Genomic DNA, 72089 nt, shown 5'->3' on the forward strand with positions numbered 1-72089 from the left:
ATCTAACATGCTACAACATACGCATAAGAAATCTAATCATGCAAAGTAAAACATAAGATAAGTAAACAACATCATCTATCATATGTTAATCATCAATATAAGGATATGTTTCCATCATCATAAACCAAGAACAGAATGAAGATAGATGCCAATAAAGAATACTCCAGCCACGGTGTCTCAGACAGATCTCAAATGATAAGAGTGAAAAAGCATTACCACCCGACTGTGTGAAACCTAAATGGCCCACTCCCACCATGCTGAGGAGATAGTCTCAAGTCCCAAACAGGCTACCAATCACATAGTACAAACACTTTCTAAGTCCAAGAATCCTAAAAGTGTACTAACTCAAAGGTTCCAACACACAGACCAACATCTAATCCCAGAGGCACAACAAAGACTTGTAGGAAACCTACTATGCAAGCGAGAAGGTGTCATCGCACGGATCATGCTAGAATTACCCTGGTAGTCTCTCAATAGACCTTAGCCCCTTAGTGATCCCTATGCAGCCACTAGTATCCTCTCATACTGAGGAGGCATACTATAGAATGCAAGGTCGCAACCAAGCATTCTCTCTACTCCCATCCTAGTCTATACTAGCACTCAAGGTATGGGCGAGAACAAACAATTATCTTATTAGGTTCATTTAATCCCCATTAGTGTAAATGTTTTCACTTATTAAATAACTTACAATGAGTTACCCTAGTAGCCACTTAGGGCCTCGGCCCCCATTGCAAGCCCCTTCCCGACACTACAAGTAGATAACCTACCCTAGGCTCATGGAATCATAAATCACAAAATCACCACAGTTCTATACAAGTGACTGGAAAAATACCAAAAGATAATCCATAATAAGAGCATCAAATCTCCATGAGCAACTGAAAAGCATCCATTAATAATCATGACCACAACAGTTCTCTATTGGTAACTGAAGGTATCATCGATAATCACAATATCCATTGGTTCTCAACAAGCAACCAAAAAGTATCTCAAAGTAATATTGATCGAAGACTCCAAAAAGAGTCGAGTCAAAACATGTCACAACATGACATCATCAAGATCAAAACAAACACTTTAGTCCCATTAAGGTGAATGGAAAGTAACCCAAGTATAACTGATCGATGACTCAAAAATGGTTAAGTCAAGTGTCTCAAATACATACACCTCAGCTTCACACAGGAAGACTGTAAAGCAATAACGATTAGTAAATACAAACATCTCATAGAACATACCATCACATTACCATGGTTGGGTTTAGAAAGATCGAGATCAAATAACATCAACATGCCATCACATTCACATAACCCTCGAGCCTCTGGTAAACGTCCTAACTGGTCAACACTCTAGGACCACCCAAACCCCAAACATGGATAGCATAAAGAAAAAGATACAAACACATATTTTAGTCTGCTTTCGCAATCACATGGTTAAGCCAAATATTAGGTTTCAATTTTTGTTTTCAAGTACATTTAAAGTGTATAAGATTCTTGATTTAATCTACAACTCAACCCATTTTTTTTTTTATAATAAAACATAGAATTATCCCTCCATTATTTTAAAACAATTCTCTAAAATAATCATAAGATAATTATTTACTTACTTAAATCATTGAACTAGTTCCCATTAACTTTTAGATAAAATCATTCACATCATTCAAAACATTAGAATAATACTTATCAACCTTCAAATAATTAGTTTACAATTTCCTTTAAACACTTCAAGGACAATCATTTATTTAAAATAATCCTCATTGATTTTAGGTAAAATCAATCTCATTAATAATTCAATTATTTAATTCTACTAAACACTTATTAATATATCTTTTCTTTTAATTTGCCCTCATTTAAAAATCTATTTACTAAAATTGACTAATAATTAATTAGACTCTTTCTACTATTAACTAATCTTAATTAAATTTAATTAGATTAGTTAATAAATCTTATAAAACTAATGCATAATAATAAGATTCTATTTTAATTAAAACCCAAACCCAAATCAGTTTTCAAATCTTGACTCTAGTAAGGGAAGATTGCAATAATATTTTTAATTCTCCTAGTTGGATGAAACAATGTGCATGCCCAAATTCCAAATTACAAAATTGAAAATTCATTCATAGAGAATTATTCAAACACACATAACAGACATGGTGAAGACAGGAAGAGAAAGAGCATAATAAAATATGTAAAATAATCACATGTACCTACCTGGACATTGATGCTAATTCGCTATGCCTCAGAAAATTGTAGAGAAGCTCCTCCTCTTAGAACCTTCTCCTTTCCAAAAATTCCTTCCTTCTCCAACATTTGCAATTCCTCCAAGAACTAAAACCTCCAAGTGACTAGAAGTGCTTTTAGAAGCATATGAGGATGTCCATACACACTAGGACAGCCTCTATATAAAGGCCTCTAAGATGCATCTAGAATGTGTCTAGAAAGAACTAAGAGATAAGCATGACAACTAAGCACATAACTTCCACAATTAGAAGATAAACATGATGAGGTGTCTAGAATGTTGTAGACACCATGTGCTCAAATAATGTGCTAACTCCTAAGTGTAGACAACATGTGCATAATTAGAGTACAAACTCTTGTGTTATCTACATGACAACTCACAAGAGTTCACATACTCCTATGTGAATAAATATTAAAATAATGAAAATTTATTTATTTAATATTCACTTTACTCATTTTTAAATTAATTTATTAATTTTAAATCTCATGCACTCACTTTATTAAATCCACTTGTTTTATATTAATATATTTTAATCACATGCACACATCACGTGATCTAGAATCTTTTAATAGTTTTAATATCTTTTTCACTTTTAAATTTATTTTTGAAACTTAATTGATTAACTTAAATAATAATATTATTTAGCATTTATTTAAAAATGTACTCTAAATATATTAGTATTAAATTAAGTAAATATTATCACATTCCAAATTTAAACTTATAACTTTTATCTTCAAATTTAATTCTTTTTATTTAATTAATTTCCCAATTAATAGAATAAAATAAAATATTAAAATATCATTTTAATATTCATTTAATTAAATCTTTTAATTAGACTTGATTAATAGAAAAATACACCAAAGACTCATAAAATAAAATACGAAAATCCATCATAGCAAAACACAAACAAAATCAAACTAAGGGGTTATAGTATCATGAATTACATCATCCAATGTCTTCGGAGGGTACTCAACTCAGATACTTGTCCTAATTTTCAATTCGGACAAATAGCTTAAAGGGTTGGGATTTGGACTTGAGAATTTATCTCCCCTCTCTTACCATTGAGATAATGCGATAGGGTACAATCATCCTGGCAATTTAGGGAAGTCGATACCTGGTACCTACAACCTACATAAAAACCATGCATATACAAGCACAATATATATATACTAAGCTAAACAGGCAATAGAAAGAAGTGGTGCATTGTGTAGATCCTGACTAGCAGGTGACTACGACTCCCTTCCTTAACCACATAAAAAATGAAATATAGAAAGAAAACAAACACACACACCATACACATGCAAATATGGGGTAAGTATCCATAAAAAAACACATATGATAATAAATCATCTAACTATTCATCATCAATATCTAAAAAAAACCATAATAATCATCATGCATACATGAAATATAAAGTACCAAGTAATCTCATCATATAATAAGTTGAATTTGAGACAATATTTGATAATCTTAAAATAATGTCACTAATAATCATCAACATAATACTATCCTAAAAGAGTTGGGCAACAATTAAAAAAATGTGACCTAGGGGCAGGCACTATAGATGCTGGTGAAGCTAAATGTTATGAAGAAGCTATGTAGGTGGATACTAATATTTAGTGGGAGTCTGTAATGAAAGATAAAATGGACTCTTTGCTAAAGAATAAGACATGAGATTTATGCAAGTTTCCTGCAGGTAAAAGGGCTTTACAAAATAAGTGGGTTTACAGGTTAAAAGAAAAGAAAGGAGGTAAGAAAAGATTTAAAGCCATATTAGTTTCAAAAGGATTTGCACAAAAAAAGGGCATTGATTTTGATGAGATATTTTCTCCTATTGTTAAAATGACTTCTATCCATATTATTTTAAGTATTGTGGCTACTGAAGATTTGCATTTGGACTAGCTTGATGTTAAAACAACCTTCCTTCATGGTGATTTGAATGAAGAGATATATATGGCTCAACCACAGGGATTTGAGGTCAAGGGTAAGAAGAACTTAATGTATAAATTGAAAAAAAGTTTATATGGCTTGAAGCGAGCACCTCAAAAATGGTATGTAAAATTTGATAGTTTTATGCATGAGCATAGATACAATAGGTGTCATTTAGATCATTGTCTTTGCTTTAAGAGGTTGGAGGATGAGAGCTACATTATTTTATGTTTATATGTTGATGATATGCTATAGTTGGGTCTAACATGGATCACACTAAGGGGCTGAAACACCAATTAGCACATGCATTCGCTATGAAGGATTTGGGGGTAGAAAAACAAATCCTTGGTATGAAAATTTGTAGAGATAGGAAGAATAGAAAATTGATGCTATCTTAGGTTGATTATGTTGAGAAGGTGTTGTAATGTTTCTTTATGGAGAATGCTAAAGCTGTTAGCACACCTTTACCTAATCATTTGAAGTTGACTAAGGAGATTTGATCCAAGACACAAGAAGAGGAGGATAAGATGTTCAAGGTACCCTATGCTTTAATTTTAGGAAGTTTGATGTATGCTACAGTATGTACAAGGCCAGATATTGCATATGCAGTGGGAGTTGTTAGTAGGTATATGAGTCATCCAAGAATTGAGCATTGGAATGCAGTTAAATGGATTCTCAGATATCTTAGAGGAACATCCAATAAATGTTTACACTTTTGGGGCTCTATTATTGATTTACAAGGCTATATTGACACAAATTTGGTAGGAGATATTGATACCAAGCAGAGTACTGCAGGTTATGTCTTTTCTATTGGTAAGGCAGCCATGAGCTAGGTTTCTAGGTTATAGAAGATTGATGCTCTATCCACTACAGAGGTAGAGTATGTTGTTGCTATAGAGGTAGCCAAGGAGATGATATGGCTTTAGTTCTTCTTGGAAAAATTGGGACATCCTTAGAAGGATAATTATTTGTATAAAAATAGCTAGAGTTCCATTCATCTTGCAAAGATTTTAGCTCTGCATTCCAAGACCAAACACATACAATTGTGGTACCATTTCATTTGGTCAATTTTGAAGGATGGACAGTTAAAGCTAGACAAGATACACATAGATGAAAATCTAGCAGATATGTTTACCAAGGTAATGACAAGGGAGAAGCTAAATTCCTCTTTAGCTTCAGCTGGTCTTCTAGCCTAAATAGCAATCAATGAACAACACAGTCTAGGGTGGTTTGATCCAGTGGGAGCCTCATGTGGTAGTGGTCTTGCTACAAGATCAGTCTCCAAGTGGGAGATTATTAGATTGTGGTGACTGATCAGGAAAGTATTGTACAATACTTTCTTGATCAGTCACGACAATCTAACAATCTCCCACTTGGGGACTCATCAGGCTCCACAAAGTACTGTACATACTTCATAAAGTACTGTAAAAAAAAATGGACCCTATTTTATTAGGATTTTGGGCCAACATGTAATTATTAATTGTAACCCTAAAGTGATAAAAATACTTGTATAAAAGAGCTTAGGTTTAGGGATTCTTTTCATCGTAGTCATGCAAAAATTGGTTCTATTGGCGGTATTGAGTTGTAAGGGATGACAAATTGTAATCAGGTTGTAATTACTAGATCTTAATAATATCGAACTTGCTAGTTGGTGAATATAGCCCAAGGATTGGGAAAACCACATTAAATCTTGGTGTCTTGTGTTCTTTTCTGTGTGATCTATTATTTTCTATTATTGGTTATATTTGCATGTAATAGTTATTTCTATCCATGATTTAATCCTAACACTCCAGAGTTGATGAATTGATAGAAATGCATGAATCCTGAATGATTAGAGCTGATAACATTCTCATTCTAGGTGTTAATGAACTAAAGAATGTAACTAATGCAATGAAAGCATACAAAGCTGAGGCTATGACCCCAAAGAAAATTGATGCTTTGACACTCTCTTTGGCAAGTGTCACCTCTTCTCATTCTCAATTTCTAATATTGTAGCCATATTCAACATTCTTCTTGAAGGCTATAGTTTTGTAATTAATGACCCTCTAGTCAATCCTATTATTAGAATGATTCAAAGATACTCTATGAAGTAATCATTAATGTAATTGGGCATTCCTATGAATGCTTATTAATGTAACCTTTTTATGAGCAAACAAAGGTGACAAATTATTAAATGGGTGAACCCTGATAGCTGGGACTAATGTGTAGCACTTTGCATCTGCATTTTAATCTTGTTGTTTATTTAAGTCTTCTATTGTGCTTGGAATGAAACATGCTATTAAAGAAAAATGTAAAATTACAAATAAACTGGGTTTTGTATCTTTCTTTTCACTAATTGTAAGCTTTACTTTCCTCATTTACAATATTCTTTCATTTCCTCTATTTTGTACAATTTAGTTCATAGGAATTTCATTGATGTGTGAGAAGTTTGGGATTTGGTTAATGAAAGTGACCAAATATAAAGCAATCTAAGTATTGTCAAATCTTAGCAACTGGGGAATTCTGGGTGTTGCCTAGTTGACCATACTTTTTCTTCTTATGCAATGTGCTTTGGTAGATAGTTTTTGCATTGTCACATCTTACTTTAGAAGATAGAATTGATTGTACTTTAGGTGTCAAATGACCTTAAAAATGACTTACATACATTCATATCTTTGAAGGTTGTGAGTTATAATCTAAAATTGGCCTAGATTACTTGAAGTGTTAGGCATTCTGGTTATACCTCTTCTACTCCTTGGCTAAGAGCATATCCCCAAAATTAGTTGATCTACTAAAAAAAAATTCTTTACAAATCTGTGTACCACAAGGGAGTTGAACCTTTCAATTCAGGGGTTTCTAATAGATTACTACATTGACCCATTCTATCATTAATTGTTTTGTTTTTCATTACACTAGGCATATCAAGAGTCAAGATATAAATCAAATCCAAGGAGTACAAATTGTTAACCAACAATTTTTGGAAACTTTGTTGGGGAACATTTGTAGAATCTTTGGTTCACATTGTTTCCTTCACTAAAGATAAAATTATGTGGTTATTTTTCATTATCTGAGTTATCATCAGTAAATTTGTCTATGGCTTTATTGGAGTAACTTCAGATTCCATCCTTTTTTGCCCTTACAAATTCATCAAGTCATGCATGTTAACCCATGAGGAAAAATGGTGTTTCCTCATGAAGGTCAAATCCCAGTAATTCAACCCAACCTTAGATTTCAAGAAAAATAAGAAGATATAATAAATTATTTGAATACACTCAACTAGAGAAATAGAAAATCCTTAGATGAGTATAGAACATCCAGATTTGCATAAGAGAGAGAAGAAGCTAGTCTTGATTACTAAGAAGGTGTGTTGCAGCAAAGAAGATTCAGACAAGCACACAAATTGTGAATAAAATTAGTTCATCCTAGATCCCAAATATACCAAGAGTATTCATGATCGAGGCCAAATTGATCCAATATTTGAAGAGATGAGAAAAGATGATTTTCCAATATTAGAAGATACTTTGAGAAGAGGGAGAGCTTGTTTAAGGGACCTGATGTTTCAAGGTATCTGTGGGGAATTATTTCCACCACCACATCCTACTTCTCAAAGATGTAGTTATTCCTCTTCCCCTCCTATCTTTTGTACTCAAATTTTATCCTTGTGTAACACTCTCACCTTACATAGAGTTGTAGCACCAACTAATGTCACCTTCTAGCTAGTACAAGTTATTCTTCTTGCATCAATGGCCATACCCTAGGGTAATGGTATTGCCCCCCTACAACTTGCTGATAATAATTAATTACCAAGAGTCACCTAAAAGAACTTCCCCAAATTCAATGGCAATGGGAAAGTCTCTCTAGATGAACATATCACTATCTTCTTTGCAACCTGTAGCATGAAAATGTGGTCGTAAGAATGTTTGTAGAGACATTAGTTGAAAATGTAGCTAATTGGTTCCAACATCTCCCCATGGGATGCATCATAGCCTCAAATGACACGTGAAATCAATTTGGGGCACACTATAAAAGAACAAAAGATAAACATACTTTATTGTCTCAACTCACTCAAATCAAGAAGGAACCAAGTTTTCCCATGAGAAACTTCATTACAAGATTTAACAAGTTGGTTAACCTAATTCCTACTACAAGTAGGCCAACTATGGATAATCAAAAGATGTTCTTCATCAGTTCTATGCCTCTAGATATTAGCTTTTAAATCTGAAAAGTACATGTGGAAAATATCCAAGCTTCTTAGACTTTGACAATAAAACTAGAAGATGATTTGATAGTAGTCGAAAAATAGAAGAGAGAGTTCTGCAAAGTGGAACTTCCATAAATATTGCTATCGATACAACCAATAACACATAAAAAATTCTTAAAAGGTTGTCAAATCAGATGATTTCCATGAAAAGGCAAATGGGTAAGACAAATCCTTCATTCTAGCAACCTTACTAGGACATCTCCAGAAGGAAACATGACAGAAAAACCTTACAATTACCACCTGCTCAACAAAAGCTTATCATTGAAGCAACTCCTAAGAAGTAGAGCATGTGCATATTCCACTTAAGAGTAGATCGTGATGGTGACTTATGTCTAGAAATAAACATATTTAAGAAACTCAACACAAGTAATGAGCTAACAGTGGAATACCCTAAAAGTGAAGATGATTTTTCTTCCTTGGTGACTTTGGAAAATTTTACTGAGAGTATGAATCAGATTTAGATATAGAATTTAATATTTTTTCCACCTTGAATGGATTAAAAATGACTATAGCAACAAGAAGTCAAAGGAATAAAAATTTGACAAGCTCAGTCCCTTTTCAGAATAATGCTCCTACCATTTCACTAGCCATGGCCAACACATCTACCCCCTCTACTTCAACAGAATAACAATCAAAAGTGGAGACAAGTGGTAAGTCTAATCCCTCATTTGATATCATCCAATATTGAAAAGATGCTCGTATTCATGTTTCTCCCCTAGATTAGTTTAAGTCTCATCCTATTGAACTACAAAAATTAGTGGATTATTACAAAGGAGAAACTAGTGATAAAAATAATCACAATGTCAATACTACCATTAGCAACGATCAACAGCATACTAGTTCTTGTTCCCCTACTAATGAAGAACTAGTCCTACCCATGCTATTCGAGGAAGAAAAATATTCAATCCTAGCTACCTCTCATGGCCAAAAACCTAATCCATTCAATGTGTCCTTGTATGTAAATGGTCACAAATTGAGTAATTGCATATTTAACTCAGGTGACTCAGATAATGCCATGCCTTCTACTATTTCCCATGCCTTAGGCTTTCCCTTATAACTAAGACCTTCGGATGTTGTTACTCTATGAATAAAAAAAAATAGTCCACTTATTAGGTCAAGTAAAGGATGCCTAAGTAGCCCTAGTTGCATACCCAACAAAGAGAATGAAAATGACTATCCTCATAGCTAACATCCCTACCAGTTACAAAATGTTGTTAAGTAGGATTTTTTGTGGGGATATGGGAGGTAAAATTAAACTAGATCTATCTCACACTATTATTCATATTGGCAATTTAAAGGTCGACCTTGAACCTAAGGAGAAAGCTAAGTTTACTATTATGAAATCAAATGATCCTAAAGTCCAAATCTTGTATCAAGAAATGGGGTTTGGAAACTACATGATGTTTGCTAACTTGAATGTTCTAGAAGAAGAAGTAGACCCTCTTGATGATCAAAGGAACTAGACCTTAGAGTTTGATGGTAGTTGTGTAACTTCCAAATTTGGAGTAGGTGTGGTGCTCATTTCCCTTGAGAGAGATTTAATACAGCTTGCTTATATGTTGTAGTTTAGAAATAAAAATAATATTGTAGAGTATGAAGTGTTACTATTGGGTATTACTATTTCCAAAAAGAGAGGTGCAAAAGTCCTAAAAGCTTAAGGTGATGCAGAACTAATAGTGAGGCAAGCCCAAAGTTAATATACTATGAAAAACCCAATACTTTGGAACTATAGGAACAAAGTCTAGGATGAAATAGAAGACCTTGATGCCTTCTCTATAAAATTTGTTCCAAGGGAGCAAAATATAAGGTCAAATATGTTAGATGCCTCCTCATCCCTTCTGCTTCCTCATCCATAGTTCAAAGACAAATAATATAAGGTCAAAGTTCTCTTCATACCTAATGTGCCTCACAATGTTGAATCATGGCAAGTCTTCACCAATGATAAGTAGATCTAGTGTTTTCTAAACAGAGTTGAGCCTTTCACTGACCAATACTTTGAAGGAAGTGAAAACCCTTGTTGATACTTGTCCCCTGATAGAAAGAAATATTTGGAGCTTGGTGTTGAGAAAATAAAAGGTAACAAAGTTCCTAGGCATCTAATCTCTTTAGAAAAGTTGTTTAATAGATATGATGCATAAATTAGAAGAGAAAGAGGTAGGAAAGGTGGAACCTTTAGAGATTTTGAGGGAATAGATATAGGCACTAAGTTTAAGCCTAAGATGATTAATATTGGTAGTAGTTGTTCTAATGAAGAAAGGACTAGGGCTAAAGGGTTTCTTTCTGAACATCAAGATGTTTTTTCTTGGGGAAATGAAGATTTAAAAACTTTCAAAAGTGGCAAGTTTAAACATAAGATCCTCCTTAAGCCTGATGCAATCCCTTATAGACAAAATCAACACAACTACAACCCAATGATCTTAGATGCCATCTTCATAGAAATGCATAAGATATTACAAGAAATAATCATATACCCTATACATCATTCTACCTAGATAGCTAATATTGTCCCTATCTAGAAAAAGAGTGGGGAGATTAGAATCTGTGTTGACTTTAGAAATTTGAATCAAGCTTCTCATAAAGACAACTATGCTCTCCCTAACATGGATCATTTACTACAGATAGTGGTAGGATTTGAAATGATGTCCATGTTGGATGGCTTCTTAGGCTTCAACAAAATTGAAGTAGATCCACATGATCAATTTAAAACAATGTTAAACACTCCTTGGGGAATATTTTCTTATAATAGAATGCCCTTTGGACTAATCAATGTTGGAGATACTTTTCAAAGAGCCATGAATTCATCCTTTATATATTTAAAGGAAAATATTATTGTCATCTATTCAGATGATTTAATAGTCTTCTCCAAGAAAAGAGAAAGTCATTTGAAGGACTTGGAGACAATGTTGATGAGATGTAGGGAACATGGAATCTCTCTTAACCCCAAGAAATCTATGTTATTTCTTATAGAGGGAAATTTTTTGGGCTACATAGTGTCTCAAAAAGACATTAAGATTGATCTTGAGCATGTCAAAGCTAGATCCAACAACTCAACTTACCAACAAGCAAATTTGGAATTAAGACCTTCTTTGGATAGGTAAATTACTTGAGGTATTTTATTCTTGATTTCTCTTAAATTACCAAATATATACTTGAAATGATGAAGGACAGTCAAACATTCAAGTGGAATGAATCTAGAAGGCTTTTGATGAAATCAAAGCTGCCATAGCCAAGGCTCTTGTCTTGGTCCATCTAGATTATACCAAAGAGTTTATTTTGTATTGCTATGCATCAACCCACACATTATCTGCCATACTCATGCAAGAGAAAAAGGAACATATTGAAGAACCTATTGATTTCATGAACACCCCTTTCAAGGAGCATGAACTAAGGTACTCTCAGATAGAGAAGCATGCATATGTTGTGGTAAGAGCACTAAAAATTTTCAAATTCAATCTCTTGCATTCACATTCTATTGTGCATGTTCTTGATTCAACAATCAAGAGTATCTTGAGTCAAAAAGAGATAGGATGCAATACCAAAGGAGCTTGGATAGCCAAAGTATAGGAATATGATATTGAATTCAAGCCAACAAAATTGGTCTTACCTAGTGGTTTGTGCAAAACAATTCCAGAAAACCAAGAGGCAAGTAAAGAAGAAGAAACTTGAAAAAAATTTATGGTAAGCCTCCAAGATCCTTGGTTTTCAAATATTGCTTATTTCCTTACTTATGGAGAGTGTCCTAATGGATTGACATACAAGCATAGAAGAGATCTTAGGACTAAGTCAAGAAAGTATGTTATTTATGATGATCAGTTGTATGAAAGGGAAATCGATGGCATCTTCCTAAGGTATGTGGATAAGCCTTAGCAAGAGAGGTTTCTTCAAGCATTTCATGATGAATCTTGGGGTGGGAACCTCTCTTCTACAATAACAACTTATTAAATTTTGAGACAGTGCTATTACTAGGTTGGTATGTTCAGAGATGCCTATAAGTAGGTAGGTCAATGTGACAAGTGTAAGATGTTTTCTAGTAAACCTCAACAGGCTACTTTACCATTGAAGCTAGTAGTGATAGAAGGACCCTTTAAATAGTGGGGAATTGACTTTATTGGTCCAATCAATCCCTTCTCCTCTATTGGTCATTTATACATTATAACTTACTATAGACTACTATACTAAGTGGGTGGAAACAAAGCCTAACAAGAGAACCAACTTTGAAGTCATCTATGAAGTTATGAAGAAGAATACCCTTGTCAGATTTGGTGTCCCATTGAAGCTAGTCATGAAAAATACTAAATACTTCTCTTCAATCAAGATTGTGGAATTATTCTATGACAATAGTATCCATCTAAGTCATTCTTCAAAATATTTTCCCCTAGGAGATGGCTAGTAGAATCAAGTAACAAAAATCTAGTCAACATTATGTAAAAGCTTGTCTCTAATAATTAGAAGGATTGGCACAAGAAGTTACATGAAGCTCTCTAGGAAGATAGGGTAACACCAAAAAAGGCCATTGCTATTTCTCCATTTGAGCTAGTATATAGAGTTGAAGCTAGCCTTCCCCTTCCATTAGAGATATATGCTTGCAAGTTGCAACAAGTGATTGAGGATCCAATATTTTAGAATGGTCTAGAAAACTGAATCATGTACTTAACCAAGCTAGAGGAGGAGCATGAAAAATTGGTTGACCATATCACTGAACATCAAAAGCATGTGAAGAGCTTCTTTGATAAGAAAGAAAGACCAATAATATTCATGAAAGATGACTTGGTCTTGCGGGATAAGAGACATGAACCCAAATTCATGCACCATAAGTTTGACTCTCTTTGGAAAGGTCCTTTCAAAATTTTGTAAGTAAATTAGAAAAATTCTTTGATTTTGGCCCATCCCACTGGTCAGGTTCTACTATTTTCCTACAATGGTTAGGACTTGATGCTATATCAATCTCACAATTGAAAGAAAGTAACCCCTGTAGTTAATGGTTAGTCTAGGTAGGCCTTAGTTTCCTACTTTCTTACATTATTTTTATTTTTGTTATGTTCTTAGCTTAGCAGTTGCCCACCTCAAGTTTGTCATTCTAGCTATACAAAACTAGAGATGCTAGGTCCAAAGTTAGAATTGATTTTTGTGCAAAGAAATAGAACTTCATCCTTTGAGTTGCTCATCCTTTGGAAATGAACATCTTCTAATGTATTTCTAAAGAAAAAGATTTCCTAAGGATTAAGATCATATCTTGATCATTGATGCTATTTCAAATTAAAGGCTATGATTTAAAAATGAATGGCTACAATGATAAATCAAGAGAATTTATGCTTCATTCAAAAGAACCTACGTGTCTAGTTGACTTAGGTGCTAGGTTATATAGAAGATAATTTGGGCCCTTGATATGCATTACTAAATGAGGAATCTATAGTCAACAATTCATCTTGAGGATATAAAAGAAAAATGACTAGATCAAAAGAAAATACTTCTAACTCTTTCTCTCTTTGGAAAGTTAAAGTCTTTGTGGTTCTTTTCCATCTAATGGAAACAATCAAAGCTTCATTTATGAAGGACAAGGAGAAAACTAATTCTAAAAACCACATGTGAGGGGGTAAAAGTAAAAATTTGTGTCACCTTTAAGGGTGACTTATTAGAATGACTAAATTTGAGTATTTCTATCTAAAATTCAAATTTGTTCAAACATATGATCTAGATAAATTAAATATAGCTAAATAATATATGGTGGTCTCACACTTTTTCAATTGGAAATGTCTATTGAATGCATGTTTTATACTAGTTTGTATCCAATTGCTAAATAAACAAAATTGTTTTAGAAAAGTGGTGTTTCAATAATTCTTACTTTTTTAATGATATTTTTTTAATAAGATATAAACACCATTTTATAGAGCTCAGAGTCAAGAATATTCTCATATAAAGTTTATAGTGTTTTAATTAGATATAGTATATTGTAATTAAAAATTTCTACAAGAACATATTTTAATAGTCAAAAAGATATCGATTATGAGAAAGAAAAAAATATCAAATCATATAAAAAAGTTTTAAAAACCATATAATATTATAAAGGAGAGAATCCTCTTATAGAATGTGTAATTTTCCTCCTAGTTGGAATAGATTTGTTTTGAAAAATGTTGTGGGAGATGAAAACTATCGATTTCAAGTGAGTTGAAATTTGAATCATTATGAAAGAGAAAATATAAGTCTAAAGCCAATTTTTATTTTGATTCTTCTAGCTATATATGTTATCTATAACATAGGATGAGATCAAAGGGAAATATGTTTATTTCTATATAGTTTTTTGGTGGGAACCAGACCCCTAATTTTCAACATTTTTCAGTAGCTAAAACATTATCTATAAAAATTAAGAAAATATATCAATTCTTATTCTAAATAATTATTAAAAATTATAATCCTAAACATCATCCATTTCTATACATTTCATTAGTTTACTTCATTTTCTTAAATTCAAAAAATAATACCAATTTTATGTCATTGAAGGTGAACATTTATACTTTTGTTTGCCTTTTCCTTTATAAAAGGATAACACAAGTTTGTGCTTTTACCTAGGGATATTTTGTGGAGATACTAGAAAGATATTTTTAGATGGAATTGGTGGTAAAGTAACAACCCAATGCAAGGGAAATCAATTATTCAAGTGATCGAGGTGGAGAATCCATTCTACGGCTTCCCCAAATCAAGTTGCGAAATAAAGGAAGAAAGCCTTGTGTAGAAAAGAAGGAAATAAAGTGCCCAAGGTGCTGAAGGAGTGTTGCTCATACTATGATCCTAAATCAAAGGAAAAGGAAAGCTTGCTGAAAGATAACTCTATGTTTCCTCAGCTGCACATAAGAAGTTGTGTAATGTACCCTTGTTCTAAATTCTAAAGTAAAGAGGTGAGTTTTCATTAAACCAAATTCAATTGATTCGGTAAGTGGCTAATCTCACTACTAAATGAGATTTAAGTGAATGATATGATCATCAAATTTATGAATAATTATGTAAGTATAAGTGAAAAGTTTTAAATAGCTATTAACTATTAAATTTATTACAAATCCTACCATTATGACCATTAGTTGTGATTTGTTTCATTCATATGGCACCATCATTTGGATTCCCACATCTATATGATCTAATTTTTCCCAAACATAGTTCTTCATTAATCTAAAGGCTATTTTATCAAATAGTTTATCCCTTTTATGAAAGTATAAGGTAATGGAAATCAAAGTAGTAGGGTATGATTGTCTAATTTGTTTGGAAAGAGAATTGTAGAGCTTTTCATGTACCTCATTCAAATATTATTATTTAGGTGATCTATACAAAAGGCTCAACTCTTGGCCTATTCACCCAATAACCCAAAATTTGAAGGAAAGTGGTTAGTTGAAGATGTTAGGTTTCCCATGGCCATGCAAGTGCCAAAACTGGTAATTGAATGTATCAAAAGATACAACTCGGAGAAAAAGAAAATATTACTATCCAATTAGTTTATTTTTCTTTATTTAAACAAAGCATTGATGTAATCTGCATTTGGCATCCTAGTGAAAGAAGAATATTGTGGCATTGACTTCTCATCCTCTACATCAATGTCTAATGAAAATAAGACTCTGAGAAGAGAGGACATTCAAATAACTTGGTCCTAGATACCTTGTTCCAAAAAGAATAAAATGACATAGACTCTTTTTGGAACTAATTTAAAAAGAGAGATCATGGACATCTTGGCATTATTGCTAAGATTAAAAGGAAAGCAGGGTAAAAGCACAAACTTGTGTTACCATTTGGGATATATTGGAGAGTTATGACTAAAATGGTTATGGCAAAAATTATTATGGCCGAAAGCATTAGGGATGAACCCATGTCATGCCAAGTGGCATCGATGTGGCAAATTGGTTACAATCGAAACAATTTTGGCCATAACACTTTCGCCAAAAATAGTCATTTTAAAATTAATTAAGAAAAGTGTTTCTTTTATATGAGGTCATGTAAGTGGGCATAAAAAGTAACCATGGGTTTTGACTGAAACCATTTCGGCTAAAAGGGTGTCGACTGAAACACTTTGGGCTAAAATTGTCTATGTGTCATCCTATGTGGCATCCACACAAGCAAAAAATAGATTTTTTTTAAACTTCTCAATTCTAAGGATAATTTCTCCATTAAAAATGAAGTTTATTCAAAAATTAAAAATACCCTTTTGTAGATTGTAGAGTCAATATTATGCTCATATAAACTTTATAGTGTTTTGAGTAGTTAAAATATGTTATACTTTTAAAATATTACAAGTAGGTATTTTAAGATTTGAGAAGGTGTCACTTTTTTTTTTGAAATAAAGGGGTAAAAACTTTATTAAAGACTAGAAAGAACCATTAAAAGGAGAGCAAGGACCTAAGGTCCCAAGGAAAAACAAAAGCACAACCCCAAAAAAAGATAAAATAGCCAACACCATCATCTATCACCATTCTCAACCCTATCCTCATTAAGAATATTCATTAAGTCAAGACGAAGCTCCTAAGGAACCAACTCCCACTCCTTAATTATCCATCCCTTAGCATGCTTAGAAGCCCATTTCACCAAATAATCAACAGCCCTATTCCACTCCCTTGTAATATGGACAAAAGTCACCAATTCCATAAAAGAACTAATCTGCAAAATTTGTTGCACAATCCTAGCCAACTGCCAGTTAACATTAGCTACTTTCTGTTCAATAAGTAGATTGATCAAAACTTGGGAATCAGATTCACAAATTATCCTTCTCCACCCTAAAGGGTGAGCTTTCTCAAGAGCAACAAGAATAGCCAACCCTTCCACCAAGTGAATGGTTTGAATCCCATAATAGATCAAAAAGATAAAGATCACTAAGCCCAGAGAATCACTACCAATATCACCAATACCAGCTAGACTCAGATTTCCCCTTGAAGATCCATCAATATTGATCTTCAAGATGCCATAGGGGGGAAGCTACCATTTCCCAATCCTATTAATTTTTTTCTTCTCATGATGTCATCTCTTAGCCCTAGTTAAGGCCAAAGAAGACCCTAGAATCTCCAATCTCTCCACCAACTTTGTATCTTATTTCTCCAAAGGGAATTCCACTTCACACTTAGCCTCCACTGTCTCTTAAACCATGCCCAATAACCTCTACCAAATTTTTTGCACTAGTCTTTGTTCTCCACGAAAAATCCTTCGATTGCGCTCTAGCCAAATCTACCACAATAAGAGGATAGGCCCTACAAACCACACCTCCTATAGAAAGGGAGCCACAAAAGGGGGCTATCCCATCCCCTGTCAAAACTCAATCAAGGAGGAAGCATTAACACAAGGAGTTGTCCAGACACCCCACCAAAAATGCCAAAGTTGTAGGGTGAAAGAGCAACAAAAGAACAAGTGGGTAGAGTCCTCCTCATAACTCCACACATAACACATATACAAGGCCTGAGGAATCCTCTCTTTTGAATATTATCCCAAGTCAAACACTTATTCCAAGCCAACATCCAAGGGATAACTAGAGATATTGAGATGAGGGATCCCCAAGAGATACTTATAAGAAATAACCTTCACCCAACTCTTATCCTGCTCATTACACTACCACCAATAAATTTTAGTAGCCAAAGCCTCCGCAGTCAAAGCTGACTACCTCAAGCCTAATCCACCATATTGTTTTGGACTACACACCACTTCCCATCTAACCAAAATCCATTTGGAGGACTCCAACCAACTAGCGCATAAAAATTCGTGCACTATAGAATCAAAGTCCTTAAGAAAGCCCATAAAAGCAACTTGGAGCATGCATCTATAAATGGGTAGAGCCTACACAATTAACTTAATCAACTGGACACGACCAACAAAGGATAACCAGTGATGAGTCCAATGATTAAATTTCACCCAAAATTTGTCCAAAATAATCTATTAAGACTCCTTGGGTAGCCTACTCATTGAGATGAGAATACCAAGATATGTTATTGGAAGATTCCCAATCTGAAACCTCTAAGTGTCAGCAATTCTTTGCTGAATAGGGCATGGAGTATTGAATAAGAAGATGGCAGATTTTCCCTCATTAATCTGCTAACCTGAGGCAACTAGCTACACATCCAAGACCCTTCATAGATTAGAGGCCTCCCTCATTGTAGTCATCCATATAAAAGCAGTATCATCTACAAATTGCAAGTGAGTCTACGAGAGTAAGGCTCCACCCCACCTCCAACCTTGAATAAAACTAGACTCCACATTCCATTTAATCCATCTCCCCAAGCCTTCAACCAAAAGAATAAAAAAATAAGAGGAGAGAGGGTATCACTGATGAAGCCCCCTCAAAGCCCCCGAAAGCTCAAAATGACTCCCATTGATAAGTATCAAGAAAGAAACTTAAGTAACACAACTCCAAACCCACTAAATCCATTCTTCCGCAAAGCCAAAAGCACTAAGAACCCTCTAAAGGAAGGACCACCTAACTCTATCATAAGCCTTAGCCATGTCCAGTTTGATAAACATCACTTTTTCGTTTGATCTAGCCATAGAATGGATGACTTCAGTTGCAATGACAATCCCATCCAGAATTTGCCTACCAGCTACAAAACCACTTTGCTCTTCAGAGATCAAATCTACAAGTGCCTTCTTCAACCTATTTGCAATAAGTTTAGAAATAACTTTATAGATAACATTGCATAAAGAGATGGGCCAAAATTGGCTCAACCTATTAGCCCCCTCATTCTTGGGGATAAGAGAAAGAAAAGTAGCATTTAGAGCCCTTAACATCTAATTATTATGTTAAGACTCATGAACCACAACTAGGATATCAAATTTGATGATATCCCAAAAATCTTGAAAGAACTCAATTGGGAAACCATTTGAACCTAGTACCTTACCCTTCTTTATATTAAACACAATCCCTTCAAACTCTTCAAGTGAGATATTTCTCATGAGCTACCGATTCATATCTCCAGAAACAAGAGAAGGGATACAAGAAAGAATTTGCACTTCCTTAGGAGACCCCCCTTGGGAGTCCTCTCAAAAGAGAGACTCAAAGCAAATACACTACCTCACTAGAAATTTTGGAGAAGGAAGAAAAATGGTCTCCCCTGTCAGTCACCATTCTAGAGATAAAATTGCCATGGCACCTGGTTTTTACAAAGTTGAAGAAAAAAGTAGCTATGGTCTCCCTTGTCATTTACCAGTCTAGAGATAGAATTGCCATGGCACCTAGCTTTTACAGAGTTGAAGAAAAAAGCATTATTTTTTTCCCCTTCCTAGAGAAACTCAATCTGAGTCTTTTGTTTCCAATACATTTCCTCCCACAGTTCCCATTCTTCCAGCATTTTCATAGCATGAGCCTCATCTTGATGCAATTTAGCTGTGATCCCATCCTCCCTTAAATCCTCCTTGTAATGTCATCTAGATTTTCCTAGGCCAATGCCTTTGCATGGAAGACATTCCCAAAATATAGACGATTCTACCATTTGAGCTCAAATTTTGACATATTGAAGAAGCTTAGGAAAGACATAAATTGATGTATCATAGGTTGGTCTGCCCTTCCTCCACGAATCAGAAACCAAATGATTCAAAGATGGGTCCTGTAACCACATGAGTTGGAACCTAAAAGAAGGCTTATGAAGCACCCTAGTTGACTATATAGCCAACTTGATAGGCCAATGGTACGATCCTCTCCAATCCAAGATCTCAGAGCAAAATGACCACATCCCTCCAACCTAGTAACAAGAAACCAGAAACTGATCTAACCTTTTTGCAATACAAAACTCACCAACCCAGTGATTGTTCTAGGTGAATTGGCCATTTTTAGTTTTGATATCAACAAGATTAAAGGTATTGATATTTTCTTGAAGCAGCAGTACAGAGGGCTCCAACCTTCATACCACCATGCTTCTCAGCCAACTCACAAATAACATTGAAATCCCCAACCAAAATCCAAGGATGGAAAGGCAACATGCTACGGACCAATCTAATGTGGAACCACAAACCTTGTTTACCCAAGAAATCAGTAGGAACATAAATATTGGAAAATAATATGACGTCACCTGTCTCAAGGTTAGTAGCAATCATAAACATAGAGGATTTAGAGGAAATTCACCAAAGAGGCTAGAATCTTCAAGGATTCCACAAGCATGCTAGACCCTTCGAAGCTCCATGATCCTCCAATTCACTGGCACTCCCCATTTTCGCATAACTTAGGCATCAAACCTTGCATACTCTCAATAGATAACTTAGTTTCCTATAAAAAGATGACATCAGAACCTTGCCTTCTGACTAACTCATGAACCACTTTTTGTCTAGGGCTGTTGTTCAAGCCCCTTACATTCCATAACAAAATAATCATTTCAAGGGGCATGAAAAAATAGAATCTAGAGGCTTAACTGCCCCTGACTCCACCAAATTCTCTCAAACTAGTTTAACCTTTTCCATATCCTTTTTTCTACCAAGTTTAACAAATTTCTCTACCCCACCCTTCTTAAAATCTTTCTACAAAATGCCCAATTTGGGAGGAGGCTTAGTCTTCACTATCAAATTTGAACCAATGTTTCGCCCAATAGACAAAGAATCTACCCCTATAGTAGAAACAATGGCCAAGGGTTCTTGCATCTCAGAAATTCCCCTTTGTTGATCCACTTCCAAGTGTCGACAATCATATCCTTGTGGGTCCATAGAAGCATCAAGAGTAGGATTCTTCTGAGCTAATCCCACAAGCCCTCGATCTAAGTTAATCAATCTCGAGTTCATCTCCTATTGGCTAAGCTCATCCAAAACCTCAAATCTATTGAAGGTACCCTCATCATGCCTTTCTTTAAAAAGCCTCTTTTGATCCCTATTCCAATTTCGAGCCTTGACCAGGGCAAAACCATCAGAAGCCTCTACCTCATCTGGAGAAATACTCTTCCCCTTATCTATATCAGGAAGATTACTCATAGGCTATGAAGGTTGGGTCTCCCTAGACTTATACCTTGGGCATCTCTGCTGCAAATGGCCATATTCTCGACAAAGTTGACATAAAAAAGGAAGTGTTTCATAATTAAAATGTTTCACCCAAGAATAAGAACCTGCACACATCTTTATTGAATTAGGTAAAGGCCTACTAAGATCAATTTCAACACAAATACATGCAAAAGTCATTACCTTTTACCCAAAGTTAGTGATGAAGTCCCTATAGGGTTACCAAGCATAGAGGCCAAAACGTGCAGTACATCCTTGCAACAACATTCCATTGGGAACTACCGTAAGCAAACCCACACCGAGACATGATTAGGGAGCTCCTCTAAAGGGTTAAATCCAACATGCCATGGCTTGATAAACAACCCTACCTTATTATGAAAATAAGGCCTCTCCTCAAATACCCGATTGCAATTAGCAGTGTAGTTAAAAGTAACCATGAAATAATTGTTTGCCAGTAACATAATCTCCATTTCCCCCTCCGGCTCCCAAATCCTCTAGACCCAAACCTCCAAAAATTGCAAGGAAACCCTCATCCCCAAAAACATGCAATATAATGAGTGATGTGAATAATACTCAACATCTTCAGCAATCATCTCAACCAGAATAACCAGTTTAAATCACCTCTCCTTGCACCTCTCTAGATAGTTGTTCATCTTCGTAATCCTTGAGCCATTAGATAGCCCCAAATCAAGAATCCCAGAATTAGGCACAAATAAATTGTTATCAAAGGTCTTCATCCCTTTATTTGAAGATTTTGAGCCTATTGCTACTCGAAAATCCAAGTGAGGGCTCCTCACTAACATCTCACCCCTAGAATTTGCCATTAAGCCAAGAGAAATGAACTCCAAAGAGGTGGAGAGGGGAACCTCCCCTCACCCTTATTCTAAACCCTGCTAAATTCCACACCTTTAGTCCTTCCTCCCCAAGTAGCAGAGAAGAGACCAAGGTCATGGGAATTCAAACCGCCAGCAATGGAAAAAATAATCACCCAAAACTCAAAAAAGGATAATGCAGAGAGAGTAGGTCGAACCCTGTGCACAACCCAGAAACTGACCCTCCAATAGCTCACCTAGGACCAAAGCACAGGAGGAAGAGCCAAACTAGTTCCACACCCTGCGAACACTAAACATGCACCGACACAACACAGAGAATAGCAAAGATTAGATAGAGCTAGGACACAGATGTCGTAGCTCAAGATGCACAGCTTTTCCCATGAGCCATTCAAGGGAGGCAGTTCAATTGAGAAGGTGTCACTTCAAAAAATGGGAAAAATAATAATAAATTATGTTTAGAAAATTAAAACTTTATATGTACCTCTAGAGGAGAGAGTTCTCTTCAAGAATATGTAACTTATTTTCAAAAATATGTAGATTTCATAGGAAAAGTTTGGTGGGAAAGAAAACTATCAATTTCTAATAAGTTCAACTTTGAACACTTATAACTTACAAAATATACATCAAATATATATATTTTTACTAGATATACATTACAACTATAACGTGTTACAAAATCAGAGAAAAATATGATCATTTGCATATATTTGTTTGGCTAGAACGAAACTCTTTATTTTCAACATTTTACAAAAATTAAAAATAGACTTTAAAAATTAAAAAATTCAAAACTATTTCTCAATTTAAAAAGTAAAAAATAATAGACTAAAACCTCATCCAATTTTACACATTTCATTAATTTGTATCATCTTCAAATGTTAAACACAAATGCCATTTTTATGTCATTAAAGTTTAACAATTTAAGTTTTGATATCCTTTTCCTTTATAAAAGGTGACACAGGTTTGTGCTTTTAACCAATAGGAGATCTTAGATTTCATTGAAAATCACTTCTATTTGGTACACACCATATGAGTTAAGGGACTACAGATTGATTGGGCTCAGATCATATGTAAAGAGCTTGCTTCTTGGCTGAATTTGGCTAAGGCATTCAGATAATTCTATATGTCTTCATATTTGATATATGCCTTAGCCACACATCACCTCTAGTAGGGTCTTCCTAGTCTTTAAGACTATGATGAGAAAATGAGGGTGTATGAGTTCTATCCCCACCTGTATTTGTAGAGGAGCTTTGAAGAATATGCAAAGGTTAATAATACGTTTATAATAAGGTTGTGCAAGGAATTGCAAGGTTCCCTTGAGCAAAGGTTTTCACATGAGGATATATCAACTATAGGCCAATTTAGATGTTGTTTGATTTGATTCTCATATTTCTCCTACCTAAGGATTGGTACATTTTATGGTTTTCCCAAAAGGCTTCCCAGGTATCCTAAGGATAAAATTATTCTTGTTGAATTTTTTAGACAAATACTGGAGGTGAAAACCTTGTGTTCCAATGTGAAGAAAATAGTAAATATTTCCTTCCCAATAGTAGTAGAACCTTAGTCTTTTACTTCTAGGTTTGATGCCTAGAATATAGTCAAAATCTTTGAGAGAAAGATTAAACTAATTGATTATGAGGTAATAAGGCCTCAATATGACCCAATGAACTTTGTGAAAGATCATTTGAATCTTGGATAAGCTCATTGACATGTCTCAGATATTGAAGACTATTGGGTGGGATGTTATGATAAATACTAGACTAGGGAGAGGTATTGGTCCAAGCTAACAATAAAGGAAATTAAATTGTATAATGGTCTATTGTTGATATTTATAATCTTGTAGATGATGGCTCCTACATGCATCCCTCACCCTATGAGTAGGTTGAGAAGACCCCCATTGTGTCAACTTCATCGGAAGGTCTTGTTGTCAACACAATGGAAGTCTTGATGCATGGAATCATCAAAAGGATGGACAAGTGGGTGCAATGCACTAGAGAAAGGAAGAAAATAATTGGAAGTGCAAGCTCTACTAGTGGAGTAGCTTCTAAAATAGCTCAATCAAACACTACTACATACATGACTATTGTTACTTCAACATTAGTTGTTCCAACATAGTCTACTAGTGGAGGAGGAGACCAACCTCCTTAAACAAATGTCCAAATTACTCCAACTTGTGGAGGAGGATCTCTGCCAGACATGGGAAAGGTTGGGGATGATGAGACAAATAAAGAGGAGTAGGATAAGTCATTGGTTAAGCCCTACTCCCCTATGCAATTCATCAACCTAAATGTTGACAATAATCCTCTGGATGGTCAAGAGCAAGAGGCATCTCAACAAGGTGACACTTTAGCCCTCTAAGTCATCAAGGTAACTACTTTTCCTACTGCCACCCAGAGCACTTAGGCAACACCTCTATTAGCAAGAAAGCTTTTTGAACCCACAACCTTGTAGTGAGAAATCAATGTCATTTCAACTGAGTCATGGTTGTAAGAGACTATTGATCATAAGAAAATAAGATGTGAGGAAGTGGCCTTGTCCAAGGACCTCATTGTGCAAGCAACTTTGACTCAGCTAGCAACAAAGAAGATAAAGAAGCAGAAGATTATAGAGATTTTGGCTACTAATTCCTCTACTGGTTGTATGCTAGTACTGATTGCAAAACCTCAAAAGGAGTGAAGGTTTCGTGAGATGACTATAAGTGATTTCCAGATCAAAATTGTTGACATTGGCATTACATTCCATGATTCTATGGTTAACATTTGGAAATCAAAAAATGAGAAGATTGATAATAGACTAGAAGAATTGATGATAGAGAAAGAGGTACTCAAGGCCTCAAATAAAGAATTGATGGAGTACATCAATGCTACACTTGGGAGCACCTCTACAAGAACATTCAACACAACTATAGAGGAGAACAAAATCTACTACTAAAACTATAGCAATAGAGGCAATTTGATCAAACTGGTCATGCCTAGATTGATTAAATGAAGGCCCAAGCTCCCCTCCTTATTGAGAACTTTGGAAACCTACTCCTAGATAACAAAAAATTGAGAGAAGCATTGTATAGTGATTAGACCTCAATGTAAATGCATTAGACAGTTCAACAGAGCAATTGGCCTTGTTGTAGGAGGTAATTGATATGACAGGTAATGTTTCTATAACTCATAGGATTCTTAAAATGGGCCAAGAACCATTGCTTCATTAGAAGCAATCATTGGAATTGAAAGTTGAGAGCTCAGTAAGGTCTAAAAATAAGTTAAAGGATGTACATGATTTAGTGTAGAAAGTCATGGATAAAGTATTTGAACATCTAAAGGTGTTGTATATGGAATCATATGTCACCAATAATGGTCAATTGGTGGACGTTGAATGAAAGAAAACTAAATGTATGGAATTTATAGAAGAAGCTACCAACCCATCAAGCTCCTAGATGTCAAAGATCCCAGAGCTTTCAATAATGGATTCCATTCTAAGGTGAGCATCGAAGAATCTCTAATCAAAGATCTTCAGAGTTGATGAATTGATAGAAATGCATGATTAGAGTCAAGATAACAGTCTCATCCCAATTTTCTTGTGTAGAAAGGATACAAAGCTAAGGCTATGACCCCAAAGAAAAATGGATGCTCTGACACTTTCTTTGACAAGTGTCACCTCTTCTCTTTCTCAAGTTCTAATATTGTAGCCATATTCAACATTTTTCTCGAAGGCTATAGTTTTGTAACTGATGACCCTCTAGAAAATTCTATTATTAAACTAATTCAAAGATACTCTATGAAGTAATCATTACTACAACTGGTCATTCCTATGAAGGTCTATAGATGTTACTTTTTGATGAACAAATGAAGGCAAAAAATTATTATGTGTGCAAACCTCAGTAGCCGGGACTACTATGTAATACTTTGCGGCTGCATTTTATTATTCTTGTTTGTTTTAGTCTTTTATTAATCTTGGAATGAAATATGTTGTTAATCAAAACTATAAGATTACAAATAAACTGGGTTTTGTTTCTTTATTTCCAGTGATTGCAAGGTTTACTTTCGTCAATTATAGTATTCTTTCATTTCTTATGTTCTCTGCAAGTTAGATCATATGCATTTCATTTCTGTCTGAGAATTTTAGGATTTGATTAATGAAAGGAACTAAATAGAAAGTAATTTGAGTATTATCAAATCTCAAGAATTGGGGCAATCTAGGTGTTCTCTAGTTGACCATACTTTCTCTTATGATGTAGTGTGCATTGGTAGATAGTTTTTGCATTGTCATATCTTGCTTTAGTATATATAATAGCTTTCACTTTAGGTGTCAGATGAGCTTAAAAATTACTTACACACATTCATAGCTTTGGAGGTTTTGATTTATAATTTGAAATTGGCCTCAATTTCATGAAGTGTTAGGCAATCTGGTTATACCTCTTCTACTCTTTGGTTAAGAGCATACCCCCAAAATTAGTTGATCTACTCAAAATAAATTCTTTGCAAATCTTTGTACCATAAGGGAGCTTTATGTTTCAATTCAAGGGTCTCTAATAGATTACTACATTGACCCATTCTTTCGTTAACTATTTTGTTTTCCATCATACTAGGCATATTAAGAGTCAAGATATAAACCAAATCCAAGGAAGACAAACTGTTAACCAACATAATTGTATAGAGGCATTTGCATTTTTCATCACCCTCTACATACTTATCCATAATTTATATTTTTTATTCAATCTCATCTTATTCATTAATGAAGTATACTTGAATTTACTCTCTCTCTCTCTCTCTCTCTCTCTCTCTCTCTCTCTCTCTCTCTCTCTCACACACACACACACACACACACACACACACACACACACACACACTTGTTCCCAATTGTTTGATCCTTAAACTCTCTATTCTTCCATGTAGCTAGAGGATATTTTGGAGCCCCATTTTATATCCCTAGCTGACTCATTTTCAAAGAAATCATTATCTTAGATAAGCAATATAGGGTTAGTAAATATATGAAAACATAAAACAATACTAGGAGGAAAGGAAACATATTCAATAATGTGATAATTTAAGTGTATGGTGTGAAAGGGGAAGCAATGAAAGTGGAAAAATTACCTCTCCTTTCTAAAGTTATAGATTTGGACAAAAGATACCCCACTAGGTTTGAGGGGAGACTCGAGTACTAGGTGGGATAAGGTTCCATTTTTAAATATGTAATGAATGTAAATGTAAATGATGAAAGCGTTTAAACAAGTTGTTAAAATATTAGAAATAATATAAATTGATACAAACTGATAGAGAGTTGGAATGTACATAAATAGAAATCAAAGTGCATATCTGACATGTATCTAAAAATTTGAAAAAAAATACAACATATATGATGGGAAACACAATATACATGGGTACATAATAGAAATCATGTTTTATACTTAGTATTTTTAACAAATTTATTCAGAGATCTTTCAAAAAAAATGATATTTCTATAATTCATTCAATGACTGCATGATCTATTTCTATATGTAGATTTTTTTTGAGGAATATTGTCTAAAGAAATTTTATTTTGTCAACCCCTAATTTAGTCCAATCATCCTTGAAATATGACTACAATGTGAGTGAATTTATGAACACAAGTTAATGTATTACAAATGTGACTTCTAAATCCAAATGCTAGAATAATGGAAATGCACTAATTAATGTGTGTGTGTGTGTGTGTGTGTTTGCATGCATGCATGTATATATATATATATATATATACATATATATATATATATATATATATAGATATATAGATATATGTATATATGTATATATATATATATATGTATAGATATATATATATACATATATATATATATACATATATATATACATATATATATATATATATACATATATGTATATATGTATATATATATATGTATATATATATATATATATATCTATACATATATATATATACATATATACATATATGTATATATATATATATGTATATATATGTATATATGTATATATATGTATATATATACATGTATACATGTATATATGTATATATATACATGTATACATGTATATATGTATATATATACATATATACATGTATACATGTATATATATACATATATACACATATATATATATATGTATATATATATATATATATGTATATATGTATATATATATGTATATATATATATGTATATATATATATATGTGTATATGTGTATATATATATATGTATATATATATATATATGTATATATATATATAATGTGAATGAGAGTAATTATCTTCTTTCTTAATTGATAAATACTCTAGTTGGTTGTCATGGGGGAGATTATTTTTCTATTGGAGAATATTAAATTTGACTTGAATAATCTTGAACAGCTAGAGACTTGTAGAATCTTGATCTTGGATGATTTCCTTGGAATATTGAATATAATTGCTCAATTAGTGTTGATTGCTTGAAACATCATGATAGTTTAATTGAAAAAGTTGTAGATCATGAAATTATATCAAAATGAGAGGAGATAGGGAATTTGTATATTGAATTTATAATTTCATGATTAGAAAATTATCCAGGCTAACAAGGATCAAATTTCCTATAAATATCCCAATATAGGACCCTTGGCTAAAATTGGGCTCCAATCCTTGGAGATAGGACTCCATTGATATTACATATCCTAGAGAATGGGCCATAGTTTGGGTAGGGTGTTACGATAGGTGAAAAGATGTGGATGGAGTAGAATAAGTTGCCAAAACAAGTATAACAAGCATTCAAACCTCAAAATCACTAAAATAATGCCTAATATGTCCTAATAAAGCATCTAACTATGGATGTTAACTTTATAGGATTCTCTAGTAAGTATTAGGATTTGGGAAGCATGTGAAAGGAGATTGAACACTGCAGTACTCTAAATATTTTGTTGATCACTTTACATAGATAAATAATGGAAAAAAATACATTGATTATGATAATGCTTCATAGGTTGGGACATTATTTGTTGATTATGCCATATAGTATTTTATTGCGTCAAAGCCTCATATCTCTACGGTATTAATTTAGCCCAACCTCTAATAAGACAAGAAAAAACTTAGAATAATGATGACAACATTTTCATGGAAGTGTATTATGTTCAAAAAAAATTTATTGGCCACCTTTAACAAGGCCATGATATTATTAAACAAAATCATTGGGTATCTCTAAATTCCTTCAAATATAAATTAGATTAATAAACATATATTTATTATTAAGAGATTTTCTATTAAGGTTGGTGCAGAGAGAGTTTAGAGGTTGAGGTATAAAAATTATTTTAAAGAAAATTTGGTTATAAGATTCACATCTTGTGATAGATCACCTATAAACTATATATTACAACTTCTCATTCATATAATAATAATCAAAATCAATTTTTAGTCAAACATGGGTATTAAGAATAGCATTGATTGAAAGGCTAGAAGAATATAGGGTTAATGAAGTAAGTTTTATGATTACCTTAATCAACTACGTATCAACTCAATATTTATTATTTAATAACTCAAAATAGTGTCCTAATACTTGCACACCCATCCCTTTTCACCTTTACTTTGAGGTAACTGTGATAACATAAAATCAAGCATCTTTTCACCATTTTGAAGTCTCTATGCATTTATTTCCACATATGATCCTAATAGTAAACCCATGCTTCCTTTGTTAATATTAATCTATGTTTTTCTTATTCCCTATTAATGTTGCACCATTAATTCTTCATACATCAAATGCATTTCTACAAAAAAATCTATTAAATATTTTTGAATTTTTAAAATATTTTTATGTTTGATGAAATTTATTTGTCACAATGAATATGTCAAGCTAATTCTTTATAGTAATGATATTAAATAAAACTTAGAAAGTACTAAATAAAGTTGAGCGTTGAAAACTCCAATCATTATTAGTGTTTCCTAAAATAATGGGAAGCTTATTCCACATGAGCTATATATTCCCTCATGTTTATGCATTTCTACATGTCTACCAACAACTATTAGTTAGTTTCACATTTATCTCTTTGGTTGGTTGGATAAAGTCTCTATAAAAGAGAGGTAGTGTATCTCACTTTATCAATTAATAATAATTTAAATATTAATTTTTAACTATAATAGTGTTGTAGCTTGTGTTTTATATTTTTGTCAGTTTGTCAGAGTAGATTACATGGATAAGTGTCTAGGCCAAGAAAGAATAGAATCATGTAAAAACTTATCAAAATTATATAGAATAAAGGAGTAGGTTTTATGAAAGAAATCAGGATTACATCAAGTAATGAAAATATAAGTGAATCTAAAAAATTAAAAAGGAGGGTACGATAATTAGTTTGGACTTTTGTACCACTAAAAGAAGTCATATGTGTGTAGAGTTTTTGGTCAAGTAGAAAATAGTTTTTTTGATAATTCACCATCATCTAAAATAATGTGTATGTAAGGTTTGTGGTCATCCAAAATCACTTTTGAGCTATTGAAAAATAAGTAAGAGTATCACATATGAATCTATAATGAATTGGATATGGAGTGCACCAAAACATATAGTTTAGAATGATGAGATTTTCTAGATGTGATTTTTTAGAATTTTCAGATTTTAAATCATGAAGTGTTTATCAATAAAAAAGACAAGAAACAAATTTAAATTAGTGAAAATTAAGGAACAAAAAACCCTCCTCCATGCATATTAATATTAGATAAAAATTAGCTACTATTAAATAAAACTTAAGTTTTAACTTACTTAAATAATTGGTAACATTTCCTAAAAGACAAGTAACCAAACTGAGGGATATGCTTCAATATCCTAGCCTTTTTAATCATTCTGAAGATGATATGTGGATTTGGAGATATAACAACAATGACATTTTCTCTGTCATCTCAGCCTATAGATCCTTAGAGGACTTTGTGGTGGGAGACAAATTTTGGAATCAAATATGGATGTCTAATCTTCCACCCAAAATTAACTATTTTTGGTAGGCGGTGGGTCATGGAAAAATTCTTGCTTTAGACAATCTCTCTAAACATAGAATGATGTTAGCTAACAGATGTATTCTATGTGAGAAAGATGCAAAATATATCAATCATTCTATTATTACATTTCTCATACTCTACTATGGTTTGGAATCTTGTGCTCAAGGAATGCTATCTATCTCGTGTTCCCTAAAACTATAACTAAACTTATGAAACAATTGTATTTTTCACTCTTCTCCCATACTATTTATATTGATACATGCCAATTAATATTACCCACTATTGGATGATGTGTATGGAAAGAAAGAAACAATCAAATTTTAAGAGACAAGAAGAAGGAAGTTGCCTCTACCTTCCACAATATCAAAAAATCATAAGAGAAAGCATAAATTGTGCTAGCTTCCCCAAGAGCCTCAAGTTCTTGGTGTTTGTTAGACTTAAGGATAAAATAGAATTGGGATATAATCTAGATATTTATTGATATTAATTGGCAAAAGATTTGGAAAAGGAGGCATTGTAGCTAGAAACCACTGGAGAGAGAATGGTTAAAGTGAGATGTGGATGGCCATTCTAAATGTAATCCAGGTGTTGTTGGAGTAGGGGTTATTTTTAGATATTGGAAAGGTAATGTTATCATTGGTTTTTCTAAGTTTTTAAGAATAAAGTCTAATAATTACACTGAGGAAATAGCAATGTGGTATGGAATAAAAACTATGCAGGACTTTGGAACTATTGATGTTGAGTTGGAAGGCGATTCTAATCTTGTAATTGATAGCCTTCAAAATAGAGACAATTGCCCATGGAATATGTTTTTGATATTTCAAAATTGAAAAAGACACCTCTTGTATTTTAACAAAGTTAATATTAAACATACCTTGAGAGAAGGAAACAAAGCTACCAACTACTTGGCTTCTTGGGCTTTAGACTATGAGGATTGGAAAATGGTGACTTGGATGGAATGCTCGAGTTAAGACAAATTGTTTTCAATGATAGCAAAAAAATCAAGAAATATGGTAAGAGGACTACAGGGAGAGAGAAGTAGGGTGAAAAGATAATAGAAATTATGTCGAGTTAGTGGGTTGGTATTTCAAGGGAAGATACAAGGAAAGTTATGAGTAGGCCCTTGTTGAGTGCTAACTTTAAGATTAATTTGAATAAGTTGGTTGGATCATGATTCCTAAAAGTATGTTCCCTATTGTTTTAATTATGATATTACTTTATGTATATCCTTCCCCAGGTCTACATTTTTTACTTCCCAAGCTTGGTAATTATTCCAATGTCAGGTATTTATGCAAGATTAATGCAAAGTACACCACTAACTTGAGGAATTACATGCTAAAGGCCCTCATTATTTATTACATTTTTCAAATAAATGAAAGGAAAATTTCCAAGTATAAGGTGAAGTATGACACATAGATTGAGGCAAACATAGTGTAGTTAATGATTTTAGGAGTAGTAATGTAATTGTTATTTGTCACCCTTATTTGGCAATGTAAGTTTCTCAATTTTTTCTTAAATTTCCTTATAGCTACAATAGGTCCAAGTAGTTGGAGAAACAATCCATGAAGAGTAAAGTTGTAGAAAAAACATAATCAAGTTGTACTCAAGTCTTGAGGGAGTTTTTCAAATTTTTGAGGAGCACTTTATGGGAGGTCCACCTAAGTGTGTGGAATTAAGAAATTGTAGAGAGTTAGAGTAGAATAAAGAAATTTGGCAGTATTGTGTTTAAAGAAGGGTTGGATTCATATATCCATAAATGAAAGGCTACAACATGATCTTCTTGACTAAATCTTCTAGCTCCTAGATTAATGAGCAAGCGGCTATCAATATTATAAAGTTTGTGGTGATGCCCAAATTAATTGGAGAAGCTATAGGACTAGAATGTGTTTTAGCTCAAGTGGAGAGGAAATACATGACAAAATATAGTAAATTCAAGCACAAATTCTTTGAAGGTATTGAGGAATGTGTTAGAGTGAGCTCCTATAATGGGTATGAAAGGTTTTCTCTTCCTAGCCCCTTTGGTGCCATTTTCTTTTGGTTATTAAATACTTCACCCTTGAAGGTCATTTTAAGACCTACCATGGTTATCATTTTTAGCTTCTTAACATGTTAAGGCATGGGGAAAATATTAACATCTCCTTTTTCTTGTTTTCATGTTTGGTCAACAACATTGCCCTTGGGGATAGTCCTCATATCCACTAAGGGCTCATATTTTTTCTTTAACACCATGTCTTTATTCATCACCCAAGTTTTGGAAGCTATCTTGTGGCTAATGAAAGCCCTAAAGTTTCAAAATTCTTTGTGATTATTGAAGATATTGGTGCTAATATTTTCCATAAGTATTCCCTTCAGATCTCAGAAAAACCTCCTTCCTCCAGGGATTTTTTGAAGTCCTTTAAGAAGCATTTCCCCTCTTCGGAAGAAACCTATTGTCTGAGTCCCCCAAGAAGCTTTAAAATACCTTTTTCAATTCTAGCCTTGTGAGTACCCCAAAAAAGATAAAAGTTTCTAAAGAAATTATTGAAATGAATAAGCAAAAAGGGGAGGGAATTTTGGAGAAGGGTGAGGGGGTGAGGTTACTAGAATCTAATAGGTTAAAGGTGAATGTTAGCACTAGAGAGAGGAGATCCACAAAGTTGAGAAATTAAAAAAGGTAGGAATTATAAGGAAGAAAGTAAGAAGGAATCTCATAATTCCAAGAATGAGGAAAGGGTTGAGGATACCAAAATGGAAGAATCGCCAGAGAAATTTGGTAATAATGACACTAAAGATGAATATTTTGGTGCAAGAATGAAAGAAATAGATCAAGAGATCCAATTTCCTCTGGAGGCAAAAATTGAAGTGGAGTTATGTATTACAAGAGAAGATGAGGGGATTAAGGAGAACGATAATATGTACGGGAAGTAATGTCATAGATAATTATCCATCTCTAATCTGATGGAAGAGTTAAAGAAAGAATTTTCTGAGAAAATTTCCAAAATTAATGAGAAGATTGAGGCAATAGATAAAGAGTTTAAGTTAGAGGTTGTACGAATTGAATTGGGTGTGGTTGTGTCTTCCATTTGCAAAGTCCAGAAAGAAATGATGTAAAAGGTGATCTTCAATGTCATCAATGGAAAAAGAAAACTTAAAATGGTTGGCCAAATTAAGGAGAATTGTGAGGAGTTAAACAACTCCAATGAGATTGAGAATTGGATAGAAGAAATGAAGTATCAGACTGATGATTGGGAAAACATCAAACAGGCCTAATGTTTTTTTTTTGCTAGTTTGGCTTTTTCTGGTTATCTTTATATTTAATGTTAATTTGAACTGTGTTAAAACTATTGAGCTCTTGCTTATTTTTAGACTCATCTTCTATACTGTCAAGTTTAGTAATCCCCACTACTATTGCAAAAGGAAGACTTGGAATATGGTCGATAAGTTTTCTATTTTAGTTTTAGTTTTTAGTCTGGTTCCTTTATTCCACTCAAAGAAAATGTCTAGTTTTGATTAATTTTGTTATATCTGGTTGGCAGGGACTCTAACTGCTAGGGTTAGAGTGTGCTTCTCTACTACTTGGTTGTTATGGCCCAAAGAAAAGATGGTTGAAGTTTATTATTGTTATCCGGGTTTAGGACCCTTTTCCTTTCTTTTTTAATCAAAACATTCCCTATAATATTAGGAGACTTATTCCACATGGTCTATGTATTTCTTCACATTTTTATTTTTTTTGATAATTATTAGTTCCATATTTCTCTCTTTAGTTCTTGGGATAAACTTTCTTTACAAGAGAGGTACCGCATCTCACTTTATTCACTAATAATAATATCATATTATTCTCTACTACAGTAGTAGTGCAACTTTGATTTTATTTTTCAGCCTCTTATGTTAATGGTTGAATTGTACTTACATTTTATTTCTCTCATTCTATAAAAGAGAATTCATACCAACTAGTCCTCTTTCTTAAATGAGTCATCTTCCTTGATGCTTGAGATAGCATATCACACTTCGATTGTCACTCCAGTTCCAAAAGAAGCACTTTTTACAGTAGGAAAGAGAGTTTAAAAATCTATACCCAAACTCTTAATTCACTCAATAACTGATACAATATTTTGGTTTTGATAATCTGTGATGTCTCATTTCACAATAGGTGAAGAGTTCAATGTTGATAGGGGCTAAAATTCAGCCAAAATTGAGCCTTGGTAGTCATCCTCCTTATTTAAATAGATAGAATTTCAAATTTGAGTAGGTCCAAAGTTATGATGCGACAATCCCAAGTTTGAGGCACAAACAATGCTATAACTAGATTTGGGGGTTGCCATGGTAGTGATATGAAGATACGGGCTTCTTTTCCTCTATCTATTCTCCAAGATCCTATTTTAGACATAGAAGGAACACATACAAGGAAAACAATTGATGACCGTAAAGCTCTCGAATTGTGAATTGCGTTTGCATCACACATTCGTCATACTGAGGAAAAAAGGCTTGTTGACATTATCTGATTTATTCAAAAACCAAATTAGGCTCAAAGATTAGAGGCCCATTTCATTAATTTATAATCAATTTGTACATCAATAGAGAAGTTTGGAAATTGGAAAAATATTCTAGAAAATGTTGAAGATTGAAAGAATAATCTAGAAAGTGCTGATTTTTTCAAGTGTTTGGAAGTCTCCTTGATCAATGACCAAAATAGTTGCAATCTACTTAATATAATTTATTTATTTTCCAACACTAAAAAATCATTTGCATGCATTTTCAAAAGCATTTTGTCAAGCTTATAATTAACTACATTGCATTTTCTTCCCTTACTCCTGCCAGCGCAACTCAGCGACTGTGCAGTCTCTTATGTCAAATACTCAGAACAAGTGCTGACAAGTTGAAGCCACAACTAGAATCCAGTGAGAGGTGGACAAAACATATTCGATCAGTATCTTGCATAAACAACTTGCAATTTAACCCTCTGAGCATAGAAACAGAAAAAAAAATCTTTGAGAAAACTAAATTCTGATTGAATGTCATATAGTCATTTAATAGCTGTTTAAGAGCATGGCCGATGCTATAGTTCCTGGTAGGAACTAAAATGATGTTAACCAATATATTCACAACTTAAGAAAAACCCAATGACTACTTCAAGTTCACCTTAATACCAAGCATTGAAAACAATTCTAACGAGAAGAAACTTAAAACATTATACATTTAAAAAAAAAAAAATCAAAATTACTTGCAACACGCTTAAAACTGAAGGGAAATCATAAAGCAAGCAATACACAAAGATGGGGGTTCAGCGCACTCTATAATCTTTTTGCAGTTGATGATATGTCCAACAAAAGGCTAAACGTATCAAGCTGTCATGAGAAAGAAAAGCATTCAGAACTCCTTTGTCGGTTTATTTATTGGAATACATAATTTAAGCAAAATATCACATCATATTTGAAGGCTGCAATGCATTGTCAAGTTGGGAGTACCATATACAATACATCAATTCGCAGGATACCATTGTAGGACAACTGGACTGCGAACAACCTGTGTTCCTCCCTCTATGCATTTCCATCTTATTTCTCCGAACTGATGAGATGCAGATGGAGATGTTATGTTGGTTTCGAATCTCACACTATAGCCTGCTTTCTCCTCTACATTTCTGAACTCCAAAATCTCCGGGTGTACGCTTATTTTAACTCCACGAGGGCTCTTCACGCTCGCTCTATACACCGCACGACCCTGTGGACCCACATTAGTCACTCTTCTCCTCTTCACCTGAACCATTTCCTTTCCGGAGTAGAACAACACAGAGAACGATGGATAGTTGAGATCTCCAACTTCCAAAATTGGACTACTGGGGCAGTAAACCATTTTCTTGGTGAGAAGAGAAATCTGTTGAGTGGTGTAATTGAGCGAGCATAGAAAGTTGACATAGTCTTCAGGTCCCAGATCATAAACAAGTCCAGGATTTACGGCCCTCATTGGGTCCACGTGGCCTGCACCAGTGGCAAACGGATTGGCTGTTTTCATTGTCGATACATCCCTGATGGCATGCTCTGTATTGTCAACGATGTAAGATGACGTCAGGAGGGCAGATTTTATGGCTGCTGGGCTCCACGTAGGATGAACTGCCTTGATGAGTGCTGCAATGCCACTGACGTGAGGACAAGCCATCGAGGTCCCTGACATAAACTCATAGGGACGGTTTTCTACTACTTGCGCGTATGCGGCCAAGATGTTCACACCGGGAGCAATCAAATCTGGCTTCAGAACATGTGGGTATGCTATGGTGGGTCCCCTTGATGAAAAAAGCGCCGCCATTGGAGCAGCTACGGTCTTTCCCAAAACTGTCAACCCAGGGAGTCGCAAGGTAGCAGTGGCATTAACCCCTGCATTGTCGATATATGCCTTGATCTTATTTCCAGCTCTGAAACCCACATGGATAGCAGGGAGACCCTCGGGATTGGTAAGCCACTGATCTTCACGATAAGCCGCTCCATTTGCAACAATCACTCCTGCACCACCTGCCCACGCCACTACGTTGCTTTTGTCAGATGCGGTAGACTTCCCTTGCTCACAGACCACTATTTTACCCTTCACCATATTTGGGTCAACGCCGCCATCCAGACAATACCTTGAGCTATCGTTTATTGATAAATAGACCAGAGAAAAAGGCCCATCTTGAAATATTGAACCATTTGTTTTTTTTTTCCCTCTGTATGTAGAAGTTCCCCTGAGTATATCTTGGTTCCCCAAAACAAGAGAAGCAGGGAAATCTCTGTCCAGGGTGCCTGCACCCACGGTGGTAATCCAGGGGGCTGGATTATTAAGAGAAGATGGCCGAGGTCCGTCATTCCCTGCCGCGGAAGAAACAAAAACACCCTTCTCCATGGCCCCGAATTCTGCGATGGATTTGACATCCATGTAAAATGGCTGGTCTAGCGAGGAAATTGATAGAGAAATGATGTCCACGCCATCTGCGACGGCTTTCTCCATGGCAGCAGCGACGTCTGCATCATCGCAGACATCTGCCCAACAAACTTTGTAGATTGCCAGCCTGGCTCGCGGAGCCGTACCGCTGGCCGTTCCGTTGGCGAAACCGAAGAAACTGGTCGCAGGAAGTTGAACCCCAGCAATAGTGGAAGCTGTATGTGTCCCATGGCCTTCGTGATCTCGAGGAGATTTGTATTCCCAGGTTTCGCTGATGGGACCAGATCCAATTTCGTAGCCTTTGAAAAAGTATCGAGCTCCAATGATTTTTTTATTACAGTGCGAAGCGTTGAAGTCTCGCCCAGTCTCGCACTCGCCCTTCCATTTGGAGGGAATGGGTCCAAGGCCTTCGTCGTTGAAGCTTCGGCTTTCTGGCCATATCCCACCGTCCATCACTCCTATTATGATGTCCTCTCCATAAGTTGAATATTGAGACCATAATCCTGACGAAGAGGAAGAGGAAATGAGCCCCAAGAAGTCAGGAGTGCGAGTGGTCGCGAGTTGACCGCGAGAAGAGGGGATTACGCCCAAGCAGCCATCCATATTCTTCATGGCTTCGGCTTCTGCTTTACTCATCTTCGCAGCAAAGCCGTGGAGGAGGTTATCATATGTATATAACATGTCAATTCCAGTATCGGATTCTGAGACCTGGCTGAGCATTGAAGAATACCAGTTTTCGGGAGAGCCGAAGTGATGAGGCTTCACGGTCTTCATCATTTGGACAATGTATGGTTTTCTCGAAACTTCCGCTTCCGCTGCAAATAAGGACATCGCCCAGACGGCGAGAAGCACGACAATCGCAGCAACAAGCGATGTGTTCGCCATTGTTGGAAGAGAGAAGAATGGCGAATTGATGTGCAATGAGGAAGGGTGGATAGAGAGTTCCTTTTATTGTTGAGAATTGTGTCTCAATCTTCTAAGTTATTTATGGAAAATTCTAGAAAAATCTAGAATTTGTTTGTGGGAGTCTTCCACATGTTTATGAGTTGGAAAAAGGTGTATGAGTTGTTAAAAGTGTACCTAGTCCCTAATACTATATAAAATAGTTATTTTTAAAATATAAACGACTCATTATATGACTTTTATGAGGGTTTAAGCTAAAGGACAAAATTATGAATAAAAATGTTATTCTTGGAGTTACAAATGACAAGTGGGTAACATGTGGCACTACTAAACAATACATGGATTTACGATGTTAATTAAAGATAAAAATTTGCCTTTTTCATTAACATACTTGTTAAGTGAAAATATACTTTATTAATTTTTAATTGTCTCTAATTATGACAATGAAAAAAAGTAACTTTATTAGAATTTTCTCTTCAAAAATTCATAATTTAATCCTCATCTCATGGGCATCACTACATGGAACTCATCGTGAAAACTCTTCATCTAAACTCATTGTTGAACTACAACATAGGAGGTATCACAAAAATGGAGTTATCAATGGCAAGATTAGTATTCATGGTGGCTGAAATTTGTTCTATTAGATATTTTGATCAGCATATTTTAAGATGGATCTGGTTTTTTGATCATGCCCCTGTGATTTGCATTTGCCCTCTCATATTTCTCAGAATGATTTCTTCTTCCACATTTAATCTTTTTCCACAGTCGAGTCCAGCTAAGAACAAGCCAAATGACATTTAAGTAGCACATTAGTGAAGTTTGGAAGAGAAAGGAAGCGACACTATTAGGGTTTTACAAGTTGAAAAGAAACAATGCATGAAATGTAAGTATGCTTGTCAAAAAGGACCTTATTAATATACTATAATATTAATCTTAAATAAGGGTTTTTGAATGAAGGGCTCTCCCTGTACAATGTTTTCAATATAATCTTAGCTTTAATTTTATTGGATGATTTGCCTCTATTTCCTCTCTTGCTACTATGGGCTCTGCATATATATCTATTATAACCAAAATAGATCCCCCTTAGCCTATTCTTCTCCTCTTAGGATATATAACTACTTAGGCCAACTGAAGACACCTCTATATCTAATACCCATTTACCTATTGTCCTCGACCATTACTCTATTTTGATCGGTAAATTGAAAGGGTTGGGTCTTGTTTTGCATGGTAACCTTGTTTCCCATGCATGAAAATCTTCTCATTGAGCACATGTCGGCAAAGGAACCAATTTAATAACATGGTTATAAATTGCAAAGTGTGGTTTAATTGGAAACCAGTCATTGTTTGTGGATTCTTTAAGGAGGTTGTAGAGCAACATATTGTCTAAGTTATTTTCTTTGAGGAGGCTATAGAGCAACAAAATCATAGTGAAACATTGATATGCATGTGGAAAATCTATTTTAATTTGTATATGTAGGAGTATTAGAATTTTAATTTTTGATGCCCTGGCTATGTTCTTCTACCATTTTGCATGTTTCAGGACCAGGCAGTAGGGTTTATAGAGTTTGCACAGATCCTACATGTACTCAAACATTTATTCATCTTTATCTTGTAAACTATAAAGGAGGGATCCAGATCTAGAAGATCGAACCAAAAGGCTTTCTCACTCTACATCATGATCCAAGCTCTGGTTCCATTTTCACTGACAAAGAAAGAAAGCCCAAATAATGCATATTGATAGTGTAGAGGCCAAGTCCAAGGTTGAAATCTTTGTGTTGCTATTTTTGCCCATTTTTCTTAAGCTGGGAGATTAGTGGTCCATTTCATTTATACAATCTAGATTGATTGGATAAAATTCTTGGGATTGGGAAAACCCTTGAGATGCAGATGCCCTTCCTCTACACACTGTAAGGTTTTGTACATGCAATCCATTGGGTGATTGTATATGGAAATCAGGAAGATCTTCATTGCCATGATTTGTGCCAAATATAGCTAGGCTAATCCTCAACTTGGTAGCTACCTGCAATTCTCTACTTTTCCCTTCTTTTTCTTTGATCTATGGGGAGACTCTAATTTAACTCATGGTCAAGCTATAGGCATTGAGATAGCAAACTAATTCTAGGTAAGATATTTATGAAATCATTGTAGTATGTGTTAATGTTTCTTGCATTATTTAATTTCATACTATTGGGTTAACAACATGATATGACTTATGCTTCCTCTTTGTTGTGGAGTTTATGTGATCTAACTATTTATTTTCTAGTTATGTTCATCTTTCCTAACCCTTATTTGGCCTCTTATGTATAAAAGCAAAGATGGAGGTAAGCTAAATCAAGAGCTTAAGACTTCTATAATAACTTTTGAGATAAAAATGATGCCTGGCATATTTAGTTTTACCAAGGTATTTATATTCCATCTAATTTATACATTGACTAAAATTAGTTCAGATGAATGAATGCCTTGTTGAATAGGTTTAAGGGAATGAGATCTCAAATACAAATCTCAGCTAGTTTTATGTATAGTTTACAAAGTTTCAATATGAATTTAGGACCTCATATTTCCCCTGGTTCAAGATTTATATTAAAATATATTTGTAACCCTATTGTGTGGCCATATTGCTAGGGTTTATTTGAGAATTAAATCCTAGATTCAAGAGTTATAGGGTTCAATTTCATTAAGGATACTTGCCATAGAATCTTTCATGGGACTTGACATAGCATCTATAATCTGTTAAAATCATGATATATATTGGGGATGCAATAAATTTGTGTAGATCATTGTTGGCATTAGATCAAAATTTGATTCATGTTGGACTATATAACTTATGATAGGAAATTTCAATTGATGGGAGGAAAATCCTTTCTTTTCAGTGGCTAAGGGTGTGTAGGTAGTACTCTAGCTCATTTATCATGATGGCTTAGTAAATGATTTGCACAACTTGATTGAAATCCATCTATTATTTTAACATGTTAATGCAAGAAAAAATGCTTTAAACACCTCAGAGCACATGTTCTACTTATAGATAAGTTTGCAGATGAATTACAAATTTTTTTTTTGATTCAAATTTGGAAGAAATTAATCTTGATTAATTGTTGGTATAGGTGGAAATTTTTTAAATCTCTATTTAGGTTAAAGTTATTATATGATGGTATCTAGTTTGTTAAGCACACTTTAGGCTTGTTCTGATGCTATGCTTTGTTTTGGTACTTCATGAATTAGACCTAAAGTGTTCTATATGAGCCAACAATATTAGTAATTGATCTTGGTAGGCTATTTGATATGCCGATTTTAATGGGTGTGCTAGGAGACTAACCTTAACTTTCTCACAAATTTTTTGGTTATTTTGTTGCGCATTACCACTTGAGAAATTCTTAAACTTGTAGTTCTCTATGTGAGCTATTCTTCCAAAACAACTTACCATTTAGTTTAAATGATTTCTTTGTAGTGCAAGCTTTAGTACTGCAAATTATTTTAAAGAAAATGTATTAAACAAAAAATTGTTTGAACAATTATTGAGTGTAGTAGCATTACATGGTTGGCATGTGAAAAGATATTAGAAAAATAAACTTCTATCTGGCACAGTGTTTGCTCTATAATATTTTTCTTAATGTTATAAAATGTGATGTAATGTCAATTAGAATGCATTTACAAAAGTTGGTTGTGTTGGAAATAATCAAGACTAGCAAGGTTACTGAGAGGGGAGGGGTGAATCAGTAACTCTTAAAACTTTAAATCAGTTCTACATAATAACATATTCATCATTCATCCATCTAATCTACTGTATGAATGAAAAGATAAACACATGAACACACTGATTTGGTGACCTAGAAACCTTCCAATTAGAAAGTAAAACTGGGGTGGGGATGGTACCCACAAAACTTCAATACTGCAGTCTAAAGTTGGCCTATTAAGGCTTACAATGATCATTTCTGATGATTTACCCTATTAGGAGCAAGTAGGATTGCTAGATCCACCTTGTTAGAGGATTTACAAACATACAATGAAGTATGCACTCTATTAGGAGATTTACAAAAGACTATTAAGTCTACCCTTTTAAAGGATTTACAAATTGATTCACCTGTTAGGATGAAGCAGTGGATCTGGTTATAACTGATTATTGATAAGATCATTTAGGCTCTAATCACCCAATGTGATAGATATAACTTTTCTGCATCTATGTTGACCTTGCTATATTCCTCTATTCTGCTGCTGATTTTCTTTCCTTCTTCACAAAATATTGCAATATAACACCAACAATGACATACAACATTGCTTCTCTTCAAATGATATATACCATTCCAATATTTACACTAGTAAGGTCGGCCAAACACAAGCGAACAAATCATTATTGAGTCAGCCAAATAGTAGAAAACTTGGGTTCCTCAAAGTGACTTGGTGACCTTTTGATACCCGACATCCACTACAATACACTACATCATCATGCACTCGGTAAGAGTAGAGGCACGGTCCATACTAATCACTCTAAGTAGCTTGGAACTCGGTAACCATTGGTGACTCGGTGAATATTGTGTCACTCGGTGAAAATTGAATCCATTGATAACCTTCTTCACTTGGTAAACATTGATTCCTTCATTTACCTTGTTTACTCGGTAAATACTAAGTCCTTCATTTACCTTGATCACTCGATAAACACTAAGTCCTTCATTTACCTTGATCACTCGGTAAACACTGTGAAGCTTAGTGACCACTAACTACTTGGAGAACATTGTTCTACTCGGTAACCACTATGAACTTGGCAAAAACTACTGAACTGCCCATATGCTCAGTTTCCAAAGGAATGCTCAGTATAAACTTGTAGACTGAGTGATGAGCTCGGTAAGAATCCAAAACCGAATAAGTGTTTGCACTAATGACAAATATACCTTAATTCCAACAATCTCCCCCTTTGGCATTAGTGACAAAAACACTTATGAGTCAAAACTTATATACAACATCTGACATACTGACGTCTAATTCTATTGAATATACATGGCTTCCTTACATATAACTCCCCCATACAATATACACAAGGTATTTACATGAGTTGTATGACTTTTATTCACAGTATTTCTTTGTCCCTTTTGTACATTTATCTCACCAATATTTCAATATATTTTCCCGAGTATTTCTTTCTCCCCCTTTTTGACAATAATGCCAAAGAATAAAATAATGTATTTACATAGAGACACCAAAATGTGAGATAAATTCAGAATGTACCTTGAGAATGAGTTGCAGAGTCTTATCCCAATTCTCTTGCAAGATTTTGCATGTGGATAGAGCTACTTGAACTTTTGCAGAAAGTTCAATTACATGATCTGCCACAGAGAAATTGTTGTCATGGATCAATGTTTTGGAGTATGCAATATATTTCTGCATTGTGTCCATGATAGGAAGAATCATGTTCTGGATATCTAGCAGTATAGACCGAATCCTTCCTTCTTCTTTGAGAAACTCTGCCTACTTCTTTGACAAAAATTTGATCCTGAGGTGATGAGATGAGCTTGAACTAGGGTCAAGCTTCAAGTTTTGTGCACTTGCCTTCAGATCCTCATCTATCTTATTCAGTTTCTCTCTTATCTCCTTAGTATACTCGGTAACATCACAAAGCTTAGCAAAAAGAGATGTTACATTATTAAAAGAATTTTCAATGTTGGCCAAAACTGTGGTTAATTCAATCTTTTTTATTGCTATATGCTGAGAAATGTGCTCAAGCACTTTATCATCACACTTCTCTTCTGCCTTCTCCATCAACTTTTCTTGACCAGAGGTGTCCTCATTGAATTTATTTACAGCCTCTTCTAACTGAATCAAAATGTGTTGAGTAGAATCTACTTCAACACCTACAGCTTTTGTAATTATATTTCAGGCATTCTCAATTATTCTATATTCCTTATCCCTTTCAGACCTTAGCTGCTTTTGCGTAGCCTTCATCTCAATTAGTTGACTAGCATACCTCATTTCTTCAATGATTGCATTTTCATAGTCAATCTTTGGAATTACTACCTTTGTGTCTAAGTTAATATCTTCAAGAATTTCTTTTCTAGTGATCATAAGTCTTAATGGTTGCTTTTGTTTGACTTTTGTGATGATTGGTTTGACCTTAGGAATAGACACAATAGTAGAGATGGAAGGACTAACAGTGAAAACTGGGATGCTTGAGGACTGCGTGCCAATAGGAGTATATACCGGATCAAAAACTGGAGTACTTGCCAAAAATGGTGATACACACGGTAATGCAGTATTTGAACTAACTAGGTCTGAAGTAGATCCAGATAATGCTGAAAATTTTTTAGAACAAATTGGAATTTGACAAAATTGTGGAACTTACTACTATACCAACTGATGATGATGGAGCTGAGGAGGCTAGCTCGGTAGCTAAAGAAGAGGGATGCAGCTCAGTAGTTGAAGTGGTAGACACTTCCATTGATGATACCTGGAGCTGAGATGTGGCAAGTGCAGATGATAAATCTGATGTAGATGTTAACAAACCTGCTGAAGCTAACTCCAACCTTGATGATGTCACAATTTTAGGTGGAGAGTGAGGAAGGGATGCAATAACTACTGCTGCAATTTTCACCGAATCATCTTCCTCCTTATCTTCCTCTTCAGCTTCTTCCTCCTTGTCTTCTTCCTCTTTATCTTCCATCAGTGCATGGAGCTCTCCTGCTGAGACTATGATGGATGGAGTGCTATCAAACTCATCATTGTTGCTGCTGTCATCATCTTTGATTTCCACTGGGTCTTCACTGGGCTTATGTAGATGATAGATGTTTTTCCACATGTTTGTAGCATCATTTAAAACTTGCTCAATGTCTTTGATCAAAATCAAACAGGTGTGGAATCTGATCATCATTTTACCTTCATGGCTTTTCATTTCAATTTTTACTTCTGCTCCAGTGAGACTTGGTCGAAGGTTCTTCAGGGATTGCTCATAAATATCTTTTACCGTTTGGGTGGCTGACTCCCATCTTGGTTGCAATCTGTCTAGTAGTTCTTTTGAGATTTGGGGGGCAATCTGGTCTGGGGAGTATTTCCATTTACCCATCTTACTGAGTACTAGTTCCTCGATCTACATTTTCTCAGCATCTGTTCTAGTTTCAAATTTCAATGCCTTTAAATTTGTGATGCCAGCTCCTTCTTCCAATAGTTTGAGCCTTTTCTCGAATGTGGGTGCAAGCCTAACTAGTATAGGTTCATGCTTACCTTTTCTAGTTCTTCTGGTAACTATTGCAATAGGCTTCTTCTTAGGTTTGGTAATGATTACCCTACCTTTCTTCTTTGGCTGTTTTTTTATAGATTCTTCTTCTCCTTCTACATGTTCACCTTTTCCCTTGGTAAGCATAACAGGGCCAGTATCAGTTTTTAACTTAGAAATTTTCCTCTTACCTTGGTTAATTACCTGAGGCAGCTTGATTTCAAGTTCAATTCTTTCTTTTGCCTCATCATAGGTACTGAATGCTGGAACATTGGGAACAGCTGGCTCATTCACCAGTGCTTCAATAATATATGTTGCTTCATCAATATTCAGTTCATAAGGCAATGGTTTTACCCATGCCACACAGGGTATGGCTGCCTGTATATACACTTTGTCACAGTCAACCATGAAACATACATCTTCCTTATAGTCTTCAACAAGCTTAGGGGGAATTCTAAACCTGTTTTTCATTCTCTCTTTGAAATCTTCAAAATAATTATCCATTACTTTATCAAAATTTATACCCATTTCTGCAATAAACTCATTTATCTGATACAAAACTGGAATATCTTTTCTCCATACAACTGTACCTTTAGAAGGGAAAAACTTTTGTACAAAGAAAAATAAACAAACTAACAAAGAACCAAATTTACAAGGATTGTTCTTTGAAGTCCTTATGCTATCCATATTTTTGTTTAGTTGCTTCAACAGCACATCTGTTAGGTCAAATTCCATATTCTTCTTCACAACCTTATAGGCTAAGTCCACAGCCTCACAAGGCACACTATTCAATCTACTGGAACTATACATCTTATATACAATTAAATGAATTCCAAATCTTAGCTCTGCATCAGATACATTGTTAAGTTTCAATCCTTTGCCATCCCATTCAGCTAGGGTTAACTTCTGAAGTTCATCCCGACTTAGGGTTTTAGTGGTTTTGGATTTGCTCAACATAGGTAAACCCTTGATCTTATGAATCATCTTTTTCGTTATCAGGATGGGTTGCTCTAACCACAACTGACCATTATGCACATGGCTTAAAATGTATCTTATCCATTTCATTTGAAAGTTCCTTGGTAAATGCGGTATATGGGTCAAACCTTTGGTTTCCAGATATTTGAACTCGGGTTTGAGGGTTCCATCCACACATAACTCGGCTAGGGCATTATCCATATCTAGTGTCCCTATCTCTTGAACAGTGCATTTGAAACGAGTATGAATGTCGTTTACAAGTAGTACCTTGGGTGGAATTTGCGATTGAGCTCCATGTGGGTCGAGTGATTCAGCTATGGCGGGAACGAGCTTGAAGCTAGGTGCTTTCCATTGCACTCCCTTCACAAGCATTTCAGAGCCTCTCTTTGCCTTGCTGCTGCTGGTGCTCGCAGATGCCATTACTGCTCGGTGAATGAATGATTTCATAAAAAAAAAAATTCACTGGAAAATCACTTCAAATTGCTTGAACTCACTTGCGTGCTCTTGGAAATTTCTTCGCTCTGTATATTCTAAATTTGTGGTGAAAAATGAGATCAAATTCTGCCTTTTTTTTTTATGAAAAATCTATCATTAATGCTCGGGTATGAATGTAGATGAGATGACCTAGGGTTTATCAGATAGTCACCGACTTACTCGATAAACCTTGCAACTTGGTGAACAAATAAAACTTTAGTTACTCCTGACCTAGCTTGGTAAGGTCTTCAACCAACCTTTCTCGGTAGATGCAACATGGTGAATGATAATCTTTCTTTGAACTTTGTATCTGAAATACTAATTTGACCATTTGCACTTTTTCACTCTGCAACTGCTTAAGATATGGCTATAAGATATAGTTCTTGATTCCTCTTAAATCTAATTGGAAATGGTGGAGTCACCCATTTCTTGAGTGACATGACCATCATTTGAGTTGTCTTGCTCGGTAGATTTAGGAATCCACTGTTGTCTCATCTACTTCCGAATGTTATCAACTTTAGCTTTCTTTTCATCTTCAATTCTTCTAGTATTCATGCAATTCTTGGCTATATGACCAAGTTCAATACAAGTGTAACATCTTATGGTTGTGTCCTTCTTTCTTAGGTGATGTCTTGCATAGTTTATCCCAATGTGTCCATATTCTCCACAATAGTGACACCTGCACCAAGTATTGTAGTCCCAACCAAATATTGCTTTGATAATTTGTTCGGCTAGATTGAATGCTTTGGATCTACATACAGATGCCTTGTGACCTTGTTTCTTACATTTGTGACATTTTCCTTCAAACTTTGGTTTCTCTTTGCATTCATTTTCTTTGTGACCATGCTGATTGCAGTTGTAGCATTTGCCATTGAATTTTGCCTTTCCATTACTCCAACATTTGTTTGATGTATGACCTATCTTACCATAGTGATTACAAGTGGGTCTTTGATTCCTTTGAGCACCTTGCTTGGAGGTTTCACCTTCTTCCTTGTATCCAAGACCAGCTTTACCTTTTTGTTTATGAAAGTTTTGCTCACTTTGCTGATTTAATTGAGTCATGTCTGTTTGAGATTTCATCATTCTTTCATTGACTTGCCTTTCAGTGATCAAGTCATTTTCCAAACTTTCATTGATTTGTCTTTCAGATCTTAGATCACTTTGTAAGCTTGCATTAATTTTTCTTTCAGTGATTAAATCATTCCTCAAACTTTCATTCTCAGATCTTAGATTCATAATTTCTTCATTTGCATTAGGTAGTTGACCTACAAGATCTTCATGCTGAAGGAATTGATTATTTCTTACCTCTAAGTCTTCATTTTCCTTGTTTCTCTATTCCAAAACTTCACATGGCCTAATGGATTGGATTTCTTGTTCTCTTTTGAGTTTTCTTACTTCTTCCTGCAAAGAACCATTCTTTGCTAGGAGTTCCTTGATTGCTTCATTAGCTTCATTTGAACTAATTGATGGTAAAAGGTCTTCAATCTTCTCTTCAATATACTGATGATCATTCATTTGTCTTGCAAGTTCCTTTCTTCTTTTCAGAGATTGAGAAAGATGCTCCTTTGCTTCTTTAAGTTGAGCCATGGCTATTTCCAGATCTAGCTTTTCATTCTCAATAGATTTGTCAAGTCTAAATATCTCCATTGTCCTTGATCTTTGCTCAAGGTGTCAAACTTTATCCTAAGAACCAGAAAGCTCTGATACCAATTGTTGGAAATAATCGAGACTAGAAAGGTTACTAAGAGGGGAGGGGTGAACCAGTAACTCTTAAAACTTTAAATCAATTTTGCATAATAACATATTCATCATTCATCCATCTAATCTACTGTATGCATGAAAAGATAAACACATGAACACACTGATTTGGTGACCCAGAAACCTTCCAATTAGAAAGTAAAACTGGGGTGGGGATGACACCCAAAAAACTTCAATACTACAGTATAAAGTTGGCCTATTAAGGCTTACAATGATCACTTCTGATGATCTTCCCTGTTAGGAGCAAGTAGGATTGCTAGATCCACCTTGTTAGATTATTTACAAACATACAATGAAGTATGCACTTTGTTAGGAGATTTACAAAAGACTGTTAAGTCTACCCTTTTAAAGGATTTACAAACTGATTCACCTGTTAGGATGAAGCAGTGGATCTGGTTACAACTGATTGCTGATAAGATCCTTTAGGCTCTGATCACCCGATGTTGTAGATATAACTTTTTTGCATCTATGTTGACCTTGTTGTATTCCTCTGTTTTGCTACTGATTTTCTTTCCTTCTTCATAAAATATTGCAATATAACACCAAAAATGACATAGAACATTGCTTCTCTTCAAATGATATATACCATTCTAATATTTACATTGGCAAGGTCGGCCAAACACAAGTGAACAAATCATTACTGAGTCGGCCAGATAGTATAAAACTCAGGTTCCTCAAAGTGACTTGGTGACCTTTTGATACTCAGCATCCACTACAATACACTGCATTGTCATGCACTCGATAAGAGTAGAGACATGGTCCATACTAATCACTCTAAGTAGCTTGGAACTCGGTAACCATTGGTGACTCAGTGAATATTGTGTCACTCGGTGAAAAATGAATCCATTGATAACCTTCTTCACTAGGTAAACACTGATTCCTTCATTTACCTTGTTTACTTGGTAAACACTAAGTCCTTCATTTACCTTGATCACTCGATAAACACTAAGTCCTTCATTTACTTTGATCACTCGATAAACACTGCGAAGGTTGGTGACCACTAACTGCTTCGAGAACACTGTTCTGCTCAGTAACCACTATGAACTTGGCAAACACTGCTAAACTACCCATATGCTTGATTTCCAAAGGAATGCTCAGTATAAACTTGTAGACTGAGTGATGAGCTCAGTAAGCATCCAGAATTGAATAAGTGTTTGCACTAATGACAAATATACCTTAATTCAACAGGTTGCATGCACAAACTATGGTAGATTTGGATTGTGTTGGTTCTTGGAGGATGAGAAAGATTTTTTTGATCTTCTAAGACAAGAGCTAAAAATTACTCTTGGTATTGCTAGAGGATAGGTGGGTTGAGTTTATTCCAAATTTTGACATTTTAAGTTTTAACCAAAGGATTGGTAATTTGTTAACTAAGTAATTGACATGATAAGATAGGGAGATAGACTAAATTGTCAAATGGTGAATTTCGACAAGTGACTTTGTACAAGAACCACCAAATAGCATGGGAAAATCACCATGGCTTATACTACTTTTAGTATAGAATTTATTTTCCCATATATTTTGATGTTGAATAAATTATATTTAGGAAACCAGCTTGGTATGGCATAGTTGAATCTTTCTTTTCTAATTAAGCCAATAGGCTTTTTACTGTGGGCATTAGCCACTGATGAAAAACTTTCGTGTGCTAAAAATTTGTCTTGTGTCATTAAAAAATTTATGTCATCCAGATCTTCCCTACCACAGGATTTCTTATTGGGCTTTGCCAGAATACCCACCATGAAGTTTTTTATTGACCCACAAAGTTTCTAGCTGGATCAGGATGGAATAAACTACCATGCACCATTAGCATTCCTGCCAAAGAGCCACATGTTGGACCATGCTAGGATGAGTAGGTTGAGTAAAAACTTACATAGACCCATCATAGAGAAGCAAATTTACCTTTTTTTATGAAGAACCTTCAAGCTATGGTCTAAATCTGGCTAGGACATGGACCTTTAATGATGACTAGCTTGAGAAGAGATCTAGCTTTTAACTTGTTAACCAAACTAGCACATGAGAATGGTTTGATTTAACTTACCTGGAGTGAAGAACTAAAGTGGGTGAAGTAGTAGAAATAACCACCAGTCTTCTCTAGAGGTACCCTATAAAGAAGGGCAAGAAGGAGGTACATAAGAATAACCTTCTTTTTTTGTATTCTTGCTATTGAATATAGCCCCCATAGATGTGCCACTGCTTAGGCTGCTAAAGAATCTCAAGGGTTTTTCTTTGTAGGGGAAATATTCTAACTAAGATTATTAGGGTTGTTTTATTCCATTTAAATTAGGAATTAAGATTTTATTTCCCACTATGCCATGGCCAAGCCAAAGAAGCAGAAAAGTAAGGAGCTAAAGGTCTTTTGAATGAGTAGTTTCTCCTCTAATACCACTTCATCTATTCTTGTTTGTCACTAGAAATTTTTCCTCACAATTGTACTTTGCGCCTTCAAGTCCTAAACTAAATTAATCTTCATAAACTTCTAACTTTTTACCTTTTTGTTCCAAGATCGTGGGAATAAGGGTCAAATTCAACCATAGCCCTTTAAGCATCACGAGAGAATAAACTAGAATGTGACGGTATAGATTTTTTGTACTTATGCCACTTAAAATACATTTTGAGTATAAACACGCCCATAAAAAAGTCATAGATTCATTGTGGTTATCCCAATTAAATAGGTTTATGGAGGCTCTATCTAAAAGACTTAAGGTTTATAAGTTTTCTAGATCAGATATCTTAGTAGATGGTATTGTTGCATCTATTGTTATAGTTCTAATAGTAACTTTGGTTGGTGTGTTTGATGGGGTTAGATTTCACCATCATGGAATCCTTCGCTTGCTAATTACATCAATAAATTCCAAGGCAATTGTGTAGCCATGTATGCGCTCAAGCCACTAACAACATTTGGAATTGTTACCACTACAAGTTTTGGAAGCCCCAACCAAACAAAAGTATTGCCTATATTTCTCTTATTTCTGTACTTATATGGAGAGCGTGTGCTGGTATTGTACTCTATACATAGCTACAAAACCCTCATGACTTAAAATTTTCACCCAACATAGAAGACCGATGCATCAATGAAAACTGGTGCAAACACATAGCATAAATGAATTGAATTAACAAAACACAAAATATAGAAACAATAGGGTAATTAACTGATGTGTTTAGAAGATGTGCAATTGTTCACAAGAATTATTATTGTAATTATTGGTACATATGCAAAATTAGTTTCTAATATTAAATACTTTAATAAGGTTTAAAAAATTATTTATTTGCCACTATTTTTTAAAACTTCCCCTAATTTTCCCAAACACTTCCTTGATTTCTTCCACTTTAATAATTGTGTTAAATGAAATCTTGATTGGCATCCTAGGGATTCAAATGTGTGTTTCATTTCAATCACTAGTTTAATCTTTCTTTTCCAAAATTCTCTCATCAATTTTTTTTTTCCAAATTTCTCATGGGGAATGAAGTTTCATGTTCTGTGGATAAGGATTCCAAGTGAATATTCATGGATTGGCATGATTTCTTCCCTTTTTTTCTTTCTTCCAATAAAAAATCTTGTGGAGAAAATAGGAGGTAGTTTATTTCATTTCTATTTTATTGAGCAATCAAACACATAGCCTAGATTGCTGCCCGAAACAAAATTATCTAGTTCAAATTTTTTGAACTTCTTTTGGAACAAGAAACCCCTTCTAGCATGGTTCCTTGGCCTTTGTTGCCATTCCTTCAATAGGCACACAAAAGTTTGCCCACTACTCTAGCCCAGTTTCATTGAGTTTGTTAATTATTAGAAATATTAATAAAAATATATTTTATAACATATTTTCTATTATAATTTTAAATATCATATACACTAATAAGTGTAATATTTAATTGAATTAATAGATAAAACTTTACATTTTTGTTCAATCAATATTTCATATATTTTTAACATTGTCTTTTTAAATCAATATTGGGTGATTTTTTATTTATTTACAATTTTGTGCTTTATAAAATGCAAGGTTTTGAGGATTATGCGATTAGGAAGGGCCAAAATTTCTATTTAATTTGAATATTTATTATTATGCTTTGCAGTGAACTTAAAAAATACAAAAAAGTCTTAAAACAATTCATCAAAGATAGCAAGACAATTTGACATACCCCTGCACACATTTAATATACATATGAAAATAATCAAAGCAAATTATTCTTTTCCTAGGTACTATTTTCCAAATAGGGAAGCCTCATACCTAACAAATATCCATTAGCATATGTTCCTATGGGTATAAACGTTGCACCCTGTTGGTACAAGAGCTAGTATATTGTATACTCAAAGTTTGTGTTTGTCCTATCAATCCTATTTGGTTGGATGTTCATTAAATTTACTCAAATTTTATGTGCATAAATTAATATGATTGCATCATTATGTTGTTATCTTTATGAGAAATAGAGTTTGACAAAGTTGTCAAATTAGGATATTGTGGGAATGATGGTCATGCTAGTGACAAACATAAACAATTTCTAGCAGCCATTTAGAATCCAAAACTAGCATTGTAAAATCTCTAAGCAATTCAAATGGTAGGGGTGGCCCAAGAAAGGCATATGTTTGATTAAACTTGATAATCAAAGGAGGATTATTTTGTCTCATTTCTCTGTAGATCTTGTGGGAGTAAAAATAATTATTTGGAAAACATGGTGAGTGCAACACAAAAGAAATTGCATAGTTTAAACTTGATGGTGTGCCTTCATATTACTTGTACTATGATTATTATTTATTAAAAAAACTAGTTTCATTAATAAGGAATCTAAATTTTTAATAGAATAGATAGAACAAAAGCTTTCCAATAACTAGAGATGATAGGCAATATGTGAACATGAACTTTGACCTTGAAAGTACAAGGAAATTGAAAAGATTTCTAATTAATCATCGATTATTATATCTTTCCATATTTTCTTCTATTTACTTCTACTTTTTTTTATAAAGGACATTATAATGTCCTATTTTTGTTTTATTGCTTGTTAGAACAGTATACAGTAATACAGTTTCCTTTTAATGAGAAGCACAAAAATTTATCTATGAAGTCTTCTAATTTGTATCAGGGAACAATGATATGGTGTGAAAGTTGTTTTCTCTATTGGTAATTGGCATCTTATGTTGCAAACATATTATGTTAGTGACAAAAAATAATTTTCAGACCAAAGAAGTTAATAACAAAAAAATGAAGACCTACTATTTTAAGTTGATTTTTGTGTTGGTAATTCACATATGTTTACTCTTTACACTTGATTCTTCTAATCCCCAAGTGTTTAATCATTGCACAATATCCTTGGGTGGCGACTCACGACACTTTTATTAGTGTCTTTCATTTCAAGTACATAATCAATCCTTCATACTTTTCATTCCTCTTATAAGTTTCTAGACCATTTGAAAGTTAGAGAAATTTTTAACCCTATTGTTCGGTCATGTTATTAGGTTTTGGTTTAGAGTTTTCTAGATGACTCATTTAAAATATAGTGGTTAAAGCCAAAATAGGACTTCTCGTAGAAATTTTCCTAAGTTTAAAAGGACAACCACAACTACAATGTTGGAGGAGTTGTGAAATGCTAGAGAAGAAAAGGTGTATGTCTTTTATTTATACTTTTTTATGATTAATGTTGAGATTTATTTCAAATCTGGAAAATTTTAGTTCTATCAAATCTACTTGCATTAAATGTTATTGTTTTGGTAGGAAAAGAAACTAGCAGAAGAAGATGAAGCCCTTATCAAGACTTTATCTATCCAGGTTGGAATCTTGAATAATTCAATTGATTTGCAATACTTTGCATTTTGTGTTGTTTGTCTTTCTCTACCAGAATCACTTTGAATTGACTTAACATACAATGGGATAGGATTATTGAATCTAGAAAAAAAATTATAGTTGAGTTAACATTTGACAACCAATACAAAAATGACTCAAAGAGTTAAGAAAAATGGACATTTTCATTTTTTGAATATAGAATTCAAATGACTTCCATCTAAATTTGGATATAGATTCTGATTACCTATGGAAGAGAATATAATCTTGATTGTTATCTATGATTATTGTCTTGATAAATCTGTCATGCCTTAGATACCCTGTCAAGTTATTTTTGGGAGGTGTAGGTACCATGAGAAAGAATAACATGGAAGCGTCATCCATGGGTCTATCTTCCAATTACCAATTGGAGAGATTACAACTATCTCACATGTGAAGAATATTTGAAGGAAATTAATTGTAGAAGACTTTTGCGATATTTTAACTTTAAGTTATTGGTATTTTGTTAGTATAATGAAAAGTGAGTTTATTTTCTCTATGATTTCTTATGTGACTGTGACCTAATGTCCTCAGTTGATTGAGAAAACAAAAAAATGGATGCTTCTTAAGCTGAAATCATTATTCTTGTATAAGAAATGTGTTTTGGTTTAATGGTTAAACTCCAAATTAGGTTGCAATAACAACTACATAGTTAATCACAAAGTGGGCAGATTTAAAAGAATGTGTTCCATATTCTATTACTTTACTTTTCCATCTTAGAGAATATGTAGTTCAATTGGATGCATAATTTTGGAAAATTGTTAGCAATAGGAGTTGTTATTCACAATATTGTTTTTCTTTTGCATAGGCCTCCTTATTTTTTATCTAATTAAAATCTCATCTATATTCATGGCAGGAGTAGTTAGTTTTTTTATTATTATTTTAGGATTGTATTGGCTCCCACAACTAGATGCAGAGTATTGGATTACCTTCTGCAGTCTGCTCACATTGAGCTCTATGCCCAGAGAGAAACCAAATGAGGCTTCCTCATCACTAAGAGTGCTGGTATAGCAGATAATTCCTTTGGGTAAATTATAGTAAATGATTTACTTGATAATCTAGGCAAGGTCACAGTGATGTTGGTAGTAGTATTTATTTTGATTCTCCATGGTATTTATAATTGCCATAAATTTCAATAGTAATAAATAGAAGTGTCAGCATGCACAACTTCAAGATTAGATCATTTGGATTTATTTTTTATATTGGTCTTTACAATTACATTATATTATTCGAATGATATGGCTAGCTAAAAGAATTGGGTGATAAAATATATGATTTGAAATATTAATAAAGATAAATTTGCATAATTAACCTAAAATTTCTTGTCTTAACAGGAAACTAAGCAATAGAATTAAGAGCACACCGAAGTTTAATTTTGACATTGTGTTTTCTATGTCAAAGATGGTGACATGAATGTCTTCCTAATCAATCTAATGGTACTATATTTTTCACATGAAAGAAAGCTCTAGTAAATATACTAGATTCTACCATTAATATTTTCTACATAGAAAAAAGAAACTTCAAAATTTTGCACTGGTAACTAATTACAATTATGTTGTCTTCAGATTTGGTTACCATATCAAAGATCTTGGATCAATTTCCTAAATGGTTACCTATTAGTCAAGATACTTATCTTCATAGTCTTTCTTTGAGGCATGATAGAGAAGGTGAACCATTTCAGTTGGCTACAATTGATATTTTTGTCTTTATAGTAGACCCTTTAAAGGAACTTTTCTTGTCACAACCAACACTGTTCTTTCAATTTTCTCTATGGATCATCCTATTGATAAGGTTTCTTGCTATGTTTGGGATGATGGAGCATCTACGTTGACTTTTGAAGCACATTTCTAAAACCTTTGAATTTGCAAGGAAATGGGTGCCTTTCTGCAAAATGTTTAACATTGAACCTAGGGCTCTAGAATGGTACTTTCCACAAAAAATGGACTACTTGAAGGAGAAAGTGCATCTATAGTTATGAAGCCAAGATTGAATGGGGAAGCAAAATTCGGTGGATTTATGGTTCAATCACATAATATATTTTGACTGGTTTCAAGGTGCATGCACATGGATGGAAATCCATTTATTGCATGTCTGTGCACCCTACAATCAAAGGCTCAACTCCTATAAATCTTTCTTATCATTTGAACCAAGTGCTTAGGTGGGCATTGGGTTCTATTAAAATTCTTGTTAGCTATCATTGCCTAGTTTGGTATGGTTGCAGTGGAAGGCTATAATGGTTTGGAGCACTTGCATATATCAACACAACAATTTATCCAGTGACATATTTTCCATTGCTTGTATATTGTACACTACTAGCTATGTGTCTTCTTACTGGAAAGTTGAGATCCCAGAGATACTTCATTTTCAAGCATCTTTTTCATTTCTCACTCCATCTATTTTTGTAACTAGTCTTTTGGGAATGTGATGTAGTGGAGTTGGTATAGGTGAATGGTGGAGAAATGTAAAATTATGGGTTATTGGAGCTATGTCATCTCATTTATTCATAGTTCTCCAAGGGTTGTTGAAAGTCCTTGTTGGCATTGACACAAAACTTCACTGTTGCATTAAAGGCTTAAGATGAAGATGGTTATTTCACACAGTTGTATTTGTTAAGTGGACTACACTCTTGATTCCACCTACAACTTTTCTTGTTATAAACCTTGTATGAGTAGTTTCAATTGTTGCCTATGTTATCAATAGTGGTTATGCATCATGGGGACCACTTTTTGGAAACCTTTTTTTTTTCTTTTTGGATGATTGTTCACCTTATTTGTTATACTTCACAATTTCCTCCTTTTTTATTCTATCCTTAACTTTTAGTCTTCTATCTCTATCTACTATTAGAGGGGAAGAACTATTACTCCTTGTTCAGAAGGTGTCTTGGTGTTGTAGTGGCATTGGTCCAAAAATAAGGACATTATATAAAACTTGTTAATAGTTTGTGTGAGGCCTAAAATAGATGCATGTCTTGGTTGACATTGACATGGAAGCGATCTTACAAAGATACTATAATGTAGTGAACTAGTTAGTGACTAGGATGTATAATGAAGGGAGTTAAAAATATAAGGCAACACACTTTTGATTGCATTAATTACTACAAAAAACATCACTGAAATGAAGGATCAGTGGCAACTAGTTAAGTGAAACATTCCAAGAACAAGGAATGCTTTTTAAGGCATGATAGTGCACCTTTGAGTAGCAATAGCCACCAAACCCCTCCCATCTCATAATCTTGTTAGCCAACACCAAAATCAAAACTTATCTTTAAAAAAGAAAAAGAAAATATGATTTTTAAATTAGATATTAATTTATCTTGGTTTGTAAAAGTCATATTTAGTGTTATCCTTACTTCTTGTGCAATGCAAGTCTCTCAACTTCCTCCATACAGATAAACATGAGAAGTCTCTAGAAGTTTAGGCCAACTGCCAGTTCAGACTTTACAAGTTGACATCTTTCACAAATTGCAATTTGATTGCAAATGTTTTGTGCACTTCAAGTTTTTGAAAAGCCTCTTTTCACTGATAGTGCACACCATAAATAAACATGTTTTTTGCTATATGATGTATCTCTGCAGATAGGAATTGAAGATCTCTAAACTCTGTAGAGTTCAATTTTGTACTTCCTATCTATTTAATGATTGAACCTTCTATTTTGTATAGTGTAGCACATCATTATGGTTTCTCTATTTCTTTACAATTCTACTTAGAAATTATGTGTAATTTAAATTGAGTTCATACTTTCTTTGATGTATTTAAAACAATCTATTTATCCCCTATTTCCAAAAAAATTATCTATGGAGAACTTGAACTTTCACCTAGGTGATACAAGGAAATTGGAAGTTAACTTACTCCAAAATTAGTTCTAAGAAATAAAGAAGATGAGCCAAATGAATATTTTTGGTTCCTACCGAGTATGTGTTCGATTGATATAACCAACACCAACATCCTTGTAGTGTATTTGACCACTCAGATTTAGGAATAGAATTTTTGAATCCAAATTACCAAGATGATTCCTTCCTTCTTTCATATGGATAGAATGAGAGTGACCCAAAATTGAACTATTGTTGGAACCAACAGGAAAATCTTGTACTAAAGAGGAAATAATGTGAGGAGGAATAACACTCATGGTGGTTGATTAAAGTTGGAGTTTCAAGGATGTGTTTCCTATCTCATTTTCATTTGGACAGAACAAGAGCATTCGATTGAAAGAGTTCAAGGTAGAGGCACAACTTGTTGTACTCCACATGAGGAATATTGATTCCTCCTCCTTTGGAGAGGAACTCAAAAACCAAGTACTGGAGGATATCAAAGGGAGTGAGACTAGAGTAATTCCTTATATTGGGATTGGCATGGTTATCTAGTAGAACTATGACTATGTCAGGATTCACCATATCTGTAGCTATATGTAGAGCCATTTTTCCTTCGGATCCTGGGTGGTTCACATCTGTAGCTCCAAAAAATATGGCTAGTAGTAGGTCCATCCATATTTTCTTCTATCTACTTATATTCCTCCTTGGTATAAGGAAGGTTATATCCTCTTTTTTTCTTGTTTTACTAGTTTTGGTAACAATACACAATGATAAAGTTTTCTTTAAATGAGAACTACATAAATTTATCCATAAAATCTTCTAATTCATATATAGGATACAAGTATATGGTCTAAAATTTATTTTCTATGGTTGTAATTAGCATCTACTTACTCTTCACACTTCATTCTTGCAATCCCAAAGTGTTTAATGTCTACAAAGTACTCCCTATGTAGAGCTTCATGATGCTTTGGTTAAAATTTGTCATTCTAGGTACAACTGTGATAGATCCATCAAAAAAAATCATTCTTCATAGAAGCTTCTAAAGCATTGTAGGCTTACAAAAGTTTTTGTAACCCTACTATTTGGAAATTTTATTAAGGTTTGGTTTAGAGATGTACAACTAATTTATTCAAATTTTATTTGTTAAAGGCTAAATTCTAGAGGTCTACAGTTCAATTTTGCCTAATTTTTAAGGATTACCACATATACCATGTTGAAGGCTTTAAGACACACTCTAGAAGAAAAGGTTTATTTATTTTATAAATAATATTCCAATCCTTATATGCTAGCATTTATTTCTATCAACTTTTCGTATGTGTTAATTGCTACTATTTTGGTAGGAAAAAAAAAAAAAAACTAGAAGATGAATATGAAGCACTTACCAAGTCTTTATTTCTTTAGGTTGGAATCTTCAATAATCCTATTTATTCACTTGAATAATTAGCATTTTTATTTTTTTTCTTCTTGAATCAAAATTACTTTGAATTGAATTAAGATATAGTGTGATATGTTTCTTAAATGTTGAATTATTATGATGTTTGAATTACCATTTGGCAGCTAATACAATTGTGTTAACAAAATTGACATTTTATTTTTTAAATTTAGAATTTCAAATGAATGAATTGTTTTTTTCCCTAATGAAAAGCCTATGTAGTAACCCCTAGTTCTCTTGATTCCCATATTAAAATCATGACACATTTATGAAAGACCAATACTAAGCCTTATGAATTAAGTTGCTTCTATTTGTATTTTTGGTCACTAGGGTTTCTTGGTGATAGTTATCATGATGAACTATTGATGCAAGGTTGGATAGGGAAAACTAGGGCCAATGGCACACCCAACTCTCCAAACCACCCTGCAAGAGTTAACACAATGGAAGCAAGCACAAAGAACAATAACCAAATGAGGAAGAAGAGAAAAATACTTTCATTGATTCTTTAATTATTCAACATACATGCCTAGCTATAAGGCCTTTTGGTTGTGGCCAGATATGAAATACATTCATACACATAGATCAACAAAAAATTTGCACTTTCTAGTCCTGCTCTGTAATCCTCTTCAAAACTACCTCTAAACTCTTAACTACCCTAGCTTCTAGCCTAAACACTCTATTTATACTAGCCAAAATGGCTTAAGATCATTCTAGAACATGTAGAAGCCATAAGTTAGCTCTCAAAAAATATTAAATGAAAATAAACCTAACATTAAATATATGAGTTATCCTGCATCAGCAATTAACTATCCTAAAATTGATGTTTGAGAAAAATCATGATATCTCCTAGTTTTGATTGAGTTAAAAGTTGTGCTTCAAATTGTGGTTAGATATCTAGGTCCTCTACAAACCCTTAAGTTCACAAAGTATAATTCATCAAGGAAAAGTGCACATCCATTCCAAAAGTTGAGCACAGAAAATTGTTACCCAAAATTACCAGAAATCGATGTTCTAGAAGAATTGCCATATCTCTCAACTCATAAGGAGTTAAAAATTGTGCTCTAGAATATAGATAGAACTCTATGCACTCTTCAATCACTAAAGTGTCCAGCCTTTCTTTATTTATGTAAAATTAGTTACATGGTCTGCAAAAAGCACCCAAAAATTAAAAAATGCAGTCTCTACAAAACATAGTTTCAGCAGTAGGATAAGAACCGAAAAGATGTAGGATAGCAGTGCAACCTAGGATGCTCCTACATCAAAAAACCAAGGTTGGAAGAAATGATTCTCCTGAATCATTGAGATGTCACAACCTGAGCTGAATCCAACTCAGATTGAGAAATCCATGAAGCATCTTCCATAGGTCTATTCTTCCACTTCATTAGATATTCATAATAATATTTTCCCATTGTGCTCTTACCAACTCTTTGATCCAATATCAGTTCAACTTCTTCAATCTGCTTCTTAGGATAATCCTCTGATACAACAACTTCATCATTTGACTCATGATACTTGTATAAATCAGCAACATTGAATATAGGAGATATCCATGTCATCAAGTAACTCAATTTCATAAGCATTTCCACTATCAAACTTCTTCAAGATGTTACAAGGTCCAAACTTCTTCATCTTCAGCTTAATGTATGTTCCAATAGGAAATCTTCATTTCTTCAGATCAACCATCACCTCATCACCAACTTGAAAATCATGATGTCTTTTAGATTGATCAACATTCTCCGTATACTTCTAATTACTTTGTTCTATACTTAACTTCACTTCCTTATGTAAAGATTTCATAAAATCAACAAATTCTTCTCCTGCAACACTTCTCTTTTCTTCAACAACAACATCTCCCAAATCTGATATTGCCCTAGGCTTCATTCTAGTAACAATCTCAAAAGGTGTCTTCCCTATACTCCTATTCACAAAATTATTACATTCAAATTTAGCTTGTGCCAATACCGTCTCCCAATTACTTGGCTTATTCCTAACTAAACATCTTAGCAAATTACCCAAGCTTCTATTCACAACTTCTGTTAGTCCATCTTTCTGCAAATGAAATGCAGAACTACATTCAATTCAGTACCCACCTTTTTCCACAAGTTCTTCCAAAAAAACCAACAAACTTACTATCTCTGTCATAAATAATGCTTCTTGGTAATCCATGCAATCTCACAATCTCTTTAAAGAAAACTTTCGCAACATGCTTAGCATCTGATATCTTCTTAATTACTTGGTATAAAATGAGCCATCTTAGAAAATTTATCCACAACAACAAATATGGAATCATACCCCTTCACTATCTTAGGTAATCCAAGAATAAAATCCGTACTAATGTCACTTGAAGGTTTCTTAGGAATAGTAATAGGTGTATACAAACTAGTATTTTAACTCACTCCTTTTGCAACTTGACAAACTCCACAACTCTTTACAAATTTTTGAACATCCTTATACATTTGTGGCCAATAATACTTCTCTTTCAACAAACTCAATGTATTATCAATTCCAAAATGTCCAACTAATCCACCACTATGCTTTTCCTTAATTAGATTCAACCTCATAGAAATCCTAGGAATACACAATTGAATACCTTTGAACAACATACCTTCTTGAATGAAATACTCATCATACTTACTCATGTGATGCATCAGATTTGGTGGTCTACACTCTCTCCACACCTTAGAAAAATCAGGATCAGCATTATACATCTCTTTCATTTAATCAAGACCAAGAACTTCAACCTTCATTTTAGTCCACAAAAAAAGTCTTGTATTCAATGCATCAAAAACTCTATTAGTAACTCCACTTTTGTGCTTGATAACAAATGTAAAATTTTGCAAGTACTCAACCCACTTCATATGTCTCTGATTCAATTTATGTTGACTTCCCAAGTATTGTAAAGCTTTATGATCAATGTACAACACAAACTCCTTAGGAATCAAATAATGTCTCCACTTCTTGAAAGCTTGAACAATAACATCAAACTCTTGATCATACATAGAATACTTCCTTTTAGCATCATTCAACTTTTCACTAAAGAAAACAAGAGGTTTTCCTTCTTGACTTAATACAACTCCTATTGTATTATCACTTGCATCACATTCAACTTGAAATACCTTATTGAAATCAAGCAAAACCAATATAGGTAACTTAGCAACCTTTTGTTTCAAAGTCTCAAAACTCTTATCAACTCCATGGGTCCACTTGAATTCTTTTTTATCTCCCCTCATTGTCTCATTCATAGCATTACAAATAGAACTGAAATTCTTTATAAACTTTCTATAAAAACTAGCCAAACCATGAAATGATCTTACCTCACCCACATTCTCAAGTGTAGGCCATTCCAAAATTGCTTTAACCTTCTCAGGATCCATCTTCAATCCATCAGCTAAAATCACAAATCCCAAATACAAAATCTTCTTTGCATAAAAGAACACTTTTTAAGATTAATCAACAACTTTTTCTCCTTCAATCTCTGCAATATTTGTCTAATATGCTCAAGATGTTCTTCCTCAATCTTACTGAATATCATAATATTATCCAAATAAACAATTACAAACTTACCCAATAATCTTTTTAGAACTTCATTCATCAACCTCATGAAAGTACTAGGTGCATTAGTCAAACCAAAAGGCATAACCAACCATTCATACAAACCATCTTTTTTCTTGAAAGCAGTCTTCCATTCATCACCTTCTTTGATTCTGATCTAATGATAACCACTCTTCAAATCAATCTTGGTAAAATACTTTGCTCCACTCAAACAATCTGTTATGTCATCCATTCTTGGCATAGGAAACCTATATTTCACTATGATTTTGTTAATGGCTCTGGAATCAATACACATTATCCATTCTCTATTCTTTTTTGGTGTTAATTCAAAAAGTACAACACATGGACTTGAACTTTCTCTGATGAAACCTTTCAGCAACAACTCATGCACTTGTTTGTTAAGTTCTTCATTCTCTATAGGTGCCAATCTATTAGGTGCTTTGTTTGAAAAAATAGCTCTAGGAATTAGATCCATACAATGACTTATACTTCTTTCTAGAGGTAAACCATCAAGAATATCATCAACAACAATATCTTTATACTCATTTAGCAATTTTGCAATTTCTATTGTCATACCAACTTTTTCTACTTGGTCATTACTACCAACACTCGGTCCTCTAGGAACTATAGCAAAACAAACTTGATTCTTCTTTACTTCATTTTCAAATTTCTTTCTATTAACCATGCAAACTTTTATTGCAGTACAACTGACCTCATCTGGAATTTCAATCTAAGGCAACAATGTTTGTTTCTTCCCATTTATCCAAAGAGTATATTGATTAATTCTTCCATCATGCACAACATATCTATCATACTGCCAAGGTCTACCCAACAAAATATGACAACAATCCATAGGCATAATATCACACAAAAATTCATCAAAGTAATGTCCAATTTTGAACTTCACAACACACTGTTCACTTTCCAATATCTTATGCTCATCTTTGATCCATGAAACATGATAAGGTTTGGGATGTTTTAGCCTCTGCAACTACAACTTTGTAACCAGCTCTTCTGATGCCAAATTTGTAGAACTTCCATTGTCAATGATTACCTTGCAACACTTTCCAACCATCTTAAATTGGGTCTTGAAAATACTTCTTCTAAGGATAGGTTCCTCATCACTTCCTTTATTACATAAGGTTTTTTTCACCATCAGATTTTCTCTAGCCTTAGGTCCACTTGGTGAAATCTCAATGTCTCCTTGAATCACAACATTTCTATTATTCTGCCCACTTTTAGAAGATCTATGTCCTTTTTGACCATGTCTGAAACAATTACTATGAAAACTACCTCTAGAATAAGAATTACCTCTTCCTTGGTAAGATCCAGTACCTCCTTGGTATGAGCTACCACCTTTCCACTCGGTCTTGTCTTTGCCATCATTCTTCCATTCAAGTTTGTTCCTTTATCCTACACAATATTGTCATATCTACCACCTTCACCATAAGATCTAGCTTTGCCTCTCTAGAATCTACCACCTCTACCTCTTTGTCTTTGTTCATGCTTCTTTGTCAAGATCTCCTTAGCTTTCAAGGCATATTGATATGCTTCTTCCACACTTTCCAACTTTACAAAGCTAATTTCATCTTGAATTCTAGATCTCAATCCATTTATGTACCTTGCAATTTTCTCAACATCATCATCCACATGTCTAGATCTGATGTCCAATCTATAGGATTCCTTAGTATACTCTTTTACAGTCATGTCCTTTTGTCTCAAATTTTGCATCTTTCTCAACAAGCTAACTTGGTAATTAGTAGGAAGGAATTTTTTCTTTACCTTTTCACCATCTTTGGCCTAGTTCTGATCTTCTCCTTTCCTCTCCTTTGTCTATCAGTTTGCAAATGCTCCCACAACAATGAAGCATGACCTTTTAGCCTAGTAACTGTAATCTTCACCTTCTTATTATTAGGAGTGTTTTCATACTCAAATAATTTCTCCATATCTGAGATCTAATCTAACACAACATTGGCATCCAATTTTGTATCATAAGGAACAACTTCTACAATAGGCTTTGAATTTTCCCTAGATAACACTCTCAACAATCTTTCCTCATCTTGATCTTCTTCAAGTTCTAGATTCAAGTTTGGTGTTGCTGCTTCATCATCACTTACATCATCAACAAGTGCTCCTCTCCTCTGGGCTATCTCCATAGCATATAATATGGCTGCAATTTGTCTCAATTGATCCAATATAGCATTATGAACAATTCCTCTACTATGAACCATCTTTACAAATTAGGTTCCTGGAAGATCGTAACCCTTTGCAAGTTATAGGTCAAATTTTTAGATTTGCAACCCTACAACCAAATCTAAATAAGGGTTCTACATGATCCAATCTCCACAAGGATGAACCACAAGCTCTTATACCACCTAACCCAAGGTTGGATAGGGAAAATTAGGGCCAATGACACACCCAGCTCTCCAAACCACTCTGTGAGAGTTAACACAATGTAAGAAAATACAAAGAATAACAACCAAAGGAGAAAGAAGAGTAAAATATTTTCATTGATTCATCAAATATTCAAAATACATGCCTATCTATAAGGCCTTCTAGGCTATAGCTAGATACAAAATACATTCATACATATAGATCAACAACAAATTTGCACTTTCCAATTCTACTTTGCAATCCTCTTCAAAACTACCTTTAAAATCTTAGTTGCCCTAGCTCCTAGTCTAAACACTCTATTTATACTAGCCAAAATGGCTTATAGATAATTCTAGAATATGGAGAAGTCACAAGTCGACTCTCAAAAAATATTAAATGAAAATAAACCTAACATTAAATACACAAATCAGCTTGCATCAGCAATTACCTATCCTAAAATCAATGTCCAAGAAAAATCATGATATCTCCTAGCTCTAATTGAGTTAGAACTTGTGCTTCAAACTATGGGTAGATATCGAGGTCCTCTACAAACCCTTAAGTGTGCAAAGTTTGATTCATCAAAGAAAATTGTCCATCCATTCTGAAAGTTGAGCACAGAAAACTATCATGTAGAACTACCAGTAATCAATGTTCTAGTAGAATTGTCATACCTCCTAACTCATAAGGAGGTAGAACTTTCTCTATAGAACATAAATATTAATGTAGGCCCTCTTCAATCTCTGAAGTGTGCAACCCTTCATTCATTATGAAAAATTAGTTACATAGTTTGCAACATGCACCCAAAAACCAAAAAATGCAGTTTCAGCAGCAGGATAAGAATTGAAAGCATGCAAGATAGCAGTGCAACCTAGGATGCTCCTGCATTAACTATTACTAAATTATTAATGGAAATATTGTGAGTGTATTTGTAATCTTTCCTTTTTTCTACATTTGAAGTTTTAAGATTCTTTAATAGAGATTTGTAAAGGTAGCTCAGTGGTCTTATATAGGACTAATTTTTCATTTGTTTCTATATAGTTTGGAGAAACTAATTATATAGAAAAAATCACAAAAAACTGGTGCAAAGCACACAAAAGGTAAGTCATTGTTTGAAAAATTCTTTAAAAATAAAGTTTATTTTGAATCTCTCAAGTTCATTTGGATATTTGAGCGAATTATTTTATAATTACTTATAGTACATTGTTCTGATGGTATTCTTATTATATATGAACATCAGTATATTATGTTTTTTTAAATTCAATACAAATTTTTAGGAGTGGCTCATTTATCATTAAGATCAGTTCTTTATAGGTTTTATAGACACCTAAATTTTAATTTTTATCTCAAACCATTTGATCAGAGAGAGAATTTACGCTTGCTCTTGTGCACAATATTATTGAATTTGGTGCTAAACTATAGATTCAATTTTAGATCCTTGGAAGCATATTGAGTCAAATAATTTAGTTCGATAGTTTAGTCAAACTAGAGTGGCTTCCATCACAGAGCCTGCACTACCAAAGAATTTTGGGCATAATTTAAAATGGTGTTAAAATCACAAGCTCTAAGATTGATCTTTCTCACTTCAAGCTAGATACTATTTATAAGTAAAAACTATTATAGTAAAATAGGGACTAGATACAATTGTTTGTACTTTATTATTGTTTATTTCCTTTATGTAGGAGCTTCAAGTACTTAGTGCAATAGATTTTTAAGTCTTTCATGTCTATTAGTGTCTCCCCTTGTATATACCATTTTGATACTTAAGTTTCATTATGCTTGATCTGAATTGAGAAATCTTTGAGTCTTTGGTATTTTCCCCATTTCAACATTTTATCAATAAGTAAATAAAATAAAATTCTACTTAGATAGAGAGGATTGAAATTTTACTTTCCCAAGTTTAATCTATAGAAGGTGAAGCTCTAGGCATGCTACTATCATTGTCATGTCCCCAATTTTTTGATGGCAGTCTGATTAATTAATTTGATTAACTTGGTTGTCCAAAATAATGAATATTTTATGAGGACGACTAATTAATCATTTTAATTAAATAAATAAATGATATTAATTTTATTACTTATAAAGTTATCAAATAAATAAATATTAAAAGATAACTTTATATTTAATTAATTTAATAAAGTGACTTGGATTATAAAATATTTAATAAAGTCACTTAAGAGATAAGATCAAAAATGTTCTAGAAGTCTCTGGAGAAGATGGAGAGAAAAGAATAAATAGGCACCTCGGGGCTCCATTCGAATCAGGGCAGTTGATTATCTCTCTTTGATTTTCAGATTGTGATTCAATCACAGGTGCATTGTAGAACCTAGGGTTTCTGCAATTGTCACAGTTGGCCATTGAGAACGATAACTCTCAATTGGTATGCAATTTTGAGGGTGTGAAATATCATCCGAATTATTGCAGATTGGAGGTGACATTCAGTCATTTCATCGGGGCAGAATTTGTGGCCTAAGGCCAAATTCGAAGGATTGATATTTGAAGATTTTAGTTTTTGCAAGCATCACCGTATACCATTGAGATCATTTTCGTGGAGCATTGGAAAACCAGATTAAAATTCACAGGTCACAGTCCAGCACTTCCATATAATGTTTGGGCCAAATTCCATTTCCCTTGGACAGTCGGCATTATCATTGTGAGTTGTAACGTCTTACACCCTGTGCCGGCAATACCATGAGTTGTCTAGCATCCAAGATGATTTGTCTTGCTTAATCTGCCAACAAGAGAAGATAGAGGTAAGGCGACTGGGGCGGAATAAAGATGAGGATTATTGTATGATTCGGTCTAAGATGGAAGTCGCCAGAATTGGAAATAGAAGGCGAGTTTCCTAGACAAACTTTCAACAGCATTTCTGTATTTTAAGGCCGAAGTCTGAAGCTATTTGCACATAGCGAATTTTGGGCAGGCCGGATTGCATAGATGGGAATGACTCTCAGGTACCATTTGATCCAGCCGACTAGTTCACCATATAACTAGAGAAAGATTAAGATGGCATTCAGCACAGGTACAGACCCAAATCCGTCAGTAATCTCATCAGCGGGTTGCAGTTAGAATTGAAGGAGTGCTTTCGAGCCTATGATAGTTCATTTGAAAACCTCAGCTATTCTATAAGGAGGAGCTGTTTGAAGATTGCGAATTACACAAAATAATCACAGGGGTCTAATCGGTTTTTTCTTCAGCAAATTGGCAGCGTTTTCAGATCCAAACATATGGAGGAGGAAAATAGTAGTTGTTTTCAATATTCAGCGTCCATCACCAGTTTGGGAGTCTAGGGGATCATATGAAATTTTCAAGAGTAGTTTCGCAGCGTTCTTCAAGCCTTCTTCCATGAAGAAACCGACTCAGTGACTTCAAGCAGGCATTTAAACACGAGTTGTATACTGCACATAGTTCCTACCACCCATTTCAGTATTGGCAAAACTCGTCAGCAAGAGGAGACTCGAGTGTGGGTTAAACCGGTAGCAGAACAATGAATTATCCATCAGTCTGGGCATCATTTGAAAGGCTATAATTAAATTACAGCTGTTAATAGACCGATTCTGTCTTGTGGGTTCCTAATTGCAGGGGGGGTAGTGGACTCAGGACTATTGGAGCAGAAACCTGTGCAAATAAGCAAATATTGTTGGTATTACTACTGCATTTGTTATAGCCATTACATTCAGTGAATTAACTAAGATATCTTTCCATTTAATGGTGTGGCACGTTTATAGTACAGTTTTTAAACATTGTTTCTTAGCTAAGATCATTACAGGGGCTTGTTTGCTAACTGTTTGACGAAATGTCTGACCCTTAAAGTTTGAGTTTTTGGTGCTTAAAGAGTCAATAATTTGTTGGGGTTATTTCAGTGGTATCAAAGCAGTTTTCTTGCCATCCTGTGGGGTGAGAACCGAATTACATGAGTGATCAGCACTCTACTTCAACCAAGATGGACAAGTACAACACAAAGTCTCCGAGGACACAATCTTGGTCAAGTAATAAACATAGTATTCAGAGTCAAAATTGTGGAAAGGAGGACTATTCAGGCATTCAGAATGAGCTCAGGAAAATCAGACATAACATGTCTGAACTGTTGGTTAAGCACCACCATATGATTGACAGGCTGTCCGACCCAACTAAGGTGAATAAGTCAACTGGATTTCGATTCAGAAAATCTTCTCGCAAAGCACTAGCTGATACAGTGGGCGATGTTAGTAGGAACCTTAATGAGGAGTTCGAGAAACAAGTGTGCAACCGGTCAGAGGTTTCAGTTCGGTCACAGGAAGAAGTGGTGAAGGATATTACACTGGTGGATAGTAACTGTCAACTTGATACTTCAATTGAGATAGTTGTATACAAGTTTCCCAAGGGTGATGTCTCAGATACTCAAGGTGGTTTGGTTCCGACAGTCAATGATTATAGTGAAGTGAGTTCAGATGATGATGAGATACCCGGTAGAGATGAGCAAACACTGAGTATTCATGATTTTGCTGAGAGAGAGTACTAGGCTCAGTTAGATGCTTCATCACATGAGGATGAGAATGGCAGTACTTCACATGATTTGTCCAGCCAGCTGAAGGTAAGAAAAGATAGTATTGTGGCTTCTTTATCTCATCATGACAGGATGCGGGAGATGATAGAAGAGCACATCCGAATGATTCAGTTACAAGGAAGACATAAGGGAGTTCAGGCAAAATCTTCTTGGTTTCACTTACAGGCAATTAGTGAAGGAATGGGAACCATGAAGTCAAGCTATTTACATCTTCTATCAGACCGTGACCATCTTCTTAGCCTTACCAAAGACTATTCAGATGCCTTGAGGAGGAAGGAGGAGAAAGTTTCCAAGTTTTCTCGTGAGCTTGAGGACAATCAAGCAACCTTGGTAAATACTCCTTTGGCTTTACAGGACTGGGAGAGACATGGGAATGAGCACGACATGGAGCTGAGCTTAAGTTCATCTTGCACTCAGTTTTTGACAGAAGAGGGATCATATGAGGTTGCTGATAATGCTACGAGTTCATCTTGCATTCACATCCAGGATACAAGGACAATGTCAAACAAATATGAGGAGTTAGTTGGTATTGGTCACATTACTCGGGTAAGTAGTTTGCTTGAGTTACCAGCTATTCCTTGTTTACGGATATGGACTCAAGAATGTTTCAGCAGCGTTTGGGATTCAATTGACTGGAGAACACTTAATGGTAGCAGTGATTGTTTAAATACTATCATGGACTGGATTAGCAGAATACCCAGTGTTGTCTTTCTTTGTGCCAGCAGCTTGACCGATGTTGGTATTAGTCTTTATACACCGTTGTTGGGTTTGGTTCATATATGCAGACGATCATTCTTGCTGGAAGGTGTTGAAGATTTTTCATATTTGACAGTGTGTACAAATGAGTCCCAGGATTGTTTTGGCCTTGATGACACCCAGGAGGATGAAGTGGACAGTTTTGAAGATTTAGCTTCCTTGACAATTTCTTTGGGTATAGAGGCGTTAGACAGCAGTACTACAGATTTTGACACTCTGGATGTTGATATGAGTTTTGGAGTTGATTCGCAATATATGGATGGTAATAATCCAGAGACCAGTATCTTTGAAGATACTCCTTTAGACAATGCGTTAGAGGGAGTTTATAGAAGACAGTCTAGCCAGTGCCATCATGTGACTAGCCAGTTGAAAGTTAGTAAGCGAGACATTGCTATCGCTTGTGAGCATTTTGATACTGCTCGTCAGTTGTTGGCCGTTACTGGTTGGGGTACTTCTATGATAGATGAGTCCAGCGGTGGTTATTTTTCTTTGGCAGAGATTCATGCCTTG

The 72089-nt window shown here is 34.3% G+C and overlaps 2 pseudogenes; one reads left to right on the forward strand and one right to left on the reverse strand.

Moving 5' to 3' along the window:
• Nucleotides 1-36569: 36569 nt before the first annotated feature.
• Nucleotides 36570-38885, reverse strand: LOC149565860 (subtilisin-like protease SBT1.7 pseudogene; annotated as a pseudogene).
• An 8296-nt stretch (nucleotides 38886-47181) lies between these two features.
• Nucleotides 47182-57928, forward strand: LOC149565861 (putative cellulose synthase A catalytic subunit 8 [UDP-forming] pseudogene; annotated as a pseudogene).
• Nucleotides 57929-72089: the final 14161 nt, after the last annotated feature.

This window comes from Cupressus sempervirens, chromosome 3 (genome assembly GCF_028749045.1).
Source record: "Cupressus sempervirens isolate cs-2001-9-10 chromosome 3, ASM2874904v1, whole genome shotgun sequence".
In the NCBI taxonomy this organism is placed as follows: Eukaryota; Viridiplantae; Streptophyta; class Pinopsida; order Cupressales; family Cupressaceae; genus Cupressus; species Cupressus sempervirens.